At 36.5% G+C, this 70,625-nt stretch overlaps 6 protein-coding genes across 8 annotated transcripts; 5 read left to right on the forward strand and 1 right to left on the reverse strand.

The window, feature by feature from the left end:
- The first annotated feature begins 12,998 nt into the window (after positions 1-12,998).
- Positions 12,999-17,220, forward strand: LOC145069460 (inorganic pyrophosphatase TTM2-like). The gene is made up of 12 exons (XM_079016394.1): positions 12,999-13,304; positions 13,731-14,072; positions 14,160-14,274; positions 14,363-14,558; positions 14,633-14,746; positions 14,838-15,011; positions 15,099-15,293; positions 15,491-15,613; positions 15,688-15,794; positions 15,878-16,001; positions 16,412-16,684; positions 16,816-17,220. The coding sequence occupies exons 2-12, from the start codon at positions 13,736-13,738 to the stop codon at positions 17,032-17,034; spliced, it is 1,977 nt and encodes a 658-aa protein (XP_078872520.1). The 5' UTR covers positions 12,999-13,304; positions 13,731-13,735; the 3' UTR covers positions 17,035-17,220.
- A 993-nt stretch (positions 17,221-18,213) lies between these two features.
- LOC145069477 (gamma aminobutyrate transaminase 3, chloroplastic-like) lies at positions 18,214-22,255 on the forward strand. Its single transcript, XM_079016404.1, has 20 exons — positions 18,214-18,338; positions 18,757-18,839; positions 18,944-19,028; positions 19,132-19,204; positions 19,312-19,409; positions 19,480-19,572; positions 19,671-19,744; positions 19,828-19,866; positions 20,134-20,222; positions 20,314-20,390; positions 20,518-20,592; positions 20,694-20,741; positions 20,815-20,898; positions 20,979-21,066; positions 21,151-21,229; positions 21,329-21,419; positions 21,503-21,581; positions 21,704-21,819; positions 21,923-22,027; positions 22,084-22,255. The coding sequence occupies exons 1-19, from the start codon at positions 18,288-18,290 to the stop codon at positions 21,995-21,997; spliced, it is 1,497 nt and encodes a 498-aa protein (XP_078872530.1). The 5' UTR covers positions 18,214-18,287; the 3' UTR covers positions 21,998-22,027; positions 22,084-22,255.
- A 12,530-nt stretch (positions 22,256-34,785) lies between these two features.
- LOC145065469 (F-box/FBD/LRR-repeat protein At1g13570-like) lies at positions 34,786-37,220 on the forward strand. Its single transcript, XM_079012451.1, has 4 exons — positions 34,786-34,930; positions 35,605-36,429; positions 36,524-36,682; positions 36,786-37,220. The coding sequence occupies exons 2-4, from the start codon at positions 35,620-35,622 to the stop codon at positions 37,083-37,085; spliced, it is 1,269 nt and encodes a 422-aa protein (XP_078868577.1). The 5' UTR covers positions 34,786-34,930; positions 35,605-35,619; the 3' UTR covers positions 37,086-37,220.
- Positions 37,221-41,359: 4,139 nt separating this feature from the next.
- LOC145065471 (F-box/FBD/LRR-repeat protein At1g13570-like) lies at positions 41,360-44,357 on the forward strand. Of its 2 annotated transcripts, XM_079012455.1 has the most exons (5): positions 41,360-41,503; positions 42,042-42,855; positions 42,939-43,100; positions 43,190-43,485; positions 44,300-44,357. In XM_079012455.1, the coding sequence occupies exons 2-4, from the start codon at positions 42,055-42,057 to the stop codon at positions 43,481-43,483; spliced, it is 1,257 nt and encodes a 418-aa protein (XP_078868581.1). In that variant the 5' UTR covers positions 41,360-41,503; positions 42,042-42,054; the 3' UTR covers positions 43,484-43,485; positions 44,300-44,357. The 2 variants fall into 2 exon arrangements, with proteins under 2 accessions (XP_078868581.1, XP_078868580.1); XM_079012454.1 differs by lacking the exon at positions 44,300-44,357 and having other exon boundaries at positions 43,190-43,648.
- Positions 44,358-44,861: 504 nt separating this feature from the next.
- Positions 44,862-47,797, forward strand: LOC145065470 (F-box/FBD/LRR-repeat protein At1g13570-like). Its single transcript, XM_079012452.1, has 4 exons — positions 44,862-45,170; positions 45,813-46,631; positions 46,720-46,878; positions 47,196-47,797. Exons 2-4 carry the CDS (start codon positions 45,828-45,830, stop codon positions 47,493-47,495), a joined length of 1,263 nt encoding a protein of 420 aa, XP_078868578.1. The 5' UTR covers positions 44,862-45,170; positions 45,813-45,827; the 3' UTR covers positions 47,496-47,797.
- Positions 47,798-61,722: 13,925 nt separating this feature from the next.
- Positions 61,723-65,666, reverse strand: NIK2 (NSP-interacting kinase 2). 2 transcript variants are annotated; one of them, XM_079018301.1, is made up of 10 exons: positions 65,289-65,666; positions 65,014-65,143; positions 64,843-64,914; positions 64,462-64,605; positions 64,295-64,366; positions 64,137-64,196; positions 63,866-63,963; positions 63,595-63,747; positions 62,875-63,216; positions 61,723-62,641 (listed from the first exon to the last, which is right to left on the reverse strand). In XM_079018301.1, exons 1-10 carry the CDS (start codon positions 65,389-65,391, stop codon positions 61,941-61,943), a joined length of 1,875 nt encoding a protein of 624 aa, XP_078874427.1. In that variant the 5' UTR covers positions 65,392-65,666; the 3' UTR covers positions 61,723-61,940. The 2 variants fall into 2 exon arrangements, with proteins under 2 accessions (XP_078874427.1, XP_078874428.1); XM_079018302.1 differs by having other exon boundaries at positions 63,595-63,744; positions 65,289-65,665.
- Positions 65,667-70,625: the final 4,959 nt, after the last annotated feature.

Here is a 70,625-nt window from a genome sequence, read left to right on the forward strand (position 1 = left end):
TCCTGACCTGTCCAACTTACCGAGTCTCTAATCGACTCACTGATTCGAGTCTAAACGCGAAGGGTTTGGGGTTTCGCGACTTGACTCGCCGAGTCCAAGAACAGACTCGCCGAGTCCAAGACAATCTTCATCCAACTCGCCGAGTTGTTCTTCCAACTCGCCAAGTTCATGCCCAACTTCATCCGACTCGACGAGCTGTTCATCCCACTCGTCGAGTTCCTCCTCATCTTCAAGCTACTCGCCGAGTCCACTCAAAGGACTCGCCGAGTCCATCCAGTCCTTCATACATGCAGAGGACTTTTGAGTCATGTAGGGACTCAAATCTGTAGATCTACCCTTCCCAAGCCTATTCCTCACGTAAAGTTGCAAACTTTACGTGTAGAGAAGGAGATCTAAGCAAAACACACCATAAACTAGGGTTTAAGGCCAAAGGGCTTCAACATTGACTCAAGGGCTGATACTTTATGCTTCTCTAGTCCATAACACACTTGGATCTGAAGTAGCAACTCCAGATCCGGCTTCTAACTGAAATGGGTGTCAAACCATGGCTTAAAAGCCCCAAATCTCACAACCATGGAAGACCTATAGGAGAGAGGGACGACTTATTACCTTCAATATCTCAGAAAGGCTCCACAAACTCCAGATCCATAGTCCCTTCTTGCTCCTCCAAGTTCCTTCTTCCTTCTCCAAGCTTTAATGCACCTTCCAAGGCAACAAATGGCTCAATCAAAGGTTATGACGGCTAGGGTTTAGTATCCAGGGATGAAGAGGCAGTAAGGGAACCCTAGGAAGAAGATTAAGACGTTTATATAGGCTCCAAGTCCCGAATTTAGGGTTTTCCACGCACAAACCAGACTCGCCGAGTCACCTTGGCCTACTCGCCGAATCGGTCACTTACTCCTCGACCCGGATCCCGCTCGGACTCGCCGAGTCCAATTTTGGACTCGCCGAGTCGACCCCTAAACTTAGGGTTTTCTTTCCTTTCTTGGCCTTCAAAAATTTAGGTGTTACACGGTGCAGGCGGACCAATCACATTGTAGACTCGAGGTTTATGACTAGACTCAGAGGGTGGGCCAGGTGGACTGTAGGCCAGTGCGGCGGACCAGTCACACAGTAGACCCGAAGTGCATGGCTGTTCTGTGATCAGATATGTTGTGGCATGTTATGCATGTATGGTGTATGTGGTTGGTATTTTGGGGATATCTCACTAAGCTTTCGGGCTTACAGTTGTGGTTTAATGTTTTTCAGGTTCTTCAGGAGACCGTGGCAAGGCAAAGGCGTGATCGTACCGCTCCTTATGATTTTGTAGTAATGTGATTCTGGGAATACGTTAAATGTTTTGTATTGAAAACCTTTTTGTAAAGATTTAATGGAATCGAGCTGTTTTTGAAAAATTTAAAATTTGGTTATATTTTTTGGTCGTTACAAGTTGGTATCAGAGCCTTGGTTTGAGTGAATTGGAGGAACATTCGTGTGACTCCAGTCTCAAATCGAGGAGAGTTTTCAAAAGAGTATTTAAAATGGTTTTCAAAATGAGTAAGGGAGGACGCGGAGGTACGATCAGCCGGAGCCAGTAAGTAACCCCAAACTACCATGCATGTTATTTGTTTTTGAGCTTTGATAGAACAGCATGCTAGTGATAGGCTAGGGATCTTCAGGATTTCATGATAATGTTGTCTGATTTGTGATGCCTGTAGCCTAGGGTTCCTTATGAGAGATTTTCAGTGTTCCTCTAGTGGTGAGGGTTGAGCATTGTTATGCATGTTTTCTCTAGGGCGTTGTGATAGTACTTCATACAAATATGGGTAGGTGTGGAAGGTAGTATGGGTCCGTACTACTGAAATCACAGGACCCATACGCGTATCAGGGAAACCATGACCTCTAGGGTTGGGGTTGAGAGTTGGTTCCCGGGTTGCGGGAAGTGTCTGAGATTTTGTGGTGTTTTTCAGTATGGAGATTCCGAGGCATGCTGGGAGTGGATCCGGGTCAAGATCGGGAGCAGGAGAGGGAGTTCAGGGGGGGTCTGTGTCGCCCGAAGTTGTGGGTCAGATGAGCTCGTGCGAGTTGGATGCGAGGATTCGCGAGATCCTGCATGATGATGTTGCTGCATTGTTCCGGGCTGAGTTGTCGGAACTGTTTGGGTCGATCAAGACCGCCATGGTCGAGTATTTTGATGAGCGCTATGCGGCTCTCACAGAGACGGCTGCCGCGGCGGCTACGGCGGCTGTAGTAGTGGTAGGGGGAGGAGCTGGTCGGGGTTTTCAGTATCGGGACTTTGATAATACGAAACCTCCCACCTTCGATGGAGTTCAGGACCCGATTGTTGCTATGAGTTGGTTATCGGACGTGGAGGGGTGTTTCTTCACGTGTTCATGCCCAGCTGATCAGAGGGTGAGGTGTGCTCTGAACTTGTTGAGGCTCGGGGCGAAGTATTGGTGGAGATTGACCACGGGGTCATACTCGGATGAGCAGAGGGCTGCGGTTTCATGGGATCAGTTCAGAGAGATGTTCAGCACTCGTTATGTTCCGCAAGTGGAGAGGGAGAGATTGGCTCAGGAGTTCCTGGAGCTGAAGCATGATACAGAGTCGGTGACTGAGATCACCAGGATGTTCATTGAGAGGGCGATGTTTTGCCCTGAGTTTGCTTCGGAGCAGGCTCAGATGTCTCGATATCTGAGCATGCTCAAGGGGGACATCAGACAGTTTGTGTCTGCGCAGAGGTGTGAGACTTTGTTAGAGTTGCAGGAGGCCGCTAGGCGGCATGAGTTAGAGATTGAGTTGCAGTTGCGTGAGCTGAGGCAGGCTCTGGTGCAGTCGCAGCCGGTGCCGAAACGGTCCAAGACCGTTGATTCTAGAGTGGGGGATCTGAGTAGCCACACTTGTGGGAGGTGTGGGAGGAGTCACATCGGAGTTTGTAGGTCCGGTGGTGCATGCCGCAAGTGCGGAAAGGAGGGGCATTATGCGAGGGATTGTAGGCAGTCAGCGTCGGTTCGGGATTTGAGGATTTGTTATCATTGTCATTAGGTTGGACATTTGAGGGTCAACTGTCCACAGCTTGCCGCAGGACCAGTGCAGGCTCCAGCACCGGCCACTTTGAGGATCACAAGTGGAGGTCAGGGTGGAGCGGAGCCCCCAAGGGCTCAGGGTCGTGCTTTTCAGCTTGTAGCAGAGGAGGTCAGGGCAGTGCCAGATGCAGCTGCGGGTATGTTACTTTCTTGATGTCTTGTTATCTTGTGTTTATTGTGGAGTATTGTTTATGTGCTAGTATCTTTGTGTGGCTTTCGATGCGGTATTCATCGTTTTGCGGGTTGTGGTTTGGTTATGGGTTATTGTATTGGGAATTTTGTTGGTTATCATTCATGAGGGTATTAGTGGAATCCTGGCATTGGTTTGAAGGTCGGGTAGCATCTGCTTTTGAGGAGTGGCTAGCTGTAGATTGAGTTTCTTTCGAGCGGGATGATTAGTGTGGGAATGTGTTTTGTTAAGGGTTGTTTATGTTTGTGGGAAGCAGTCCGCGTGTAAATGTTGGTTTTGTGCAGATTTGTTATGGGAGGTCGGTGATGGCGACCGGTGGTTGATAGTTAGTGCCCTAAGTGGGGGAGAATTGGAAAATTCTCCGGAGGATTGTTGAGTATGTGAGATTGTTGAGCTGTCTGGAATTCAGCAGTGATCTGTCAGCCCAGGGTGTAGGCTGGTATGAGTAAGTGTCGGGCATGCGGGGCGGGATACATACCTAGGGCATTTGATTGTGGAGGGCCTGGGATCAGGCCGGGATCGATTGTGTGTGATGGGGATAAAGTTCGAAACCCCTAGGGGGCTAGAACGGTATGCATGGGAGGATTTCCCGGAGAGATAGCTCGGAATGATGAGTGCTAGTTGAGCGGTCCGGATAGACTGAAGGCTGGTAGGTGTACCAGTCAGGCCGAAGGCTCGGAGGACGGTCCAGCCAGACTGAAGGCACTGAGAGCGGTCCAGATTGGCTGAAGGTTCTGAGAGTGGTTCAGATTGGCTGAAGGCCTGGTGAGGCGGTCCAGTCATGCTGAAGACTCTGCAGGTATTGTTGGATCGGTTCGAGGATATGGATTGTGTATGGTGCGGTGTGATAGCCTTAGAAGGTCTGGCCCCGGGTAGTGATCTTGATTAGTGGAGTTTGTGCATGGGCTTGAGAGTCCCTGCGGTCAGATTCAGAGCATGCATGATGGATGGTTAGCGATTACGCTATGAAGGAGTGGTGTAGCGTTGAGCGAGCACCGTGGCACTTGTCGGAGTGACAAGGCGGCCAAGTGAATTTCCTTGGTAAAGGAAAGAGAGAGGAGTGTAACTCCGAGAGGGAGTGCAAGTTCACGGAAGTGAAAGCAGCAAAGCAGAGTTATGATTAGATTGATCTGAGTATGGTTATTGAGCAGCGTGGTTGCGGCAGTGGAATGGAAGCACATCCGGTTTGGGATGTCTGCTGAGGTCGCGGAAGGAATTCTGCGGGTGTAGCGCCAAGAGGCTCGGAAGGGATGCAGGGAGAGAGTCTTGGGCTCTCAGTGTGATTTTGATCAGGGAATTGTGTATGTAGTAGTGGTTCATCCTGGGGGATGTTGGAAATGTTATCAGTGTGACGGGTTTTCCTAACCCGAGAGTACGAGGGCTGGTGCCGCATGTACGTGTGATTGCAAGAAGAGGACTCGTGGGAGTTGCTCTGAGATTGTAGAATGGGTCTTTCGGTCAGCATGGAATGGATAGAGTGGGATTCGGATCAGGGATCCGGTGGTTCATGGTTTTCTAGCTCATATGGGTCGAGTGATTGTTGAGATCTGGAGCAATGATGCATCATGGGAAGTACTCGGTTGTTGAGTACGATTATCAGAGGGTACAACCGGTGCCCGGTTTGGGATGGTGGTCAGGACACCACAAGGAAAGAGAAAGTGAGTTCGAGTTTCGATGGGTATGCCTTGAGGGACCTGGTCCGGGTAAGGCCAGGTGGCGCGTTGTGGGAGTATTTTTGGAGTTGAGTTGCTGTAGAGTAAATTGAAAAGGGAACTCGGCGAGTCCATGGGTGGACTCGGCGAGTAGGGTCGCGTGTTAAGTGGCCGACTCGGCGAGTCCAAGGTTGGACTCGGCGAGTAGGCGCTGAGTGGAGAAAACCCTAATTCTCGGGGTTGAACCCTATATAAAGCACATAACATCCATTCCCCCAGCCTCCTTACTCATCCTCAAGTCCAGAAACCCTGACCTTCGTGTGTGAGTGGATCAAGTTGCATTTGGAAGCTTGGAGAAGCAATTATTGAGGAAATCTTGAGGGTAAGAGGCTTGGAGCAAGGGGCTTTGCTTGGATTCGAGTTTCATTGCTGTTGGGGCGTTCTTTTGAGGTATTATCTCGTTTTTGAGTTGTTATTTCTTAGATGCATCATTTTGGGGGTGTTAGAGATCATATCTTTTGGTGTTTTGGAGTTTAGAGGTTAGATCTGAGGTTGCTATCTCAGATCTGAAATGGAGAAGGGTTGGAATGCATGAAAGTCCCTGTTGATGAGTGATTGAAGGAGCCATCATGTCCCAAACCCTAGCCCTAAAGTGTAAAAGGCCTATATCTCTTTGGATTCACGTAAAGTTTGCCACTTTACGTGATGGATGGGTTGTGGGGGGCTAGATCTATGTTTTGGATCAATTGCATGGCCTGGAATGCTTCTGTATGGATTCAGACCGGTGGTACTCGGCGAGTCACATAAGTTGACTCGGCGAGTTTCTTGAAGATAAGCTGGGACTCGGCGAGTTGGAAGAACAACTCGGCGAGTTGGATGAAGATGGCCTGGAACTCGGCGAGTTGTATGAACAACTCGGCGAGTAGGTTGAAGATAGCCTTAGACTCGGCGAGTCTGTTCTTGGACTCGGCGAGTCTTGTCGAAGAGTCCCAATATTTTCTGATTGAGTCGAGAATCGGCGAGTCACGGGATGACTCGGTGAGTTGTGGGCGAGTGGACTCAGAGTTGTTGGACTCGACGAGTCTCGGAGTGACTCGGCGAGTTAGGTCGCGGATTGAGGGAAGTTCTGAGTATGGGGACTCGGCGAGTCATCGGGTTGACTCGGCGAGTAGAGTCAGTCAGGGGTTGACTTTGACCTTGTCCAAAGGTTGACCAGTTGTCTTTCAGGGGTATTTTGGTAATTAAGGGTATTTATTGAGTTGAGTGTTTTGGTGTTCAGTGGAGGAGTTCGTGTCGGAGTTTGGAGCAGCGAGATCTTATCCTTTCAGCCGGCAGTATCGAGGTGAGTTATCCTCACTATATCAACAGGGTCTAAGGCACCAAGGTCGGCCCTTTATCGGATTGAGATTCGGGTACTTGTTGTTATGTTATTGCTGTGATATGATTGCATCCTGGTAGTTAGGATGGTATATGTTAGAGACCTGATTGAGATCGGTATCCTGAGAGATAGGGAGATGCTATGCTAGTGACCTGTTAGGTGGGTATCCTGGTTAAGATGATGATATGTTATGTGATCTGTTTGATCTGCTTGTTGACTGTGAATTGTTATATGATTGTATGTATATGTGCACATGGTTGTTTGGACTGGAGTTAGGTTGAGGCGGGTCCTGCTTTGTGCTGTAGGCCAAGATACCCAGGGCGGATCGGTTGTTCCGAAGGCCCAGCGAGCGGTCCGAATAGGATGTAGGCCCCAAGAGGGCGGAACAGATGTGCCGAGGCTCGGAGAGTGGACCAGGCGGACTGAAGGCCCGGTGTGGGCGGACCAGTCATACTGTAGACTCAGAGAGTGGACCAGGTGGATTGAAGTCCCGGTGCGGGCGGACCAATCACACTGTAGACTCGATGTATGTGGTTAGATTCGGAGAGTGGACCAGGTGAATTGAAGGCCCGGTGAGGGCGGACCAATCACACTATAGAATCGAGGTTTATGACTAGACTCAGAGGGTGGACCAGGTGGACTGTAGGCCGGTGCGGCGGACCAGTCACATAGTAGACCCGAAGTGCATGGCTGTTCTGTGATCAGATATGTTGTGGCATGTTATGCGTGTATGGTGTATGTGGTTGGTATTTTGGGGATATCTCACTAAGCTTTCGGGCTTACAGTTGTGGTTTAATGTTTTTCAGGTTCTTCAGGAGACCGTGGCAAGGCAAAGGCGTGATCGTACCGCTCCTCATGATTTTGTAGTAATGTGATTCTGGGAATACGTTAAATGTTTTGTATTGAAAACCTTTTTATAAAAATTTAATAGAATCGAGCTGTTTTTGAAAAATTTAAAATTTGGTTGTATTTTTTGGTCGTTACAAGTAAATATCATCCATAATCTTTATTGGATAAGGAAGATTTCGAAAATCTCCTACTATGTATGTGCTCTTTCTGGTCCTCCTCCTACTCCTCCTAGTTGTTGTTGTTGTTCTTATTATTATTATTATTATTATTATTATTATTATTATTATTATTATTATTATTATTATTATGTTCTTTTGAGTTCATTGGGTGTGAACCAAGAGAACGATTATGGTTTGGATCATTTTCATCCAAACAAGGTAGCGCACACAAGGGCACAAGCTAGAAGGATATTGGCCGCAGGATAGATATGTGGTTCTTTTTTTGTATTTATGTTTTCATAAGGTAACAGTGATTAGAATGAAACTTAGATTCTAGATTGCATGTACGCTTAGGTATATCATTGATTTTTCCGCTACCTTGTTTAAGTGTATTTGATGCATAGAAATCTAATAGTATATGCAAGACAAGCATTGCTACAAGACTGGAACACTGAATAACATTCTTTTGAAGGTGGAGCTCTGCAGAGTCAATTCAAAGAATGAAGTTAAACTTGTGTCTGGCATGTTGCGATGGTGGATTATAGCTCTTCACATTTTTGGTGAAAGTACTTGAAGACTTATTTCACGACTCGATATAAATGGGGAGATTGTTAGACCTATTTCTTTTAAATACGGTTCTATTTTTTGCTCACCTATAATAGGGACCGAATGATCCATATTGTTGGCTTCAGTTCTTATTATAAAATACAATAGATACATGTCAAAAAGTTTTGTATTTTCAAAAACTTAGGTGCGTTTGGTTATGGAAAACTGTTTTCATTTTCTATGAAAATGTTTTCAGAAAATAGGGTTGAGTTTTCATTTTCAATTTTCAATAAAAACGCGTTTGGTTGGAACGGGTTGAGTTTTCATTTTCTATCTTAGAACTTTGGAAAACTGTAAAAATCACTTTTCTAATTTATATACAATTTGGAAAACTGAAAATTTTCATTTTCTTAGAAAACTTTGGAAAACTGAACGAACCAAACATGTTTTCAAAATTTCCGTTTTTCTTGGAAAATTTTCCTAGAAAACTGGAAAATTTTCCACAACCAAACGCACCCTTAGTGTTTCAATATAATAACTATTTTCTTTATATCTTTTAGAACAAATTACACGAGTGATCCTTTAACTTTACAATTTTTCCCTGAAATGGTCCTTACGAAACTTTTTCCCTAAGATAGTCCCTAAGGAGCAAGCCTTGCACACAAATGGCCCTTATGACTAATTTTGTTAACATAATCTGTTAACTATGTGTGAAAAGACGAAAATGCTCTTTGTTTTTTTTTAATTTGAAATTAAGAAAAACTTGGGCCGATCCACTCTATTGGTACCTCTCTCTCTCTCTCTCTCTGAATGTTTATTCTTATGAACTCAAACATCACCTCCCATATTTTTCCAAACACTATTGATTAATTTGTTTCATAACCACCACACAAAATGGAGTGTCCCAAAAATTTAGAGTATAAATTTCATTTTTAAATTAATAAATCTATACTCCAAAACATTATCACGAAACCAGAGTGGAACCAAATGTATCAATACATCATAACATAACTGAGTAAGTCACAAAATGCGGAATAAGGCAGTGTGTGTGCTCTATAATCATCCTGAGCTCTTCTCTTTTGAACCAGAAGTACGTAAAACATCTACTGAAAATCGTAAGCACAGAGCTTAGTGAGTTTCCCGAAAATACCACATACATACAACTAAGCATATATGGGTGCTTGCAATCCCCATCGGTCTATTTCAACCGGATATCGGGTCTATTTCACCCTACCATTACCATACATATCAAACATATAGTGGGCCCTGCCCGGGTATACAAATATGTTAATCATCAGGCCCCGTCCAATATACATATAAACACATAATCATACAAATCCATGCGATAAATCACAAAAGATAATATCATACAATATAGTCATCGGGCCCCGTCCGGCATCGAACCTTACCCGGTAAGCATACCAACGCATAACATATGCAAGAGTCACGAAGACATCTAGCATCCTAACATAATAACCATGGACCGATATTGGTACCTTCGACTCGCTAAACACAATGAGGAAACTCACCTCAGACTGCTGAATCCATAAATAAATCCCTGGTTGCAAATCCGCTAAAATCACCGCGCTATCAATCACAAAATAACATCCAATTAATAATTGGATCCCGACTCACACTATGAGTCCAAATTAGGGTAAAGACCTTTTTACCCTTTCTTAACTTGGCCCAAGGCCAACGCCCAATCAAACAATCCAAATATCCTAAATTCCAAAATAATCACCCAAAGTCGATATATGGCCCAATTTTCCAAATTGGGCCTAAATCCTTTCATGGGCCTTCAACCAAAGGAGTCCAATAAAAAGAATCAACCCAAAAATAGAATTATGATGATCCAACAAGGCGTAAGACTACTAAGGTCCAAAAATGGGCCCATTACCGAGAAGCCCAAAGTTTTGAAGCCCACTGCTGAGTACGCGGAGCGTACTCAGCTCGTACGCTTAACGTACTCACTCTGGGCTATCATATGGCTTAAATATGGTGCAATACCCTAAAATTTAGGGTTCCCTTATTCCTCTCGTACTCCATACGTACGCCTAATGTACGTGAATTGAATCTACAATCCTAAATGCACTAGTACGCCCAACATGCAAGGGGTACACCCAACATAGTCCAACTTTCTTGAAGTTGGCAAATCTCCCCCCTAGGGACTAATTCTGCTAAACTTTTACACCCCAAGGGTCTAAACTGAAAATACATTGAATCGGGTGTTACACAAGAACAAGAAAACTGGAAAAATCCATGTACTCAAACACAATTATATATTCAAATATGAAGAACAAAAGACACTCGATTTTTCTGCAAAGTTACTCTAGCATTGCTAGTCTCCACCATTACTAGTTACAGTAACATCCATGTCTTCGTCGTTGTTCACATCTCCATTTTAAATCATCGATTGACCACCATTACTATGGGTTGTGGAAAACCATTGCCCATTTCCTTCATCATTCATCGTCAATGTTGTCTTCAAGGGTTCACCAACCATCACTATGGTATGCTCTCTAAGAACTAAAATCGTTTTCTAAATCAAAATGTTTTGTTTGAAATTGGATTTTAAAATTGATTTTCTAAATCGAAATGGTTGCTTAAAATAGGTTTCAGAAATCGATTTTCTATGTTTGATTGAAATCGACATATGAAATTGATTTTCTAAATCAAAATGTTTTCTTGAAATCGGTTTCAGAAAATGTTTTCTTGAATCAAAATTGTTGGAATCAATGGTGGTTCTGGTAGGAAAGAAATTTTTTTCTTGAACCAAAATCGTTGAAATCGGTTTCAAAAAATGGTCTCAAAAAATATTTTCTAAATCAAATTGATTCTCTAATTTTTATATGAACTGAACTAGGAGCAACAATTTCACTTTGGAAAAAATGGTGGTGTTGGTAGGAAATAACAAATGTGTTTGGGATATGCGTTTATATATGTGTTTGGATTAATCTAGTTTCGATTGAAATCACGAGGGATTTTAAGGTCCGATTTTCAAGCTCCAATTCCAGGGATTAGAGGAGATGGATATGAAAGCATGTCTGATGGATATGAAAGCAAGTCCAGTGAGACATGTAGAAGGGTGTTAATGAAGTTGAGTCCAGATATTCAACAAAAAAACACCCAAGTCCATCGTTTTTTGCGTCACGGTTCAGGTTTTAGAATAGTACTCCGATATATATTTCAATTTCAGATTTCAGATTTATGTAGTGGGTGTTGATTTCTTCCTCTGTTCTTGAGTATAAGAAGCGGCGGGAAGAAGAAATGACTTGCACAACTAAGTGTTTTCAATTTGGGGAATACGTCACTTGTTCCTGTATCAGATCTTGTGAGCATTTTGTAGAAATTATTGAAAGTGAGAGCGAAGAGATTGGTGATGAACTTGTCTAGAAATGGTGATGTTTAGTTTACACATGCAAATATTAGTTTTGCTGAAATGGAATTTGGTTAGGCAATGAACTGATCTTCAAACGGGTTTGTGTGTGAGAGAGATAGAGAGAGAAAAAGTGAATGAGAGAGAGGATCATTAGTGTGCAAAAAACAAGGGTATTTTCTTCATTCACAATCACTTAACAAAATTTGTTAACGGTGTTAGTCATAATGATCATTTGTATGCAAGATTTGCTCCTTAGGGACCATCTAAGGGAAAAAAGTTTCGTAAGGACTATTTCAAGGAAAAACTATAAAGCTAAAGGATCATTCATGTAATTTACTCTATTTTTTAAAACCGGATAAACAACCATAACAATTACTATAAACCTAAATTCTAAAAAGCAAATTTTCACATATTTGGTTAGTTCCAAAACCTTATGCAGGGGTCCATTTTTACTCTTTACACAAGTCCTTAAAATCAAATGATCGGCCATGCTAATACTACACATAGGGCGTGTTCGGCACGGAGCGTTTGAGAGCTTCTAGCGTTTGACAAAAATCTCCGTTTTAAACAAAAAGTTTCGTTCGGTATTACAAGCTTCTAGCATTTAGTTTAAACAAAACGCTCTAAATCCAAATGCTACTTCAAATAGCGTTTAAGAAAACGCTACAAGCTACAAGCTATCAGCTAATTTTGCCGAACACACCCATAAAGACAATAAAACTCGACATGGAATATTAAAATGCTAAACATCATTACAACTTTACCAACCTTATAATGCTGATTAACCAAAATTGTGTTTGCAAAAAACTAAGGTAAAATTCTCCGACATAATAACCTCCTCTTCTTCTTTTTCTTTTTTTTTTCTTTTTTTTATTATTATTTATTATTTTTTTTGTGCTGAAGGTTTTGACCGATAAATCACAAATTTATTCTACTTAATAGAATCAATGTTTTAGGTACATAAACAATCTAATTTTTAAGTCTTTGGAATCAATTTCAAACACAAATGTTGATGCTATTAACATTTTAGCAACCCACCTCTTATATCTACATACATGAAATCTGAAATATAGTATAACACAACTTCGAAATCAAATTTGAAATAAATATAAAATCGATTATATTGAATACAACACAACTTCAAATTCAACCTCAAAACTGGAACAAACACTTTTTCTCACAAACCTCACATTATTTCAGTCAAAAACTTTTGTTTACTTCAGAAAAAAAAAATCTTACTTGTACTCATTCAAATAATTATTCGAGTATAATGTTTTAATCAAGCTCAAATTATTTTGTTAACCATAAAGCTACTATGGATCCCACTCTTACTTACTCTACTAGCTAAATAAATTCAACGTTTTTTTTGTATGAACGAATATAACCATAGTGGTGATACCAAGTTTTGACAAATAGATCGAGAAAATTATGAAAAATGAACAATAGTTTTATATTGGATGTAACGAAGATATGAGTTTATATTGGATGTAATGTAGATTTTTTTTTTAATATAACATGAGTTGACAACTTGGCTTCACTTGTATTATTTGTGTAGGATATGTATTTATTTATTAAAGTAAACATTTTTTTTTAATTTTTATCAAAATTAACTTATCATAAGTCTTTTAAAAGATAATACAAGATTTGTGTGACCAAGTTGTTTTCTAACTTCCAAAAACCGAAAGGGGTCCAAAGTCCAAACCCATAATATGGGGCCCAATAGCCCACATGTATTTACCAAAAAGTGGCCACAAAATCGCAATATTTTACCCTGATATTTTCTTCGCCCAAAGGGTTTATATACTCTCTCCCCTGCAAACTAGAAATCCTGCAGATTCTCACTTCCCAAGAAAATCTCGGAAAATCATACCTTTTTATGCATCGAAAGGAAGAAACTTGAACTCCGAGAAAAAAAATCAGTTTACATACACATATAGCTATATGTATGAATACCTCATTGCTGACCAACTTTCTGCATTCTTTTGTTGCTCAAGTCTCACGCCCACTGTGTAATCTTGTTCTAAAACCTCTGAATTGATTACCCATTTGATCAATTATCGTTCTACACTAAAAGGGACCCCTCATTGGTAACTTTTCTACTGCTCTGTTCTTCGCTTGTTGTTTTGGCGATTAAGTCGGTTTGTTCTGATTGTTTTTAGATCCAATTCTAGTTTTCGAAACTTCCCCTTTTGAACAATACATTCATTTTTTTTGGTTATGAATTTCTTTATGTTTTATTTCATGTTTGATTGATTAGTTTTGGCACCATATGGAGCTATTGTGGTTGTTATTAAATCTTTATCGGGAAACGTGAAGATCGGTGACGTTGATCCCATTCATGGCTTTTTGTGTGTTTTCTTTTTCGTATATGATTTTAGAAAATAAGAATGTCGTTCGTAATCTGCTAGCTTTACAAGTGATTCAAACTGTTCGATCAACTTTTGCGACAACAATTTGAAAAACTTTTATGTTTTTGATAACGAAATTGAATGCACCATTGCTCTTACTTTCAGATTAAATGGCTCTTGATAACTCAATGGGTGAATCAACTTCAAGAAAACAAGGTCTGTTGAAAGATCAAGTTCGTTTAGTTAAGAGAAAAGATTGTGATCGATCTGAAATTGTTCAAATTAAAGATACATTATCGTTTGAAAAGGGGTTTTTTGTTGTAATTCGAGCATGTCAATTATTAGTCCAAACAAACGAAGGGATAATTCTCGTTGGGTTAGCTGGTCCTTCTGGCGCTGGAAAGACTGCTTTCTCCGAGAAAATCCTTAACTTCATGCCGAGTGTTGCTGTCATATCAATGGATAATTACAATGATGCCACTCGTGTAATTGATGGTAACTTCGATGGTAAGATTTTCAAATCATTGTTTGTCTTTTTACAATTGGTTTGAAAACATATAACAAGCTTTTTGGTTTCAAAAATCTCCCAAACAGATCCTCGATTGACAGATTACGACACTTTACTTCAAAACATTCATGATCTAAAAGAAGGGAAGACAATTGAAGTTCCAATTTATGATTTCAAATCCAGTTGTCGCACTGGTTACAGGTTTGTATCTTTTTTAAAAACATACATTGTTACATTATAAATAAATAAATAAACATAAACTTTATGCTCTATAATGTGGCGATTGTAGGACACTTGAAGTCCCAAGTTCCCGAATTGTGATTGTTGAAGGCATTTATGCTTTGAGTGAAAAATTACGCCCTTTATTGGATCTTAGAGTATCAGTGACAGGTGGCGTTCATTTTGATCTTGTGAAAAGGGTTTTGAGGGACATACAAAGAGCTGGACAAGAGCCTGAAGAAATCATATACCAGATCTCTGAAACGGTTTGTTTGTTCTTCTTCATTTGGTAAAATGACTATTTTACCCCTGACATTAAGATGGCTTCCAATATGAACAGGTTTATCCGATGTACAAGGCGTTTATAGAACCTGACCTTCAAACAGCTCATATAAAGATTGTTAACAAGTTTAATCCCTTCACTGGATTCCAGAATCCCACTTATATTTTAAAGGTTTTTAATTTTTTGTATTTTGTTTTCTTCAATAAATAATAAACTTGTGTTTTCACTATTTGAAAATCGAAATACATATTTGATATTTCAGTCATCAAGAAATGTGAGTGTGGAACAAGTGAAATCTGCCATGTCAGAAGAACATACAGAATCTTTGGAGCAGATTTATGACATTTTTCTCTTGCCACCTGGCGAAGATCCAGAAACTTGTCAATCATATTTAAGAATGCGAAATCGTGAAGGAAAATATAATCTTATGTTTGAGGTTTGCTATAAATCTACACTTTCTTTAAAGTTATCCGAATTTCTTGTAAATCTTTTAACATAATTCTTTATTTTTAAAAAAATTTAGGAATGGGTTACGGATCCTCCATTTATAATTTCTCCAAGGATAAGTTTTGAAGTTAGTGTTCGTCTTCTTGGTGGCTTAATGGCATTAGGGTACACAATAGCTTCAATCTTGAAAAGAAGTAGTCATGTTTTTCGTGATGATAGGGTGTGTGTGAAAATCGATTGGTTGGAACAAGTTAATCGTCATTATGTTCAGGTAAATGAATGGAATGGAATCGTTCATTCCAATCCGTTTCGTTTGATGGAATGGAATTGACTATTCTTGAAGGGATGTCTTATGTCATTCCTTAATCCATGTAACTTTTAATGACATCAATCTTGTTTTTTTCGAAAAGATAACAAATTATAATTTAATATTTTAAAAGTAACTAACAATTATTTTATTTCATGAAGGTGTTAGGAAGAGATAGGGCAAGTGTAAGATATGTTGCAGAGCAATTGGGACTTGAAGGGTCATACATTCCACGTACATATCTTGAACAAATGAAGCTTGAAAAGCTCTTAAATGAAGTCATGGTATAAAAACTATCAAAAACAATTTCATATTTTTGCTTTGACCTTTGCTAAATTACGAATTTACCCTTGTTTAGGTACTACCCGAGGATATAAAAACAAAGCTAAGCATAGATGAGGAAATGCTTTCAACCCCTAAAGGTTCGGTTACTCTTGCTACAATGAGAAACAAGTATCTCAAAAGGTACAATTTTTCAAAAGTCAAAAAGTCAAATAAATGAAAGTTTGTTGCCTTTTTTTTTTTGTAATTATTTTTTATTTGTGTAGTGGAATGTCTCATTCGTATTCAACTGCAAGGGATAAAAATTTGAGCTCCATTACTGGATTTGGTGCCAATAGTCAAAGGTTTGATGATAGGAACACCGAGTCAACAGCCACATTAGCAAGCGAGGTAATCTTGTAAATTACATATTTGGTCCCTTGAGTTTACTCAAAATGTCAGGTTTAGTCCATGTTTCATTTTTGTTACAAATCGGTCCTTGTGGTTTCCTTTTGTTGCAGATATGCCCCATGGGTTGTTGAATCTAACTACCCAATTGTTAATTTTTTTTTATAGAAAATGACCATTTTGCCCTTGGACCAAACTCGTAAAAACAATAGTCTCGGTCCAATGAAGGTTTTACGGCCTGTGCTGTCTTGTCTTGTCATGTCATGTGCTGTCTTGTCTTGTCATGTCAGTATTTGACTTTTGTTCTATACATGTTCTGTCTTGTCCTGTCATGTCAGTATTTGACTTTTGTTCTGTTCTGTCTTGTCTTGTTTTATCTGTATTTGATTATTGTTGTTTGTCATCTTCTAAAGGGGGCAATTAGTCAGCTATCGGAACAAATTTCAACATTAAATGATCGAATGGATGAATTTACATCTCGGATTGATGAACTGAATTCCCAATTCACTAAAGGGATAAATTATAATAGTCAACAAAAACCCGAATCATGCAATAATGGATCTGGATCCGTATCAACTTCTTACTTCACATCTGTTGTTGGTGTTGCAAATGGTTCATCTGGATCTTTGGTGCGACATTCTTCATCTTCAAATCAATTAGCCAAAGATTCTCCTTTGATTGAAGAGGTAATTCATTTCTTTTCACTTTACATTTCTTTTACTTTGATAAAATCTTGTAACATATGTCGGTGTCTCTTTGACTTAATACAGAAAGAACGACTTAATACAGACTCTTACTACTTGATCTTGTGAAACAGATATCAGGAATTGCACGGAGTCAACAAAAAATTATGCATCAATTGGACATTCTTCACACAAGTATTCGTGATAAAATGGGAGAGAGATCTCGTGTAGAAAGAGAATCCAAGAAAAGTAAAGGGTTGGAGGTTGATGCAATCATGGTTTCTTTGCTATTAGCCATGGCTTGTGGTGGTGTTGGGATCTTCATGTTGAAGTGGGTTTCATCAAGAAATTGATTCTTTCTTCTAACTCATTTGTTTTTTTTTTTGCTAGTTTTTATAACAAAACTTGATGTTTTTAACAAGAATTTTTTCGGATATTCATGGGTCGAATTGATCTGCGGTTTTAGAGATATTGGGGTTTGAGTTAAAGCTCTTAGGGCCCTTTTGAGTTTTGACAAAGAAAGATATGTCTTTTTACCATTTTAGCCTTATTGTGATTTTGCCTTTAAAGTTAAGATTAAACTAGTAGTTTGAAAAATTAGATATACTACATGACTAACTATAATTGAATCTATGAAAATGGACGAATGTGAAACGTGGAAATATGACATTTGTAGTAATCCTAAAAAATGTTTTGTGAAATGTCTTATTTTGTAGAATATAATTGGGAAAATCAAACTCCAATATCATTAATGAACATATGGACCCAACCCAACATGTAATTTGATATTGAAACAAGACAAAAAAGTAAAAACCATGAAAAACAAAGAATAAAGACAAAAATATTTTTTGTAAATTGAAAATATGAAAATATGCATCACATGGAGACAAAAGTGTTAACTAATCTAAATATGACTTGAAAATATGAAATTAACACTTCACAAAAAAATCCGAATTATTCTTATTTTGCAAAATGAAGCTAGAACCGGATAATAAGCCAATTTGGAGCTTATTAAGCTAATCACAAGAATTTAAAGAATAGTTATTGCTTTGAATCCATTTCATTACCCAAATTGATTGCAAGAAAATTTGCACTTAGAAAGAAATTATAAGAATTTCCGAAAGGTTTTGATAGCAGTGTCAAAAAAAAAAAAAAAAAACATTAATTTTTTAGGACCATTTTTTCCATTTTGCAATCGCAAAATATTATTTGCAAAATTTGCGATTATTTAAATATAGATGTAAAAAAATGGTTATTTGGTGTAACACAAAAAACACATGACTATAAAAAGGTAAAACAAATTTACATAAAAAAATAAGCCAAATGTAATAGCAAATATTAGCAATAATAATGGAAGCTGAAAAATAATGAAAAAAGATGCTACCAACCCAAATATTGAAAACAGATACAAACAAAAGACAAACATGACAATGAATCTAGTCCTATTTGTGTGATAAATAATATTCTTTTTTATTTTATATAAAAATAACTGTTTTAAATAAATAAATAATACATGATCCTGTGGTGGGGCCTGAATTAAGAATCAAAGGTCTTCTTGTTTTCTTTGATGGTCTCTTTCTCACTGACTCACTCACTCACTCTGTAAATGAAGAATCGTCATCTCTTTCGATCAGCCATGGCTGCTAACTCCTCCAAGGTTAAACAAATTTTCATTTCTTTGCATCTTCTTGTATCATTCACTTGGCCTTATCATCATCTATTTCCTGTTTCATAGTCCTCTGATCCTTTCGTTCTCTTTTAATATTTCCCTATTTCCTAATTTATCATATCATCGCATTATCTTGCCGTTTTTGGTTTGAAAATTAGGGCTTTTTGAGTGTACTTTGACTAATTCTTGAGTTAAATTGTGTTTCTACGACTAAAAAGATGAATAGTCAACGTCTTAGTTTTCCCGATGATACTTGACACCTTTTCAATTACCAAATTAACGTGAATTTTGCTGGAATTATCACCAAATATTTGCTGGAATTATACAAAATCGTATCACGCCTTATTAATTTATAGCATAAAGTTCACTAAATCAGGAAATATTTGTTTGGCGATTCATGATACAGATTCGTTCATCAGTAAGAAATGTGCAAACTCTTTCCACAGTCAGATGGAACACTACAAATGCTGCCATTGCTGATGACGATAAGTATGTCCTGTAAACATTTTGCTTCAATCTCTTTTTTATGTTTTTTCAAAACTTTTATCAATTTTATATATATTTATTCTAAAATTGTTAAAATTCATTCTTAGATACAAGGGACATGGTATGTTAGCACCTTTCACAGCTGGATGGCAAACTACTGAATCAAACCCATTGGTGATAGAGAAATCTGAGGTATTCTTTTATTAATTCGGTTTATTATCTTTAAAATTTGACAAAATATGTGAACTTGAAAGCAAATTTTGATTTTTTTTCTTATATTCTTCAATGCTTGTAGGGATCTTATGTATATGACATAAATGGGAAAAAGTATCTTGATGCTCTTGCTGGTTTATGGTGCAATCCTTTAGGTAATTCTCATTTTCTCATATTCCTATTTGAGTTTTTTTTTTTTTGTTTTTCTTTTTATTATTACATTTCTTGATTTATTTATATGTTGTTTTGAATTGTTTTATAGGTGGAAATGAGGCTCGACTTATTGCTGCTGCAAACAAGCAACTGAATACTTTACCTTTCTATCATTCTTTTTGGAATCGTACTACAAAACCCTCTTTGGTAAAATTAAATTATTTTTATGAGATTCTTTTGTTATGTGATTTATAATTTTATGTATTTATGGTTACAGGATCTTGCAAGTGAACTCTTGGGAATGTTTACAGCCAATAAAATGGCAAAAGTTTTCTTCACAAATAGTGGATCAGATGCAAATGATACTCAGGTTCAGCAACTAATGACCATTTTACCCTTTTCAAATAAATACACAATTATTCATGCTACCCTCATAAAAATCAAACTTGAAGCAGTTATCATTTATAGGTGAAGCTGGTGTGGTATTACAACAACGCCCTTGGAAGGCCAAATAAGAAGAAAATTATTGCAAGGATAAAATCGTAAATTCACATCTTAACAGATCTTTATACGACTTTTCTTTCTGGCATAGCACAATTCTGATGTGTAGTCTATATTCTCACAGCTACCATGGATCCACTCTTGTATCAGCTAGTCTTTCTGGGTATGTCATGTTTCAAAAAAAAAAGATGAATAAGTTTGACTAATGAGGTCAACTCAACTAAAATTCAAACTTCAAAATTGATATTAATACCAACACAATTCATCACCAACTCTTTTCTTATGTAATTATGTTGTAAAATTCAACTTTGGTTTCAAATTTTTTTTCCTAAAAAGCAAAATTCCATCAATCTTGTAGTTAAAAAAAGCTTACTAGTTTGACCATAAAAGTCAAAGTGTCCCTTATTTGTATAATCTTGTTTTCTTTCAGACTTCCAGCATTACATCAAAATTTTGATCTTCCCACTCCATTTGTATTGCACACTGATTGCCCCCATTATTGGCGATTTCATCTTCCAGGTTTTTTTTTTTTGTTGCTACTCATGAGCATTTTAATTATCAAAATGATGTGATAATTAATTAATTAATTAATTATAGTGCATTATTTTAGGTGAGACAGAAGAAGAATTTTCAACAAGGTTGGCTACCAATTTGGAAAACCTCATCCTAAAAGAGGGACCCGAGACGGTAAGGTCTTCTGTTTAGGACAGAACAAAACAGACTGTACTGTATCTGACATCACATGACATGACAAAATTTTAATAAAAAACTTTTGGCATCACATTTTGATTAAAAAAATTTGTTTTTTTTTTAGATAGCTGCATTTATTGCGGAACCAGTGATGGGAGCAGGTGGAGTGATACTTCCCCCTAAAACATATTTTGAGAAGGTCAAGTTGACTAATAAATGTTTTCATGCTATTTTACTATTTTACCCCTGTGCATCTATGTTGAACCATGAATAGTAATAGTAGTTTTGTGTGTTATGCAGATTCAAGCTGTTGTAAAAAAATATGACATTTTATTTATTGCTGATGAGGTAATTGATTGTTATAATTTGTTTTTTTTGCATGTTTTATTAATTTTTAAAGCTTTTGTGTATTATTTTTAAGGTAATATGTGGATTTGGGAGGCTTGGAACCATGTTTGGTTGTGATAAGTACAACATTAAACCTGATCTTGTCACCATAGCTAAGGTATCACTATTGAAAATTCGGTTTTTAAAAAAAAAAATTAAATTGTTAAAGGATAATTATAAAGTATATTTTTTTTTCAGGCTCTTTCCTCGGCTTATATGCCAATTGGTGCTGTTCTTGTGAGCCCTAAGGTTGCTGATGTCATATATTCTCAAAGCAATAAACTTGGTATGTGTATATAAATTTAAAAAGACTCATGATATTTAATTATTTATAACTTTTTATTATTATTATTATTATTTTTTATTTTAGGTTCATTTTCTCATGGATTCACGTATTCCGGACACCCTGTAGCCTGTGCTGTTGCACTAGAAACACTCAAGATTTATAAGTATGTTCTTACATTCTCATATCAAAATCCTATATTTTTTTTCCCTAATCAAGATTTGTTATTAAATTTGAAGTCTTTATATTAATTTTTTTTTTATAGAGAACGAAATATACTTGATCAAGTAAACAGCATCTCCCCGATGTTTCAAGATGGTATAAAAGCCTTTTCCTCAAGTCCCATAGTTGGAGAGGTATTAAACTATTAATAATGTTCATGGATTTTATAAAAAAAAAAATTGAAATTTTTTGTTAAAGTTGATTATGTTTTTTGTAGATTCGTGGAACAGGGTTGATTTCTGGGACAGAGTTTACAGATAACAAGGCACCAAATGAATTGTTCCCACCAGAATGGGGTAAGATTCCAGTCATAAAACTTGGCTACTTTTTGGTATGATGGAATCAGGATTGAGGAAAGGAATGGAATGGAATGGTTGATTCCATTACCTTTTGCTTATTCCATTTGTTTGAATGATAGGAATCGGTGCATACTTTGGAGCACAATGTGAGAAACATGGGATGTTGGTTCGTGTTGCTGGTGACAGTATAATGATGTCTCCACCATTCATTATGACATCAAATCAAGTTGATGAGGTTGATAGTATTCACTTTTTTTCTTTTTTCTTATTTAAAATAAAAAAAAATTAAAAACTAAAATTTCATTAATGGCTAAAAAAGTTTTGATGTTTTGTTTCAGTTGGTAAGCAAATATGGGAAGGCATTGAAGGATACTGAAACAAAGGTGGAGGAGCTCAAATCTCAGCTCAAGTAGTAGCCTAGTAGGTGTTAGAGACCTAAAGTTTATATATATATATATATATATATATATATATATATATATATATATATATATATATATATATATATATATATATATTCGGTACTAATGTATCTCATCAAATGTTAAAAACAAGATGTAAAGATTTGAGCGACTAAAGTGTTCAACTTATATGGAATTAAATAATATCGTATCAGAAATATTAGATACGATATTATTTATTTCACAATATAATATGGTAACTTGTAAATATCCCATGATACCAACAATATGTAAACATTTTATTATATATTTTAAAGATTAAATGCGTAAAGAAGAAAGAAAGAAAGAATTGATGAATCATAAACACACCACGTATAGAGCACACAATCCACAATTTCTATGTCAAAATATAACCCCCAAAGAAGACTTTATAAGATGAGTTCGTTTGAAATATGGTTTTTTTTTAATTATTCTTTAAAAAATTAAGTTATATGTTTTTAATGTAAAATATTGTTTTCACTTGGTTAAAGATATGTATTTTAAACAATTATAACTATTTAGTTATTAGCTCGTAAGAGATTTGATTCTGTTTTTTTATCCTTACCAAATAAATTAAACCGTATTATTGAACATATTTGTTTGAAAAAAAAATGTTTCAACAATAATTTATTTCTATTTAACAAAGAAATATAAAATATAATATTAAACGTCTATTTAATGAAGGTCGCAAGTGATATTCTTATAAGAAATGTTGTATATGACTTGGAGTAAAATGGTTGCAACATTTGGATATCAAACAAGCATAGTATTGAGGTATATAAAAAGCTGAGGTTATATTATTAAGTATATACATGGATCAACATCGGCATTATTGGTATACATGAAGACAAATATGTACTCTAACTACTTATGATGTTGCAGACTCCATTTATTTCTTTTGGGGTCACATGGGAGTGATGCATTTGGAAAGCAACTCCAAACTGCATTTGTAAAAGTTGGTTGAGAGAACTGAGAAGACATGAAAAGGGTCGATACGAAATTGAGAGTTCCGTTTCTTTTCTAGGTAAAGGCAGTGCTAAAGTAAGAAAGTTGGAGATGGTTTAAATCAAGAATAATTTACAAAAATAGCCCAAAACAAAAATAATTTAGCCATTTTTAGTAAAAAGTTAAGTGATTATCAATTTTAACCATCAAAATCATATGTGATTAAGGTTACTAGCGACTTTACCTATATTATCTACGAATTCACTATAATGAGTTATGAAATCGGCTCAAGTGTATAAACCCCAAAATTTTGAAATAACCCTCATTTTAACACTTTCAAGTTGAAAAAAAAATCTTCTCTGGTCTCTCTAATGGCTTAAAAAAAATATTCTTCTGCAAACTTTATAAGTTATGTAAACGTTTTTATTCGTCTTCTAATATATTTTATACATTTATGATGTGTTTATATATGATTTATGTTTAACAAATAGAGGTGCTAGAGTTTTTTAGAGGAAATCACGCGTACTAGAGGTTAAATCGCTAGATGGTCTTTTTATACCTAAAGGTCACCGATGCATACGTCTTGCATTAGTGATTGTACATCCGTAAAAAAAAGTAAAAAGTAAAACCGTATGTCAAGCAAGAGGAAATCGCATGTGGCTAAATTTGGGTATGTATTAAGGGTTTTGGCTATATTTGTATTTTTCTCTTAAATTAAAGTAACATCCATTTAAATAAAACCAATTCTATGTAGTTACGGAATTGAGATATCAAACAACAAGAAGTTACTTAGACTAAAACTTAAACTAAGAACATTGAGATCAAATTAGAACCTAATATCTAAATAATGCAAATAGCAACCTGAAACCAGAAAAACCAACATCTAATGTAAATAGCAAAAACAAAAACATTTGAAGAGTAGAAGCATGCACATAATCCTGTAACTTAAGTGTTTGCTGTTGTTTGACAAATTATGATACTCTCATGTTCGTATTGAGTAATAAAGTACTAATTTCTATTTTCAAATAATATGATTAAATGTAACAAAACAATCAATTTGTAACATCCTGTTTTCCAGATAATAACTTTATAATTTTGCCCTTAAGAGTTTGGGTTGGCCACATCGTGGTGGTAAGTAGGGATGAGCATTAGAACCGACGGAACCGGAACCAGACCGGAACCTGAACCGGAATTGGTAATAGGTCAGGTTACCGGTTCTCTATTTTTATGAAAACCGGTCCCGGTTCTAAAAACCGGAACCGGTTTGACATTTTTTTCATTTTTTAAAATGTTTATAACTCGCTCATATGAAATCGAAACTATTTGATTTTTTTCCAACATGTAATTTGGAGTTTGTAATTCATTTTTGACGGTACAAACATATGTTTTTGTTAGATATGGAATCAGACACATGCCCCGAAAGAAAGCATATCGATGTTGCGTTTTTTTTTTTTTTTTTTTTTTTTTTTTTTTAATATGTCTCATTTTTTAAAAGTGTATAACTCATTCATATGATGTCGGAATTATTTAATTTTTTTTTCCAGCACGTAATTTGGTGTTTGTAGTTCATTTTAGACTATAAAAACACATATTTTGGTTAGATATTGAATCAGTTATAGACCCCGGAAGAAAACATATCAATGCTGCGTTTTTTCTGTTTCGGCATTTTTTATTTTTTTGGAATTTGTCCCCGCTTTTAAAATGCGCATAACTCACTCATATGAAGTCGGAATTACTTGATTCTTTTTTCATCATGTAATTTAGTGTTTGTACTTCAATTTAGAATGTAAAAAGTCATAATTTGGTTAAATATTGAATCATTTACAAGTTCTAGAAGATAGCGTATAATCTATAGTATTTCAACCGGTTCTATTTTGAAAAATAACCGAAAAACCGGGACCGGAACCGGAACCGGCGCTAGAACCGGCGGTCTGGTTCCCGGTTCTTATAATATAGGAAAATCGTTTCCGGTTCCAAAGTTCATCCCTAGTGGTAAGGATCGCCAGGGCGTGGTAGCCATTTTAAGTCTGCGCATCATTTAAGTCGCCACGACGTGGTGGCATGCTTTCCACGACGTGGTGGCATGCTTTCCACGACATGGTGACGACATTATGGAAAACCCTAAATTTCCAGGCCTTGAGCCTTATTTTAAAGGAAGTGATCGCTAGGGTTTCCTCAACCCTCAACATTTATCACCTCCAAAGATCCCTTGTTAAACCATAGCCTCCTCTTTGCAAATTTTGTCTTAGTGGGTTTTGAAGTAAGAAGAAGGAACTCAAGTGCAAGAAGTCAGCAAGCAAGGCATCCCCATCCTTTGTGCAACTTCTGGACTCTTTGTAAGTCTTCAAGCTTCTACCTTTTTAGCTCCTTGCTTGTAGTCTAGGTTTAGTGTCATGTTTTGGTTCATATTTGAGATTTGGTTAGTTGGATGAGATAAAGTTTGCAACTTTATGGCTCACCTTGGTCCCTTGGTCATTATATCTTCTGGATCTAGATGTTGAATGAGTTTTGGAAGCCATGCATGAGTTTCAGGTCATTTTCCCATCTTTTGACCTAGTTGGGTGAAGGACATGCATGGGTCATGCATGTCCATAAATTTTGGATTTTTATGGACCTTTAGGGTCCCAAGATGCTTTCTAGAAAGTATAAGCAAATGACTTAATGGATTAAAGACTCAACCCATTAAGTCGTGCAAGTGTAGTAACCTTGATACGACAAGACGGTTTCCAAGACATGGTGAATGAAAGCTTCACGATTGTTTTGTCTAGATGTTTTCACAGAGTGGTAGCATACCTGACACGACGTGGTAATGAATTTTGATTGCAACTGAGTTAGGTAGCAACGACGTGGCTATAGATTGGCCACTACATGATGACCTTCCGAAGTTGGCTTTGACCATTGACCATTGACTTTTGACCTGGTCGGCTATAACACCTTTGTCCTTGGTTGAATCGAGTTAGGGTTTTGGAGGGTCAAAAATTGGATTTTGGTGAAAAAGGGGTCTCAAGACGTGAAGCATGGAGGCTCATGACGTGAGGAGGGCCGCATGAAGATTTTATTTGGGACTGAGCTCATGACGTGAGCAGTAAGAGCTCATGACTTGAGGAGCGTTGCGGCCCAAGCCCACGAAGTTTTAGGGTTTCCCACATATTTAATCCCCTTTAACTCAATTTTAGGGTTCATTTCTCAGCCTATACCTTCCCCTAACTCAGTAAAACCCAAACCCTATCCTTTCTTTGTGTTTCTTGAGCTTTTGGTGGAGTTTGATGGCTTGAAGAGGAGGAGATCACCATGGAAGCATAGTTGCAGTTTGGAAGCCTCATTTGCAACCTTTAACTACATTTATGGACCAATGTGAGTAATCAAGATCCAAGCTTTATGTTTCCTTGTTGCTAGATCTAAGGTTTTATGCATATTTATCCAAGATCTTAAGAGTTGGAGTGTTGGGACTCCATAAAGTTGGCAACTTTATAGGTCCTTAGGGTCCCTAGATGCTTATATGTCATGGATCTGAAGCTTGGATGATGTTGGCGTTCATGCATGAGAATTTATCCTCTTTTTCTCCATGAATGACCCATTTTGAGCTTGTGTCTTGTATTGGACATAAAAGGTCTTAAAGCATCGATTTTTATGACCCTAGGAGTGTTAGGAAGCCTCCTAGAAAAGATGGATTGGTAGCTTAGCGGATTAAGAGGTTTTTGCATCAAAATGGCGTTTAGACGAATCTCATGATGTGAGGTAGATTATGAATCTGTCTGACTGCCTGTACACTGTTTATATGTTTATCTGTTATATGGGCACATATTGTTGGTGGTTGAGGCATTGCTGCTATGTATGTGAGCCAATAGACCGGGGGGATTCCAAACCGATGGATGATTGGGCTCGAGGGTATTCCATCCCAAGGATGATTGGACCCTTTGTATATTGGCATTCTAACCCGATGGTTGATTGGGCCTGAGGTATTCCAACCCAATGGTTGATTGGATCCAATATGATAGTATGGTATGTGGTGAGACCTGACTACTCTCAGTCAATAGGCCTAGGGTATTCTAACCTGATGGTTGATTGGACCCGACATGTTTGGTATTCCAACCCGATGGTTGATTGGACCAAACTGCTTATGATGCGAGGGTATTCCATCCTGGGGATGAGTGGGCCTATCGTATACATGCTTGGTAATCCATGTCGAGGCTGATTGGGCTAGGCATGAGTGTTGTGCATGCGATTTGTTGTGTGGTAGTATTTTGGGGGAACTCACTAAGCTTCGAGCTTATAGTTTGGTTTATGGTTTTAGGTACCTCGGAGGACCGTGGCAAGGTGAAGGTGTGACCGTACACATCCTTGGTTTTACGACTAAATGGATATTGGGAGACTCTGATTTTAAATAATGTTTTGGAAATACTTATTTTGTAAAATCTTTTATTAGTAAATGGGTTGTTTTGAAAAAGCTTAAAATTGTTAAAATTTTTAGGATGTTACATCGACCTTTATTCAAATAGCTAGTTTTCAAAGGTAGACTAAGGGTTTACATTGTATTATTCATTAAGAGGTGTGTATAACCTGCTTTTCAACCGTGTAAGCTCGTTAGCTGTCGACTGCATTGTGAGGTGAGTTTTCTCACTATACTATGTAGGATGTTAGACTGTCTTTATGGATCTTGCATGAAAGAATGTGATTGGATCACAATACTTGTATAGAAGACCATGGTTGAAGATTAGTATTGCGGAAATTGTTCCTAGAAAACATGATAATTATATTATCAAAGCATTTCCGAAGAAATGTATTTTGTTTATATTAAAATTTGGGATGTCATCGTCAATACAGAAACATAAGCATAAACAGACATTGCATTCATTTACACTAGTGATTTACATCTCCTTTAATCTCATTTACACTGATGAGTACATACGGTTTTCAACCCACAATAATATAGTTATTATGTTTAATCATCAAACAATCAACCTAATTACCAATCCCCATTATCTTCTTTATTCTCAAGGATCTACCTTAAGAATCAGCTATCCTTCATTCATACATTCCTAAGGATATTCCTAAGGAATAGGCACGGATTCCATCGCTGCCAGGGTTTATATAACATGTACTAAGTCCATAGCTACCGATGTTAGGCACAACTACCAATGTTATTTCATGAGGCACTAAGTCCATAGCTACCAATGTTATCTGTCAGGCACCAAGTCCATAGCTGCCAATATTCATCTATAGGACACTAAATCCATAGCTGTCAATGTTCATTTGTAAGGCACTAAGTCCATAGTTGTCAGGATTTGTCTAGTTGGCACTATGTTCATAGCTGCCAGGGTTTATCTATCATGCACTAAGTCCATAACTGCCAATGTTCATCTATATCATCTTTCATCTCCATCTCCATCTTATTTCATCTTTAATTTACCCATATTTATCCATCATAATTATAGGTATAAAATACGTATACAATTTAAATCAAGTAAAACATGTATATTTTGTTCATCCAATATAGATATCAAGAACATAGATAATATACACACATAGCACATAATTTATGCTAAATATTTCATATCTATGTGTAAGATGAAAGTAACTATGCACTCACTTGTCAAAGTGATGATTCCAAACTCGGACAACGCTTCGCTTCTTAACAATATAATTTCCTTCTACAGAACCTAGTTTTATTACCACTAGATTTTAGTCTAATATTTATCACGACTATTTATGAGCGTTGTTATTTTATAAGTGCTAAACAATACCTTTCAACCACTATGCATAGACAGGGGCCAGACATGAAACACCGGGGGCAGGACCATTTTGGCATTATAGCACTTCCGAAATCCAACAACCTTATGCGACCCTTCAAACCAGATTCCTCGTACCGCGAGTAGTTAAAATATATTATAATAACACTTTATATATTATATTTTATTATATATATTGTTTATAAGTTCATAATAACGATAATAAATTTAAACCTAAGCTATACTTAAAGTAGGGTAAGCATAACTCACTTACCGAGAGGTTTGCTAGAATCCGGGCTCTGTAGGAGCAAAAATTTCCAAGCTGAAAAGCTCTTTTTCACGGAGCCTTCTGGCGTTCCGGGGGCTTTTCCCTAGTACTTAGAAGATATTAGAGGTTGGGAGGCTTTAAAAAGAGGTTAGAGAGAGAAAGAAAGGGTGAGTAGTGAAGAATAAGGGCTACCCTCGCACCCTTTATATAGGGGCTGTGTAACATCCCAAATTTCAAGACTAAAAATTTCTTTTATAAAACATTACTTAAAACATAATTATCAATCCATAACATAATCAGAGTATTAATTTCAAAACATATGTTCATTATCAGAGTAAAACATCCCATGCTGTCCAATCTATGGTGTGTACCATGCGATCACCCCGAGCTCTTCCCTCCGCTACCGGAAGTACCTGAAACCAAAACTGAAAACCGTAAGCACGAAGCTTAGTGAGTGTCCCCCAACCAACCACATACCATGCATAAACACATACTGCACATACTGGGCCACACCCGCTATTCTGGGCCTCACCCCCTACCTCGGGCCTCGCCCGCTATATCGGCCCCGCCGCTCCAGGCCCCGCCTGGCTTCGAGCCCCGCTCGGGTACAGATCTGTTTCTCTTAGGCCACGCCTGCCAACATATACTAACACATAAACATATCACAACACATAGACTAAACATATACTACTGAATCCTGTTCTAAGGCCTCGCCTATCTTGGGCCTCGCCCATGTCCTGCAACTGATGAGTCATGGAACCCCGTCCACGCTCCTACTGATAGTGAGATACGGGACCGACCCACACTCACTCTTTCCCTAACCTGGGCCTCGCCCCTACTCTGCTGCTAATGAGATATAGAACACCGTCCATACTCTGCTGTTGGCGAGATACGGGACCTCGCCCACACTCACCTTCCTACCAGGCACATACATGTATCACACAGACAACAAGTATAACTATCATGCAAACCATTCCTTGGGCACCCGCCCGCTAACATTGGACCTCGTCCTGAATATCATACTAGCATATTGTGCCTAGGGCTAACCCCCGGGTCTTCCTACTCATAACTGCATGGGTCGGCATTGTGGTCGTAGACCCATCCACACAAAAGGGAAACTCACCTCAAACTGCTAAACTTCTGCTGCTACTGATGACTGATGTCCGATATTTCTCTGAACCGTTGGTCCACTAGCTCCCCGAGCTACCAATACCAATACAACACTTAGTCTAACTGTCCTCCGAAAGTCAACTAACTCAACTCTGGTCAAAGTCAAAGTCTTGGTCAACCCTACTCGCTGAGTCTGCCTACTGACTCGCCGAGTTCATACGCTCAGAGTCCTTCCATTCGCGACTCGACTCGCCGAGTCAGCCCATGACTCGCCGAGTCCACCGATTTCCGAGTCCTGCCCTGTCCAACTCACTGAGTCTCCACTCAACTCACTGATTCGAGTCTTAACTCGAAGGGTTTGGGGTTTCGCGACTTAACTCGCCGAGTCCAAGAACAGACTCACCGATTCCAAGGCAATCTTCAACAGACTCACCAAGTTGTTCATCTAACTCATCGAGTTCCTCCTAATCTTCATACTACTCGCCGAGTCCACTCGAAGGACTCGCCGAGTCTATTCAGTCCTTCATACATTCAGAGGCTTTTTGAGTCATGCAGGGACTCCAAACTGTAGATATACTCTTCCAAAGCCTATTCCTTACGTAAAGTTGCAAACTTTACGTGTAGCTAAGGAGATCTAGGTCCAAAACACTCCATACTCGGGTTTAAGACAACCATGCTTCACCTACACCCCCAAGACTGATACTTTATGACTCTTTAGGCCATAATACACTTAGATCTGAAGTAGCAACTTCAAATCTAGGCTTCTAACTCGAAATGGTTCTTAAACATGGCATAAAAGCCCCAAAACTCATAACCAAGGTAGATCTAAATGAAGAAGGGTGAAAATAATGACTTAATACCTTTAATAACTCTGAAAGGTGGCCCAAACTCCGGATCTAAATCAAATCCTTGAAGCTCCAATGATTCCTTCCTTCTTCCTTCAAATCACCCAAAAATGGCAAGAGACTTGAATATGCAACAATGGAGGCTGAGGGTTCGGTATTCTGGATGAGAGGAGCTGTAAAGGAACCCTAAGGAAGAGAATGAGACGTTTAAATAATGCACAATGTCTCGGATTTAGGGTTTCTCTCTTCAGACCGGACTCGCCGAGTCCTCTTGCCGACACGTCGAGTCGGTCACTTACTCTTCGACCCGGATCTCGCTTGGACTCGTCGAGTTCCTCCTTGGACTCGACGAGTTGACCTCCCTGACTTAGGGTTTTCTTTCCTTTCTTGGTCTTTCTGATTTTGGGTGTTACAGGCTGGAACCTCGGTCTACGCAGTGCGTTCCTCAGAGGAGCGCAACGCTTTCCGGTGCGCAGGGTGTACAAGCCTACGCAACGCGTACGAGGGGGCGCATGTCCGAAGGCTGCTGGGGCGACGTGGCTGATTCGAGGCCAAGCATACGAACGCGAGGCGTTCCTATTCTCTGCACGGGGAATTCATTGATCAGCTTCGCATTTCACACTCCCGACTTCTAAAAGCCGTAACCGTTTTCGACGTTCTTTATATCCACGCATAAGTGGAGACGTACGTACTCTACAACTTTCGTTTAGACTCTGTCGGCTAATTTTGAATTTATTCTTAAAGTTATATTTTTAACAGGCCGGGACAGGAAAAGTTCGTTAAAATTTCATAACTTTGTCATCCGAAGATCGTTTTCGTCTGTCTTTTCATCGTTGAGCTCATATCAACGAGATCTTCGATTCACGTTTAGGTTATGTAGGCTAAAAATGGTCGATCTAATATTTGAATTCCGAGCCGCATACTATGAATTTGGTTTAGATCTCTAAGGCTAAAAAGTACTTTATCGTAAACTCACTTTTTACGTCACACATCGTCATGCCGGTTTTGTCGCGAAACTTCGACATGTCGTAACTTCTTCGTTATAACTTGGATTTTATTGTTCTTTATATGTACGAAATCCTTGTGACATATACTATAACTTAGTTAAGATTATTTATTCTAAATAATCTTCTATTGAAAAGTCATCCTTGACACTTATTGTCTCTAATTTGGCTAGTTCGGATCTACGGGCGTTACAGAAGACTACAGCTGGGCTGTAGCAACAGAAGTGATTGTAAGTCTATGGTTGGATCATAACATTCACTAGGGTTGAAATATATCACTAGGGCTAGGCCCACTGATATGTATTTTATGTGGTATTTTAGGGAAATCACTAATCTTTGTGCTTACGCTTTCATGTTCTAAATGTTTCAGCCACTTCTGGTTCTAGAGGGAAGGGCCTGACTTGATCGCACTTCATCCCCTGAATTTTTATTTCCGCATCGTTGATTTATGATTTTTACTTTGATGTTGAAAACATGTTTCACTCTGACTGTCTTTTGAAAAAATGGTTGAATGATTTTAATGATTGAAAAATGAAATTTTTACTTGATATTTTGGGACTTTACACAATTACTAATTCCTATCTGGATATGTAGAATTTTAAATTTTGAATCAAAACTTGGGTTTTCATATTTAGATATTATTGAACACCCCTGTCACTCACCCTCTTGAAGATGCTCCGAACAACCAACCTTGCGTGCATAATATTTATTATCTTGCAACGTTTTCGAGAAATCAAAGGGCGTTGCTATAAACTTATTCTATCTTTTTTCAAAGAAAAATTGTATATTATTATCAGAAGACTCCTAAGAAGTGAACCAAGATTATTTGTTATTTTAATTATTGTGCAACACCCGTGTTCCAGATTGGTTAAGCTTCCTTTTCATCAAAGACCAAAGATAGAGTTTTTAGGAAAGACTCGGTGCCACGATATGGTGCAAGGATGCCCAAGACGTGGAACAAAATAAATGGAATGTGTGTTTTGAATGAGTGCAACGACATGACAATAGGTTGGCCACGACATGGCAGCTGTTCTGGCCCAAGCCCGTAATTTTAGGGTTTCCCCCCTTATTCAAGCAACATTTCCAGAAGATTAAGGCATCCTCTTCAGCCTCCAACCCTCTACCTCGAAACCCTAACCCCCCTTAGAGTGTTTTGGTTTATTTTGGTATTATTGGTTCCTAGAAGAAGAAGAAGAAGAAGAAGAAGGTGTTTTAGTGCATTGATCCAACAAGAAAGCTTCATCATCCTTTTCTTGTATATTCTATGGACCTTTGTAAATGTCCAAGATCCAATCTTTTGTTCCTTGTTTCAAGATCTAGGCTTTTTGTCCCTTAATCTTCATGGTTTGGAAGTTTGGAAGGTTAGATTCCATAAACTTGGCAACTTTATGGATCCTTGTGGTCATTTTGTGTTATATGTTTAAGATCTAAGGATCCTTCGAGTTTTGTTCCCATGCTCAAGCTTTAAGTACTCATTTGCCACTTCTCATAGAAATAAAAAAACTTCTCGCCCACTTCCTACAATCCGGCCTGAACCTTTGGGTAGGCACAACCCGATCTCTTCAACAACGGCATGGTGGTTATTCATGGCCTTCAAGGTTTCATCTCTCCGCTCTTTTTACCTAAAATGGAAGGGACATGCATTGGACATGCATGTCTATAAAGCTTTGATTTTATGGCCCATTAGGTGTATGAAACCCTTCTGGAAACCTTGGAAGAGTAACTCTAGTGATTAAGTGCTTAATGGGTGTTTGCATGCCTCGAGTTTCCTTTAAGGACTTATGGTTTGGGATCTTGACTTATTGAGATGCCTTAACGGATAAAATTTAAAACTTTTTCCATCAAGATCATATATGAGCTTTAGAGCTTTTGGAATTGTTGGATAGAAGCTTAATATGTTAAGCTGTTCAGACCAGTCCCCATGGCGTGACCTTAGGCTGTCACGGCGTGGCGACTGGGCCAAGATTCGATTGTTTTGGCATCTTATGCCCACGACGTGGGCAAGGGAGGCTACGACGTGGAGGGTCAGTGTTGGCAATTTTGACATTAGTTTTGACCGTTGACTTGTTGACTTGGGTTAACTTTTGGGCATGATTGTTGGTTCTAGTGTGTGTGTTTAAGGTTGGACCTTGTATGTTTTGATAGGAGGGTTATAACATCTGTTGTGGGGCATTAAGTTGTGGTTTAGCTGATTCGTGAGTCAGGTGAGTCTTCTCACTATAATCTGTATGATGTTATTTGTCTTTGTGACTCTTGCATTGTATGGTGGGTTTGGGCTATTGGTATACATGTTGGGTTGGGCCCACTTGCATGTTGGAATTGGCCCATTGATATGTTAGGTTGGGCCCATTGATATGTAGGGTTGGGCCCGTTGATATGTATGATATGTTGTATTTTGAGGAACTTACTAAGCTTTATGCTTATGATCTGTGCCTGTGGTTTAAACATTTTTCTGGTACTTCCAGTTCTAGAGGGAAGGGCTCGACTGATTGCACTGCATCCCTTATCGTTTATTCCGCATTAGCTAATTGTGATTTTACTATGATTTTTTTAGAATACTATTACTCTTATTATCTTTTGGAAGAAATGAACGAACGAATGATTGATTAAAAATGAAAATTTTACTTGGTATTTTAGGACGTCACATATTGTAATAGGGATCAATGTATATTTATAAACTTATAATATCTTTTTTCAAAGAAAAATTTTACTATCTTAAAATATGTCGGTTGTAACATCCCGTATTTCATTTATTTTTCCCTTTGAAACACTATTCAATTATTTTGCTTTTATAAGCTTTATCAATGTCATAACTCATAATTCATAAAGATCGTCTTTTAAAAAGAACACTCGTGAGACATTTTGGTACCATTGGGCTAAAAGGCCCACACTTAAAAAGGAAAGCGGTGCATATCTTGTATTATATGCTTTCATAGTTTCATCCTTCGTCTCCTTCACTTCATTCTCTTACCTGAAAAATCGAGGATCATCAGTCTTAATCTTAGGTACGAATCTTCTTCCTTTCACACCTAATTTGTTCTAATTTTTATCTTTTTTCAAATCGATTTAGATTCCTAATTTGTAAAAATCTATCTTTTCTGCAAATGGGTTTGATCATTATAGTTTCTCCTTCTTTGGGTTCTTTTAAAGTTTGCAAATTGGATATAAAAATCCCAAATTCACTTACACCCCATGTTTGATAACTAAAAAATTTAAATAATTTGCTATCTTATCTTGTAGATCCTGTCCTAATTGGACTTGCGGTTTCTTGAATAGTTTGAATGTGTGTTCTTTTGTTAGTTTTGATTCATATGAACATATGCACATTGTTGAGTGATATCCTGATCAATTTTCATAACTCTTTTAACATAATATTCCACTGAAATTCTTTCTATTTATTTGAGCTTGACGATTTGCCATTGAATTTATAATCAGGAATCAAGAAACCCCAAAGCGATTCTTCTCAATACATTGTGTATAAACCCTAGTGTCTTACAATTAGGCAAAAGTTCGAATCTTTTCTTTAACGTCTTAACATCTAAATTGAATATAGATGAGGACGTTACAATTGAGAAACAAAAACAACGAACAAATCAACCTCGAACTTTTCTTTTTTCTTAGTTTTCTTTTGGATAAACGAGTTAAATTGTTGATAAAACACGATTCCATTGATTTGTAGGGAAGAAGGGACAAAATGCATATGGAATTTGAAGACTATATAACCGATCTCCCTCAAAGTATTATTGAAATCATACTAACAAAACTTCCATTGAGAGAAGCTGTAAGAACAAGTATATTATCTTCTAAATGGAGATACAAATGGGCTACACTTACACATCTTGAGTTTGATGACAAATGTGTATCCGGGACCCACGATAGATCACTTGCAGAAACCAATCTTGTAAAATTTATAACTCGGTTTCTTTTTCTTCATGATGGACCTATCAATAGATTCTCTCTATCTACAGCTTATTTACAAAGCTCCCCTGATGTAGATCAATGGCTGCTTTTCTTATCAAGAAAAGATATCAAAGAATTGCTTCTTGAGTTAGGTGAAGGCGAGTGGTTTAGAGCACCTTCATGTCTTTTTTCATGTAAAAAATTGATTCGATTGGAGCTTGTTAGATGTGAGTTAGATCCTCCATTATCTTTCAAAGGGTTCCCATATCTTAAACACCTTAATCTTCAACAAGTTCTTATTGCTCCTGAAGCTGTTGAGAATTTTATCTCGGGTTGCACTCTTCTTGAAAGTTTGACTTTATCGTATTTTGATAGTTTAGAACTCACAATTCGTGCTCCAAATCTAAAGTTTTTAATCTTGGAAGGTGAGTTTAAAGATATATGTCTTGAAAATACTCCAAAATTGGTTGCTATATCTGTTGCTATGTACATGACTGATGATATTGCTGAACATTTTGGTCAAAGTTCAAGTTGTAATTTTGATAAGTTTCTTGGTGGTGTTCCTTCTCTTCAAAGACTCATTGGACATATTTACTTTACAAAGGTAAGATTTTTATCCATGTTTAGCACTTACAAATTTACATTATTTGATTGATTGATTGATTGATTGTGCTTTTGTTTTTTATGATTCTATTTAGTATATGAGTATAGGCAACACCTTTGGGAAAACAGAGATGACATACAAACAGCTAAAAGTTATTGAATTGTATCAAGTAAGCTTTGAGGATATGAAAGAAATAATGGTGGTTCTTCGATTGATTCTAAATGCTCCTAATCTTCAAGAACTTCAAATTTCGGTGAGTTATGTTGGATTATAGTATTCATTTAGAATCTTGATTTACTTTAAAGAATCTTGAAGAGGAAAAGTAACAATTTTGAGATTTGGGATTGAATATTTAGGGTTCATCGAATTCAACATCTGCAACAGAAGCTAGGGATTTGGATTTCTGGGAGAATGAATGTCCTTTTGAGTGCAGATTTGAAAGGCTGAAGATGGTGAAGATGACAGATATGTCTGGTGTTCCACATGAAATGGGATTCATAGAGCTTTTACTTGGGAGTTCACCTGTTCTTGAGACTATGAGCATCACTCCAAGTGTTTATATGACTGAAGGAAGAACAAGATTTTTGATCGAGTTACTCAGGTTTAGAAGAGCATCATCAGGAGCTGAAATCATATTTCTTCAAGATCAAGTGTAAATCTTTACAACATTTATTATCTCATGATTGTAACTTATTACATGCTGATATGCAAATCAAAGACTTGTATGGATGTATGAACTCTGTGTTGATGGCATTAAGGTCATGGAGCTGAAATCATATTTCTTCAACACATGCCATCCTCTCATTACTAATAAAGTTTTTGCATGTTTTTGATCCAAACTCAAAAAGAAGATACATTTTGGATGAGGTTATTTTCATATTTAAACTTAAAAAAATGAACAAGAGATAAACTTTTCCCTTGCTTAGAGAGTTTTCTTTCTATGTATATGTAAGCCACTATTCCAAACTTCTCACAAAGTGTCCATAGATTTTCAAGGCTCCATGTGTGGTTGAAAGTTTGTAACATATAGGGTACATTCCAATCTTTCCAAGGATTACTCATTAGAGGTTGATTTTGCATTGATACCAATTTGACTATCATCATTAGTACTACTATCAATAGTATTTTTTTCATGTTCCTAATACACCACGCTATTTCCATGCATTTATAATAACCTTAGATCGATCTTACAATAATAATTCAAATAACCAAAACTATTACTTTTGTTCGGTCTTTTTTCAGTCTCAGTCCGGTACAGACCAATATAGTCCGGTAGTTTTTGTGTTTGTTTCTTTCTTGTGGATTTTGTCTTTCAATCAGACTTGTTTTTATTTTATTTTATTATTATTTTCTGATTCTATGTTTTTTAACACAAGTCTTTTTGGACAGTTTTATCTCATAACATTAACATATAAAACTTCAATATTTCATTAATATAAAAAGCTTAGAAATTATTATTTTATAACTTAACTTAATTTGTAAAACAAAAACATATTATTGAAACGAAGATATGTGGAAGGAAATTCCAAAATTTGCAAGTGTCGTCGGTATATAGGTAATCATGGTTGGGGTTGTTATATTGTACTTATTGTGTAATTTGCATGTCGTTCTTGAGTGTCAACAATGAAGTCTTTATCAGTTTCTTCCACATCGGAGTTATTACATGATGACAGGTCTAGCTTTCCGTTTTTTCTTCCAAAATCTTGTTAATATATAACTTGTTGACATTGATTGCATCCAACAAATAACTTGTTTTTGTTTGAGTTGCACAAAATTATTCCCGATCGATATGGTACGGTTTGCTTTGCTACATTTCTCAAATAGTTTGTTCCAATCAAAGCCTGCCGAGAGATGTGAGATTTTTGAAGAGAAATAGTGATTAAGCAAGTAGGAACCATTAGGGCTTGTTGTGGGATTAGAGATATCAATAAGACCAATTGAGGGCGTAAATAGCCTCCCCGCCCCAGAATTCGTCTGTTTCCCTCGACCTTGAACTTGACCTGAGTTCCTCCGTTTACCTACCTCGACCCCCCCCCCCCCCCCCCCAAAAAAAAAAAAAAAAAAAATCTTCCGTTTAACCTTATTTTTTCACTTGTTTATTTTGTTAAACCTTACATATTACACTAGTTATCCATATACAAAATATATATTACATAATGGCTACTCTAAGTTTAATATTTATTTTTATAAATAAAATAGTTAAATATTAAATAATTATTTTGGGGCCCATGCGGGATCTTTGTGTTGGGTTAATCGGATTTATGAGCGCAGGGGTATTTTAGGAAAAATCTTTTTTTTAAGTATTTGATTTAGATTAGGAAGTTTTCTGCTTGCTTAACAAGTATTACGTATTGGTTTAAGTTATTGCTTTAATTAGTATAAATAAGGACATGTATTCGTTAGTTTAGATAAAGATCTATAACAATAAAATCCATTGTGATAGTTTTTCCTGTTCCTCTTTTGTTTGGTCTTGGACATCAAGGTATTACCAGTTTAATACCTTACACTTGGTATCAGAGCCTAAGGCTCGTGAAGTCATAGGGCGGCTGGTTCGAGAGTTGGTTTCAAGAAAGAGTGTAACCTTACGTTGTGGGGCTAATGCAGCGGGAATCAGGTTCAGTTTAAGGGTGTGTGCATTGTTTTTGAGCGCGAGTTGAACATCTAAACAGCAGCCCCAATTTTTCTTGACCAAACTTGTTCTAAGGTAGAGATAGACTAACTGGAGGCGTGAAATAAACGTACGAGAAGACGTCAAAGCAAGTGAATTTGATTCCGTTCGTTTTGCGGGTGACGACAGTCGGTAAAGGTGGTTGTAAACTTGTCTTGTTGTTCGGTGGAAAAGTGCTCTCAGATTAGGATAAAAATGGGACGGGGTTGGCCATCCCTGTTCCTATCCCCGAGTGTCTAACCTCGTCCCCATTTTCATCCCCATCCCCAACGGATGCGGGGAATCGAATCCTCCCCCTTTTAAATTTTGGGCTTTTCCCCGACCTATCCCTAACCCATCCCCGATCTATCAAGATAATAAACTCAACTTACGCAAAAAAAAAATCAGGTTTAATAAGTGATAAAAACAGAGGCCATAATTAGATAATGATTATATCAATCATAAAGTCTAACTAGCATCAAAACAAGAAGTGACGATTTAGTATACGGATTGTCGAACAAAATGCTGATTTAACAACTCTTGGAATTAGGAACATAATTTGGTATAGAAACTTTGTCTCTGATGTTCTAATAAAAATCAATTCATTCTTAATGGACTTATTTCATATTCAATAGATTATTAATATACTAATATATATATATATATATATATATATATATATATATATATATATATAGGGTTAGGTTATATTGTTCTAACTATCTATTGTGTGCATGTAGAATTGATTTTGGACCAATCATTTTAGTTATTTTAAGAAAGTAATTAATGCATATTAGGTGTTAAAGATATAATGAGCATTACTTAGAACTTCAACATTTAATATGCATTAATTACTTTCTTAAAATAACTAAAATGATTGGTCCAGAATCAATCCTACAAGCACACAATAGATAGTAAAAACATTTGAACCTAATTTTTCTTTCTCTCTCTCTCTCTCTCTCTCTCTATATATATATATATATATATATATATATATATATATATATATATGATGTCATTAAATTGGGGATAGGGCGGGTTGGGGATTGGTATACCCAACCCCGACCCCATCCCCAATTTTAGCATATGGGGATCCCCGACACCCATTTTTGTGTGGAATACCCGTCCACGATTGGGGCGGGTTAACCGGGTTCCCCACTGGGTCGGGTGAAATTTTCATGCCTACTCTCGGAACAAGCTTGATTAAAAAGGTCTGGTTGGTGAAAAGAGATAATAGGATGTTGATCGGTTGAAATCAGAAAGCAGAAAAGTCAAAGGGATTGCATGGTTCTTGATCGGTTTGTTCGTGATAAAGGGATACCGAAGTAGGTGCGTGAAAAACTGGTAAGAAGGATCCGTCAAATCAGGTAGCTTTGGATTCAGTTCGTTTGACAGATTGAAAGAAAACGGTGGAGCGGGTGGCTTTGTTTTCTTAGTCGGTAGAGATGCCAATTTGAAGAACGGTAATCGAAACAAATGAAGAAATTGGAGAAACAACACGTTGTGAACATTATGATGGTGGAAGCTCATATCGGATGACTTTGGATCTGGTCGGGGAAAGGTCGCGCATCCGAGAAAAGTCTAGATGGTAATGCACATATCCAACGGGATGTCATGTTACATGTTACGTGTGTTGTGAACAATCAAAGGGGTTGAAGGACTTTGGACGTGACCGAGATGGATGTCGGGTGTCTGGGAAAAGTCGGGATGGTTTGGGAAGACGGTGATTCAACACTCTTGTGAACGAGAGGTATGATCAATCCGATTAAGAGGGTGATAGTTGGGTTAATCGGATTTATGAGCGCAAAGATATTTTGGGAAAACCCTTTTTATTTTAAGTATTTGATTTAGATTAGGAAGTTGTCTGCTTGCTTAACAAGTATTACGTATTGGTTTATGTTACTGCTTTCATTAGTATAAATAAGGACATGTATTCGTTGGTTTAGATAACGATCTATAGTAATAAAATCCTTTGTCACAGTTTTCCTGTTCCTCTTTTGTTTGGTTTTGGGCATCAAAGTATTACCAGTTTAATACCTTACAATGCGGAACAAAACTCCTTTGCCCCACTTCTATCCCCGACCATACAGGGTACCCTGCTCCGGAACCCAAAAACATTGTAAAATAACCCGTAATGGGTAATGGGTTTTTGACCCTATATAGGACCGCCGGATTTGCAAATGGGTAGTTTGACCTATGACCGTCTGGACCGCTTTAGAATTGATGGTCTTAGACCTGTCCGGTCCGGTCGTTTCTTATTAGACCGGCCGTCCGTACAAAAAAAGGAAATCGGTATATAACGGTGTATATCATCTTTGTATTAGATGCTTTCATCCTTCTTCTCTTTAGCTTCCCTCTCATATCAGAACCATGAAGGATCATCGGTCTTAATCATAGCACGAATCATCTTCTTTCACATCTAATTTGGTAAAAATTCTTTCTTTCTGCAATAGCTAGGCGACTGTTATTTTCTGATATGATCACATTCTCTTCTAGATTTCAACATAACTGTTTCTCCTTCTGTGGGTTCTCTCAAGTTTGCAATTTGGATAGAAAAGAAATCTCATTTCGACGCCACGCCTCTTTGATACCTAAAGAATTGTTTTTGTTTTTTTTTTTTGTTCGAGTTTTGTAGATCATGTCCGTTATAGGGCTAGGGTTTTCTTCAATCGTATGAATTCTGTTCTTTTGTCACTTGCTTAAGTTTTGATTTCATACGAACACATGTTCATGGGTAATTGATTTTATTTATATGGAGTCCATTTTCGTCACTGGTTTATAGATTAGGGATGTGGAACCCTAAACCTAATGATTATTACAATGGAACTCATCCAGTTTTTCGACCTCCAAAATTGGCCTTTCAATATTATAGATTAAGAATTTGGAACCCTAAAGAGACTCTTTTTAATACCTTTCGCATTTCCTTACAACCACTCCTTCATAAATGTATGTCATTGTTTTGTAGGGAAGAGGGACAAATGCGAAGAAAAATGACCTCTAGAGTCGACTATATAACTGATCTTCCTCAAAGTATCATTGAAACCATACTCACAAAGATGCCATTAAGAGATGCTGTAAGAACAAGTATATTATCTTCCAAATGGAGATACAAATGGGCTACACTTACACACCTTGTGTTCAATGATAAATGTGCATCAGGGACCCGAGATAGATCACTTGCAAAGTTTATAAGTCGATTTCTTCTACTTCACCATGGCCCTATCAATCGATTTGTTCTATCTACAGCTTATTTACAATCCTCCCCTGATTTAGATCAATGGCTGCTTTTCTTATCAAGAAAAGATGTTAAAGAATTGGTTCTTGAATTAGGTGGCGAGTGGTTTAAAGCACCTACTTGTCTTTTTTCATGTCAAAAGCTGGTTAATTTGGAGCTTTTTAGATGGGCTTTAAACCCTCCATTATCTTTTAAAGGCTTCCCATATTTGAAACACCTTAGCTTTCAACAAGTTCTTATTGGTTCAGAAGCTCTTCAGAATCTTATCTCGGGTTGCATTCTTCTTGAGACATTGAATTTATCGTATTATGATAGCTTAGAACTTACAATTTGTTCACCAAATCTAAAGTTTTTAATCTTGGAAGGTGAAATTAAAGACATATGTCTTGAGTATGCTCCAAAATTAGTTGCTATAACTGTTTCCATGTATATGACCGATGATTTAGCCCAACATTTCGGTCAAAGTTCAGGTTGTAACTTTGACAGGTTTCTTGGAAACATACCTTCTCTTCAAAGACTCATTGGTAGAAGTTACTTTACAGAAGTAAGATATTGATATAATTATATAACTTCATTTGTTGATTTTATCAGCTGTTGAATTACTTTTTTTTTTTGTATGTTATTCAGTATATGAGTATAGGTAACAACACCTTTGGAAAAACAGAGATGAAGTATGATAAGCTTAAGTTCATTGAGCTCTCTCAAGTAAGCTTTGAGCACATGAAAGAATTAAAAGTTGTTCTTCGATTGATTCTAAACTCTCCAAATCTTGAAGAACTTCAAATTGCAGTGAGTTTAAAGAATCTTTATCAATCTTGAAGATGAAAAGCAACCCATTTGTGATTCGACTCTAATTTTATTTTGGATATGATTTTTAGGGTTCATCGAATTCATCATCTGCAAGAGAAGCTCCGGATTTGGATTTTTGGGAGAAAGAATGTGAGTTTGATTGCAAATTTGAACATTTGAAGATGGTGAAAATGATGGATATGTCTGGAGTTCCACATGAAATTGGATTCATAGGATTTATGCTTGGAAATTCACCTGTTCTTGAGACTATGAGCATCACCCCAAGTGTGTATATGACTGAGGACAGATTAAAGTTTTTGATTGAGTTAACAAAGTTTAAACGAGCATCACCAGAAGCTGAAATGATATTTGTTCAAGATTAGGGGTAAATCTTGTCCATTTATATGAATTTCTCAATCTCTTATGACTTGTATTTTCATGTAACAAGTTCCAACCTTAGTTCTACTATTTGAAATTTTTTAAGGATGTTACATGTTTTCTGATATCTTTGGTGAGATATTTCCACATCAGCTTTTGTGATGATATAAGTTCACATATAGAAGATTGTTTCCACGTATTGATTTTGGTCTTGAGGAAGAAGCAAAATAGTTGTAGGTTTCATGAGAAGGTTCGGGGTGGAAGTTGCATGTTTCATAGGGAAAGGATGGAATGGTGCTTTCAATAGTTATATAAAAAATTGTCGTTTAATAAAAGGGAAAATGCCATCTAATAGGAAATCGCCATGTAAATTGCATGTTTAATGTATTACCAATGAAATTCGTTTCATTTTTTAATCACAGATAAATGTGGTTGATTTAAAAAACTTATTCAATGTTCTATGATTTAGGGGATATATACATCAAAGTCCTAATATTTTTATCAATTTGACAAGAAAGTTCTAAACTTTATTTTTTTGACAGTAAAGTCCAAATTACCGGGAGTTTTTAACACTTTTATCTTTTTTTTTTTTTCGGTTAGCCGGTAATTAGGATTTTTTTTGTCAAAAAAAAAAGTTTAGGATTTTCTTGTCAAATCGTTAATTAGGACTTTACTGTAAAAAAAATAAAGTTTAGAACATTTTTGTCAAATCGTTGAAAATATTTGGACTTTAGTGTATTTTCGTAATCCAAGAACTTTTAATTGTCACTTTTGTTGCAGCACCACTGTTTTTCTTATCATTATCATCTTTACCCTGACAGAATCACGATCAGGAGAAACATATGCAAAGGAGAAGGCAAGAAAGAGTGAAAATACTTGGTAAAACTTTCTTCCTGCTTCGCCGTCAAATATTAAACTAAAAAGTGGGAACAAATTATACAAACACAAACAAAACATGCTTAGTAAAAAAAGTGTAAATGTGGAGAAGGGAAAGAAGGACAATTTCGTTTTTTGGGTTTCTTATTTTTTCATTTTTAGGAATATAAAAAACCAACACAACCCTGGTTCTTTCTTTCTTTCTTGATTATCTCAATTTTTTTCAATATCGGTTTGTTGAAATTAAAAAAACGATTTAACAAAAATAAACGTTAATGATTTCAAAAGGATCTAGCTAACTATAGAATGTTTCAATAACTCTTATGCTTAAAGAGTATCATATCATTAAATTTCTAACAAAAAAGGGATATATACACTAAAGTCCCAATGTTTTCAATGATTTGACAAGATTGTTCTAAACTTTATTTTTTTTTACAGCAAAATCCTAATTGACGATTTGACAAAAAAATCATAAACTTTATTTTATTGACAGAAAAGTCATAATTATCGGCTAACCGGAAAAAAAAAGGATAAAAATATTGCAAATAATTTAGACTTTACTATAAATCCGAATAACGCAGGTACTTTTGGAAGTCAAAAACCAATTAAACAAAACCCAATAAATCCGAATAACACAGGTACTTTTGGGTTTTGTTAGCATTAGACTATTAGGGATATAATATAATTAGAGGCTACTAAAACCAATTTAACAGTCCCGTTTGTTTACCATAAGGCCTTTAAAGTGGATCGTGCTTAAAAGGAAAACCGGTATACTTCTTTCGCTTTCCTGCCGCTCGATCATATCAGAACCATAGAGTACGAATCTTCTTCTTTTTACGTCTATTTTGGTCAATCTTTTTCTTTTTTGCAATAGCCCTAGATGCCTGATTTTTTTTTTTTTTCTGTTATGATATGCGTTTCCTTCAAATAGGCTTCATCATTACCGTTTCTCCTTCCCTGTCTTCTTCTAAAGTTTGCAATTTGGATTAAAAAAAAACAACTCAATTCACTAGTACGCTTGTTTGATATCTAAAGAACTTTAATCAAATAAAATTCACTTGAAAGAATTCTAAATAGTACGTATTTTTTTAGTTCTGTAGATCATGTCGCTAAAGCTTAGGAATTTTCTTAATTGTATGAATTATTGTCCTTTTTGTAGTATGTTTACGTTTTGATTTCATATGAACATATGCTCATTCTCGGTTTTTCATGGAAAGCCAATCATTGGGTTATCGATTTTGTTTATTTGGACGAAGTTTTTTAATAGATTAGTAATTTGAGGCCCTAAAGTTATTCTTCTTAATAAATTGTGTATAAACCCTAATATGCATTCGTACAACTACTCCTTCCAATAAGGATTGAAAGTTTAACTTTTGAGTCTGCATGAACTATCTTTAAAACTTAATATTAAAATTAACAAAACGTACATGGCATAAAAATTAAGTCATTGTTTTGTAGAGCACAAGGAACAAAATGGGAAGGAGGGGAATTATTCGGTTCAAGAAAGACCATATAAGCGATCTGCCTCAAAGTATTATCGAAACCATACTCACAAAGATGCCATTAAGAGATGCTGTAAGAACAAGTATATTATCTTCTAAATGGAGATACAAATGGGCTACACTTACACACCTTGAGTTTGATGATAAATGTGTGTCTAGGACTCATAGTAAATCACATGCAAAGAGCAATCTTGTAAACTTTATCACACGTTTTCTTTTTCTTCACGATGGTCCAATTAATGGGTTCGCTTTATCTACCACTTATCTACGAAGCTCCCCCAATATAGATCAATGGCTACTTTTCTTATCAAGAAAAGATGTTAAAGAATTGGTTCTTGATTTTGGAAAGCGCAAGTTGTTTAGAGCACCTTCTTGTCTTTATTCTTGTCAAAAACTGGTTCGTTTGAAGATTGTTAATTGGGAGTTGGCGCCTCCGTTATCTTTTAAAGGGTTCCCATTTTTGAAACACCTTATTCTTAAACACGTTAGTATTGCTCCAAATGCTATTGAGAATCTTATCTCGGGTTGCATGTTTCTTGAGAGCTTGAACTTATGCTCTTATTATGCTTTAGAACTCAAAATTCGTGCTCCCAACTTAAAAGATTTAATCTTGGAAGGTAATTTTAAAGAATTATCTCTTGAGTATACTCCAAAGCTAGTTGCTATATGTGTCAACCTGCTCATGAGCAATATAATTTCAAGTTGTAATTTTGACAAGTTTCTTGGTGGGGCATTGTCACTTGAGAGGTTTATTGGGCGTGATGACTTTACGCTTGTAAGATGTTGATCTAAGTTTCATGTTATTTATATCTCCATTTGTTAATTTTGTTGGCTGATGAATTGCTTTTTTGTTTGTTATCCAGTATACGAGTATAGGTAACACCATCGGGAAAACACAAATGAAGTACCAACAACTAAAGGTTATTCAACTCTATGAAGTAAGCTTTGAGAACATTAAAGAAGTAATGGTGGTTGTTCGATTCATTTTAAATGCCCCTAATCTTGAAGAACTTCAAATTTCGGTGAGTTTAATCAACATGTATAGATTTCATCTTCAAATTCTATTGTGGTCACATAGAAATGCGGTATAAAAGCTTGGTGAGTTATGTTGTGACAAAAATAACGAAAGTTTGAAGATACAAAATAGTTGGTCCACAATATATTATTGACAATTGACCCTTTGAATTGCGGTATTCATCTAGAAATTTTTGTTTCCTTATGAAGTTTAGCTGATAATTCAAAGAATCTTTATCAATCTTGAAGATGAAAAGTAACCTATTTAACCTTAAACATCGATGTTGTTATGTTTTTTTATTAACCTTTTTTTGGAAAAATTTAGGGTTCATGGGAGTCATTATCAGCAACAGAAGCTCCAGATTTGGATTTCTGGGAGAAGGAATGCCCCTCTGACTCCACATTTGAAAGGCTTAAGATTGTAAAGATGACACATATGAATGGTTTTCGACACGAGATTGGATTGATAGGGTTTTTGCTTGGGAGTTCACCGGTTCTTAAGACTATGAGCATCACTCCGAGTGTGTACATGACTGAGGACAAATCAAGCTTTTTGATCGAGTTATTGAGGTTTAAACGAGCATCAACAGAAGCTGAAATCATATTTGTTAAAGATGAGGTGTAAATATTGCATATATATGAATTTCATGCATATTCTGAATTTCTGATGCAAACACGAGATCAATGACTAATTGGTATAGGTTTATAAACTTCGTGCTAATGGTATTAAGGTTATGGAGACAACAAATCAAATGCTATCCAAAGGACTATTTCGTTGGATGGAATTGAATCACAAAAGAATAGAATTGGTCACAGTAATAAAAATGAGACCTATATATTAAATGATGATGTTTGATTGGTATGTAGGAAGGAAGTGCATGTTCATATGAATTCTTTTTATATTATATGTAAGAGAAATATCACCGTGGCACATTAAAGTTAGTTCTTTGGTTCAATTTAGTCACTAAAGTTTTCTTTCCGTGCAATAGGCCATTAAACTATAATTTATCTCATTATAAATCATTTTTTTAGTTTTTAACAGAGCTTCCGTTAACCAGTTTTACGAAATTACACGAATGGTTCCTATGGTTTCAATTTCTTTCGTGAATGGTCCCTTACCATCACTATTTATCATCGGCACCACTACCGTTCACTTCCCGCAACCACCATTGTTCTCCTCCGACAAGTCTTAGTCTTTTGCGACGGCGTCAATGCCCCTCTTCTCGTTTCTTGCGGTCAACCCCACCAAAACTTCATTAGCCAATTGCCGATGTGTCAACATATTTCTAAACCAATGCCTTGGTTTCCACTGGTTAGTAACAACATCAATCCAAAAAACAGCTGACGATGATTGAACAAATTAAAAAACAAAATTATCATAATTGAAGTTTCTTAGTGTCGTAACATGATAAATATAAATACCTTTTGGTGCCATTTTCTAAAACCCAATCTATGTTTGCACTTTCCAGTTAAATGTTGAATGTTTATTTGAGAGGGTATTACCTATTACCACAACTTAGAGCCTCTCCAACCATAAACACCAAAATGATAATTATTTAACACCATTTTAATGATTTCATTCTAGCCAACCTCTAAAATGGTGATTTTTAGAGGATTTTATATTTAACTTCTATATTTCTTCTATTCAAACTTGCTCAAACATGAAGGACATAAGACAACAACTTAGATCTAGCAACGTTGAGCAATAAAGTTTGAGCCTTTGACACTTACAAATGTCCAGAAAGAATATCAGGTGATGATGATGTTGTTGATGTTTCCTTGCAAGTTCCACCAATAGAACACCTTCTTCTCCTTCTTCTCTTATTCTTTAAGCCAACAATTGCTCCAAAAAGGCCAATAATCACCAAGGGAATTAGGGTTAGGATTTTTCTGAGGTAATTAAAAGGGTGATGAGGGCTGAAAATGAAGTCTAAAATCGACTTAGAGAAGTTTAAATACGGAAGAAACCCTAAAACATTATAGGATTGGGTTGCTGCAAGCTTCACGTCATGACACCATAGGTCTCACATCGTGAGGACGGTTCCGAAACGTGCTTCTCATATGGGCTTGTCATGTCATGACCACCCTATGATCATGTCCTGATACTCGATTTTCTCCAAAAATCAAGCTTTTGACTCCTTAAAACCCTAAATCGATCCATCCTGAAAAACGGGTGTTACAAGCTTTTTCACCACAATTGATTCTTAGTAGTCACAACAAGAAAAGAAGAGATTAGGGACGACCCTTTTTGCGACGACATGAGTAATAGCGGCGACACCAGAGTACACGCGTTTGGTGTCGCCGCTAAAACTTTGATGTCGTCGCTAATAGCGACGTCGCTAAAGATCACCACCGGTTATCCGTCGGAGACACACTACTTTCAATCCGCACCCTTGGTTCGGCAAATAATCCAACGGATAGGGTTTCTTCGTGTGAATAAGAATTAGAGACGACGCTTTTAGCGGCGACGCGTCGCCGCTAAAGGTGTCGATCCGTTGACCAACGTTAGACCAAATACCGGCCCTACGATGCTTTCCCAATCCAACGGTTGGGAATCGCCAGAAAGCGCACATATGATTTCCCTCCAGCTTGTCGCCGCAAATGGGCCCTTGTTGCCACTAAAAGCTCCTGCGTTGTCGCCGCTAATAGTCCCTTACCTTTTAGTTCCAGTTCGTCTTCCCCAGACGACATTTGCTCCCAATATTTGTTGAAAGGGCGATCGATTCGTATATCTCCGGCGACGACCCCTCTTTTCCACCGGTGTTTGGGCTCCAAAGTCGACTCCCACCCCCGATTTGCTTCCAAAGCCGAGTCCCACCACCTCCTCAGCCGATTGCCGCCAAATTGCCGACTGGAACTTCGATTTTCTGTTGATATCTCCGACGAGGTTTGTTTTCAAGACCAATTTCTCTTTCAATTCTTATGTTAACACACAGAAAAACCACCGATTAATTCTATTTCAATTGATTTTTTTTAAATTTTTTCTCGTTCCAGTCGGAACGTCGACGATTGCAGCTTCACCACCGCATTTACCTTCGTTTTTCCGGGAGAGAAGAGGTTTGTTTCATTTCAGTTCTTAATATTGACTTTGAAATTTGGAAACTGTGAAATTTATTTTGACTTTGAAATTTGGAAACTGTGAAAAAACTGTTAAATTGAATGTGTATTTATATCTGATTGAAACTTGTTAACTTTGTTAATATGGAAACTGTACTGTTCAATTGAATGTATATGATTTTAATTTTGACTTTGGTTATTTTGATTTTTTTTCACTTGTTTGAATGTATGTTGAATGTTTAACTTGTTTGAATATATATGTAAAACTGATTGAAACTGTTAACTTTGTTTGAATGTTTATGTAAAATTGATATGTTTGAATGTATGGAAACTATTGTATGCAGGAACATGGTATTTTGATTAGTTTGATATGTTTCATTTGTTGATAATGTAATAATTGATGAATTTATATGTAAATTGATATGTTTCACTTGTTGATCATGTATGTTCATGTATGAGTTGATGAATTTATATGTGAAGTTGATGTATATATATGTGAAACTATTGTACATCATAATAGATACTTTTTTTTTCTATAAGATAATAAAGAAATATTGGTCAAAAAGGTTTTTAAAAGAAAAAGAAAAATAATAAACTAATTAAATAAATAACAAATATATAATTACTAAGTTATAATTACTCAAAATAGAAAAAATTAAAATTGGCCAAAAAGGTTTTAAAAAGAAAAATAAAAAAAAAGTAAAATTGTTTAATGTACTCAAAATAGAAAAATAAATCAAAATTGATAAATCTAAGTTATAATTACTCAAAATAGAAAAAAATAAAACTGTTTAAAGTACCCAAAAAGGTTTTAAAGAAAATCTACTAAGTTCTAATTACTTAAAATGGAAAAATAAAAACAAAAATAAGTTGATAAATCAAATTGGTCAAAAAGATTTTAAAAAGAAAAAGAAGAAGAATAATAATAAACCATAATAAAATAATTAAATAAATAACAAATATATAATATCGGTTAAAGTAAAATGTTATAATAAAAAAAATTAAATAAATAACAGATATATAATATCGTTTAAAGTAAAATGTTATAATAATAAAAAATTAAAAATTAAAACGCTAAATCTACTAAGTTATAATTACTCAAAATAGAAAAATAAAAACAAAATTAAGTTGATAAATCAAAATATGAAAAAAAAATGATATAAATAACAAATATATATACTATCGTTTAAAGTATCATGCTATAATAAAAAAATAATTTTTTTTGTTTAAGCCTCTTCTTTTTAAATCATCAAAAGCCTAGAAATACCCGTCCGAAATTGATTTAGAAATTAATTTCGTGTTGTCCCCGTTTTGGGACTGCTTTTTGAATACCTTATCTCATTTAGGATGCATATGTGTATTATATGATTGATTGTTTAAGAAATATTCGGTTGTTATTTTCTCTTTGTTCCTCGGTATATAATTTTATATATACTTAGGAGCTAAAGGGAAATGCGTCCGAATTTTTCTTAAACGATTAATCATGGAATACACATTTGCATATGAGGTAAGGTATTCAAAAAGTGGGTTTAGAAGTCTACCCTTGTGAATAATCTCCTATTGTCTGGTTTTCTATTCCATCTGATTGAGCGGTTACTCCATCCTTATAAATATCCAATCCAAACTCTACTTCTTGTAGAGTAAACACTAAAACCTAACTTATGTTTCAGTTGCAACATGCCTATTGATAAAACGTGGACTACTATTGAAAACCGTAACTCTACCTTGTTCCAACAAGGACTCAAATCTTTTCTCGAGAGGTCCAAACCACATGTCGATAACAAAGGTCAAACTAGATGCCCGTGTAACAAATGTAATGTCAATAAATTTATACCACTAGCCATAATGAAATTCCATATACTTCAACATGGTTTTAGTCCACATTATATTATATGGAAGTATCACGGCAAAAATACAACTCACCCGGTTGTCGAAGACATACCGCGTAGTAACGAGATGACCGATGTTATTGATGATGTTATGGGGGGTGTGATTGAAAATGATACGAACTGCAACGAAGGGAACCCAGATACATACGGTAGAGGTGTTGATGATGGATTTCAAAAGCTGTTAGAGGAAGTCCAATTCAAATTATATCCAGGATGTTCGTTTTCGTCCCTTGACTTTTTAGCAAAGCTGATGCATAACAAGGTGATCAACAAATGGACTGATAGTTCATTCGATCAGCTTCTTGAGTTGTTGCAAACTGCATTTCCTGAAGGAAACAGGGTCCCCCCCCGTCACATTACGAAGCGAAAAAGACACTTAAAAAGATCGGCTTAGGTTATGAGTCAATACACGTATGTAAAAATGACTGCTTTCTTTTCTGGAAAGAACACGAGTTGTTGCAAAAATGTCCAGTTTGTAATGAGAGTCGGTGGGTTGATGAAAATACAAAGGGTAAGAAGGTGGCTTATAAGGTTTTACGATACTTTCCCGTGACCCCTAGACTACAACGTTTGTACTGTTCAAGACACACAGCTAAAGATATGATTTGACATAGTACCGGACAATCCAAAGATGGTACGATGATTCATCCCGTTGATGGTACTTCATGGAAAAAAATTTGATATGAAGTATCCTGGCTTCTCGAGGGAACCCCGAAACGAACGCTTAGGGCTTGCTGTTGATGGTTTTAATCTGTTTGGTAACATGTGTAATCCTCACAGCACGTGGCCGGTCATACTCACCACTTACAATCTTCCACCATGGCTATGCATGAAAGAGTCATCTTTCATGTTGACCTTGTTGATTCCCGGCCCCAAAGCACCTGGGAAGGACTTGGATGTGTTCCTTAGGCCGTTGGTGGATGAGTTGAAGCAGTTATGGAGTTTTGGAGTACGTACTAAAGATGCAGCGACAAATACATTCTTCAATATGAAAGCGATGTTGTTATGGACAATAAACGCCTTTCCCGCTCGTAGTAGTTTATCCGGTTGGAGCGGACAAGGGTACAAAGCTTGTCCAACTTGCAACGAAGACACTCCGTCATACCGAGTATCAAATAAAGTTGTATATGTTGGTCATCGCCGCTTCTTAGATGCTGACCATCCATGGAGAAAAAGTTTGGACTATAATGGCGAACATGAGACAAGAGGTCCTCCAAGACAGTTTAGTGAGGAAGAAATACAAGCGCAACACTCTCGTCTATTGTTTCGTCCACTGGGTAAAGTAGCTGCTCAACGAGTTGGTATTAAGAGAGATCGTGAGGATTTCGAGTTGAATTGGTGCAAAAAGAGCATATTCTTTGAACTTGAGTATTGGTCTTCTCTGGAGCTGAAGCACAATTTCGATCTTATGGATGTTGAAACAAATGTGGGTGAGAGTCTTGTGGGTAGTTCTCTGATGAATGATAAGTCTAAAGACACATCAAACGCTCGAGCGGACTTGACAAAACTGAACATTCGGAAAAATATATGGTTGAAAAAGAATGGAAACAAGTTCCATAAACCCCATCCACCTTACTCGTTCACGAAACCTGACCGTATTCATTTTTGTAAGTTTATAAGAAATGTGAAACTGCCAGATGGGTTTGGATCTAACATCGGTAAGAAAGTGAATGAAACCAATACTAACATTATTGGGTTGAAATCTCATGATTATCACATTCTTATGCAACGTTTGTTACCCATTGGAGTTAAAGGTCTTTTGGGGAAAGGTGTTTATACACCAATAATAGAGCTTTGTATGTTTTTTAAGCAACTTTGCTCAAGAACATTGTCGGTGAAGGATATGAAAGAAGCGAAACCAGCCATTATTAAAATATTGTGAAAATTAGAAGTGATCTACCCTCCTGTGTTTTTTGACATCATGGTTCATTTAGTTTTGCATTTACACGATGAAGCTATTTCTGGAGGCCCAGTATGCATGAGATGGATGTATCCCTTTGAAAGGTATATGAGAAAACTAAAAAACTATGTCAGAAACAAGGCGATGCCGGAAGGTTCTATAGCTGAGGGTTATGTCGCTGAAGAGGCATTATCATTTTGTTCGATGTACCTTGAAGATGTTGAGACTCGATTCAATCGCCTTGAAAGAAACGAGGATGTTGTCATAGAAGAAACAAGGATATGGGTGTTTCAGTCTAAGTGTCGACCGACTAGCGCAAAGAAAATGAAAAATCTCAGTCTAGATGAGAGAAAACGTCTACATTGGTTTGTGCTTGATAATTGTGAGGAAGTCAGAAAGTATATTGCGTAAGTGTTCTTATCTTTTAATTCATTGTCTTTTTTAATTTCTCATTTTTACTATATATATATATATATATATATATATATATATATATATATATATATATATATATATATTTCATCAATGTAGTGAATTCAAATCATTACATCCTGAAAGTGATGAAAAAATTGAATTCCCTAAATGGTTCCTTCATAAGGTCTATGATATGAAAAAACAAAAATCTCCAGAGTTTAATAAGGAGTTATCAGCTCTTTCAATCGGTGTGCATGTGTATGCCTTTACTTACACCGCTTGCATAGTGAATGGTGTTAGGTATATGGTACTTATGCGTGACGCCCAACGATCAACACAAAACTCGGGGGTTCTAACTGAGGGAGAGAATAAACAGAAATATTATGGTCAGCTAAAAGAGATTATCGAGTTGCATTATCCTCATAAATATTCCACCGTACTTTTTCGTTGCAAGTGGTTCGATACTGCAGGAGTTAAATCTGATAATAATTTCACCACTATCGACCCACAACGCGAATTGAGCAGCGAAGATCAACTCATATTTGCTACGCAGGCCAAGCAAGTATTTTACATTCAAGAACCTTCTCCAAGTGACGAAAATGACACCCAACGGTGGGTTGTTGAAAATGTTAATCATAGAAGAATTTGGGATCTACCGATGAATGGTGTTGATCATGATCCCATTGAAAATGTCGACAATGATTCAACCGATGTCGTTCTTAGTAATGCTTCTTCTAATTTCACTCTCTCAATTGACTTTAGTCAATACTTTCAAAATTCTCAATCGGTTGAAGATGATATTGAAGTTGACCCACCGACGAGTATCATCAATAATATGTCTGATTGCGAGACTGATTATGATGAGGAAGATTCTGATTATGATAGTGATGTATCGGCAGACACCGAAGTGTCTGGGGGCGAGAATGATTAAAAAAATCTTTTTACATTTAATTAGTAGAATAAGGTTTGTATTTGTTGTAACTATTATATATATATATATATATATATATATATATATATATATATATATATATATATATATTGTGTTATAATTTTTCAGGATGTCAATTTTTTGGATTGCATTGCTCCATCTCATGGCTGCTGTGATGGGTCATGGAGGCGACGGTGGTGACGAGCCACCACATCCGTTCGGTGGAGGTTTTGGTGATCACCAAAACGATGGTAATTAAGATTTATTCTAATTCATTATATTTCACATTGTATGTATATAAAAATCATTTTGACTAATATTTTTTTATGCAGTGGTGCCTCCGAAATGAAGAGGCATGACGGTAAATAAAAAAATGCACAAACTCTATAAAGCTAACGGTGAACGACCTCTTAAGATAGTATTCGACGTAAATACTAACATGCCGATTGGGGAGGTGTACGAATGTTTCATTCGGGAGGTTGGGAGCTATATGTGGCGGGACATCGGTTTTGATAAAGACACATGGACAGAGGTTTCTGAAGCCGAAAGGGTTGGAATGTTGCAGTATCTTTCGGTAAATTATTTATAAAGTTATATATTTAATATTTTTTAATTTTGATTTATTTTTAATTTCTCTATTTTTTTTGTAGACATGGTTTGATTTTGACGCGATTACAAATCATCCCATGGCTTCAACTTATCGGGCATCACTGAACAATCGTACATGTGCGCGGTATAGAGGCCGCAAAAATATTGCAAAAAAACCGTTTTGATGATTTTGCAGGGAATGTGGAGGCAGCAAGGGCTCAAGCCCCTACGGGTATGGATCAGCAGCGTTGGAATGCTGCTATTGACCATTTCTTAACAGAAAAACATAAAAAACGATCGGCTGGAAACAAAGAATGCTGGAAGAAGCAAGTAGTGAAGAATCGTGGAGGGACGTGCAGCTACGGTAGTGCTTGTTTCAAGAAAGTAAGTTACAATAATGTTTATTCAGTTGTAACATATGTCACACCCCCGAACCTGGCGGCGGAAACGTTCGGGGGCTGTCGTGACTCAATTGAATACCATAACATTGAATATATATGAAACGTAACAACATTCGTCACCATGCATTAATATAGTACAACCAGTAGAGTTTACATGAAATACATTGTTTAAACATTACATTCCCAAAAATAAATTGTTGATTCGTTAATAAATAAACTGCAAGCCATCACTGAGTACGATTTCCTTGAATTCACTGGTTACCTGAGAATACAAGTATTTTGAAAAACGTCAACATGTGAAATGTTGGTGAGTTCATAAGCGGTATTTGAAAAACCATGTTTCGTATCGTTTGAAAACCACCAGAAAATCCGATATTTTCTGAAAAGAAAAGCTTTTGAAAACGTTTGTGAAGATCCATAGGTATGCTTGTTTGTTTCTATACTTGTAAAAATTTTTCATTAAAATTGTATGCATTTCGAATCCGTATGTATTGAAAACCCTAGGAAAACCCGATGTTTTCCTGATTTCTTGAATTCCATGAAGTTACATTGAAACCATTGCATAGCGTGTAGTGTCAGTCCCAGGCGACGTTGGATTATTTTTTAGCATGATTAATTGCTACACACACGCATTACACAAACGACCAGTTTATAGCTATACTAACGACCCCGTAGGCATCGTCCTTACTAATCACGTTATCCAATCGCCCTGACTATGTGTAGTCCCACATCCGAAGAGAAAGAGGGCACGAAGACCTCGATGACTCCATTAACCGGTTGGGGATAAAAAAATGTACGAGGGGTCCCAGACCCGCCTCGCATGAAATGTAGACTTTACTAGCAATACCAAAGGACCCTTGGGGACCAGTAGTATACAAACCATTGAAAGTCCTTTTACGTTGTGTTGGATCGGTAAAACCCAACACTTCGTAAGATAGAGGTCTTCGGGCCTTAAGATCAGGTCATTGGGCTAGCTAGGCCCAACAAACAAGATTTTACACTTTTGGGGCCCAAAGATGGTGCGTAGACGTCTGTGCACACTCGCATGTATATGAATTCCCAAACGTTACTTGTATGAATCGTAGTGTCGTAGTGTTAGTAGTTTCGGATTTTTATTGGTTCGAGACCGAACCAATTCGTTTCACAACGATTTTTGGTATTGTAGTGTATTGTATTTCGTCGATAGTCGCGGTGCCATTATTTGATCAAATTGCATGTATTGAATTAGCCTTGAAAGTTTTCTGTTTTCAGCCCCTCATTGTTTGTAAAAATTTACTTTTTCAACCCTTTAATTAGATACTTTCCGGTTTGGTCCTTAAATCAATTTTCTTGACATTTTAACACCAAAAATTATTGAAATTGATATTTTTCAGCATATTTTTCAATGAAAACAGTTTAAGTCCCTGAAATTTCAGTTTTCTCGGTTATAACCCTTCTTTTTCGCAACTTTGACAATTTTGGCCCAAATTGTAAAATTTTTGCAACTTTGGTCCTTTTTAAATTTAAAAAGCATTTTAAGCCTTTGAAAAGGACTTGGAACACTTATAGTCCACTGTTTTACAGAAAAATACAGTTTTGGCCCTCCAAAACAGAAAATCTCGCATAATGGGCCTTATTGGGCCGAAAATGTCATTTTTAGCCCATTAAGCTTGAAATTTATGTTTTTAATCCTCCAAATGAGTATATTTCCAGAAATTGTTTTATTGAAACTGTTTTAACACACCTCATCCATCAGAATTCGTGATATGTCAATTTGGGCCCTTAATTTTGTATTTTTCACATTTTAGATCCAAAAATTTGTGTTTTTAGCCCAAAGAAATTGTTACTAAACCATTTAGCCATTTTTCTAGAAATACTTTGTATGTAGAAATATATTTGATGCTAAAATCATTTAACATAAGGTATATCTCGGTTTTGAGGGGTTTTATGGCTAGATCCAACATTATAACACACAAAAGCATACATATAAGCATGGAAATCATACAAGGCATACAAAACACATATAGATCTACACTTTCACTTGTATTCCCCCCCCCCCCCCCACAAAACTCATAAAAAAAGAAAATAGGGGGTATGAAGCTCACCTTGAGATTTGGATTTGGTTTTTGATGAAGATTTCGGCCCTAGCAAGCTTCTTGAGGAGCTTTACAACTTAGATGGCTCTAGGATGTATGATTCACGAAATGGAAAGGGTTAAGAGGAGATTTTTGAAGAAATCAAGAAGCTAAACCATGGATATAAGTAAAAACTTACCTAGGATGGTGATTTTTGGTGGAGAATCCTCTTGAAAGCACACACCAACTCGAGATTTTTGATGGAGGATGGAAGAGGTATTTGAGAGTGTTTAAGAGAGTTTTTGAATGAAAAATGAAGGTGGTGAGAGGGTTGGCCGAGAATATGGAGAGAGAGGAGAGAGAGATCATAACCTTGTTATTTGTGAGGTAATAGTTTGCCTTGAAACATGAGATGTTACCATAGATACATGGTGGTTAAACATGAGTTGTCACATGCATGTCTAGTCTTCATTTATCCATTCTTTTCTCTCTCTTTTTTTTTTTTTTATTAAACATGGGCTGATTTGGGCTAAGGATAAAGGAAAGGAATCATCTTGGGGCCCATACTCGAATTTATGAAGCCCAAAAGTAAATTTTCGGCCCCATTGGGACAAACGAAATCTTTTATGGCCCAACAAGGCTCATTAGAGGTAAGATGGGTTATTTTAGGCCCACATGGCCCAAATTGCTAAAGTTTTATGAATGTGGTCTATATAGAGCCCACTTAGGGCTTCTAGGCCCAATAGGAGAATTTTAGTTCATAAGGAACTTGGACCGGGATTACTAAGGTTTCCAATCCTTAGTTGAACATATGAGGTGTATTTTGAATGAGGATATGAGGTGTATTTTGAATGAGGATAGAGTATGATGTTTATATGAGAATAGAATTTCCTAGCTAAAAATGCTAGTTGTGACAACATAATTTTTAATGTTTATTCAAATATAACATATTTTGTAATGTTAAACAGAATTTGAATAGACTTGAAGTATTTCATCGTGCGCATGTAAATAAAAGAGGGGAATTTGTTGATCCTTTGGTTGAAAAACAATATGTAAGTTATTATTACTTAAAAATAAAGTAGATTGTTGAATTTTTTTTTGTTAGTTTGAACGTATATTAACAATCTTTGTGAAATACAGAATGTCTTAGTTGCTGAGGTTGCTCTACAAACTCATCACATAGCCAACTATGGTGGTGATCCAGACATCATTGATTGAATCGCAATATTTGAGAAGGTATTGGGTACTCGAAGGGGGCATGTGAGAGGCATTGGGTCTAAAGCTTCTTCAGCTGCGGGTACAAGTGTTCCATCCCAATGACAGTCACAGTCACAAGCATCGCAACCAACACAGGTACTTGTTAAATTCTTAAAGAATTTGGTTGCTTTGTTATATTGTTAAGAACTTAATGTATTTGTAGTAATTTTTGGTAGCTCGGTAGTTTGTTAAATTGTTAAAGACTTAATTGATTTGGTGCTTTGATGGTTTGATAGTTTGTTGAATTGTTCATGACTTAATTTGTTTGTGACTTAATTGTAGGATGTTGATGTGAATGCTCTTCTTTAAAACCCGGCATTTGTGACGACCATTGGAGACATTATTCGCTCGTTTAAAAACCAAGTCAACGAGGAAAACAACGCTAAGGAGGACGATGGGGAAGACGAAGACAACTAGTATTTCTTGTTTTATGATATGGAGGATGTTATTTTGGATTTGGAAAATAGTTTATGTATGATACATATTAGATGTTGTTTGAGATTTATTAGATATAGTATGTTTGATGTTTGTTTGGAAAATAGTTTATGGAATATGGTATGTTTGATGTTTTTATATAATGTGGTATGTATTTTTATCAAAATTGCATTTTATAATATATATAAATTAATATTATAAAAAACAAGTTTTTTCTCAAAAAAATAAAAAATAAAAATTAAAACATTAGCAGCGACGCCTTTAGAGACGACTGCTATCAATTGCGACGACAAAGACCTCCGGCAAGTATTGCCGGAAAAATTCCTACCGGTTGCCGGAATATTAATAGAGGCGACACTATTAGAGATGACAGTAGCGTATTAGGGACGATATGTATTAGAGACGACAAAGGACTATTAGCTACGAGCCAATTGCGGCGACGCTTTAGCGATGACAGGAATGACTAATTGCGACGATTTTTGTCGCCGCTAAAGGTTAGTTTTTTTGTTGTGAGTATAATACAAGAAAATGCATCAACATTACAAATAATCACATATAGACCAAATATACAAAACTAGAAAAGTGTGAAATTAAGTTCAACAGGGTAAACATCATAAACCCTTTAGAAAATACCATTTCATCCAATTTTAACTCTACACTTTCACATGCATAAATGAAAAAAAAAAAAAACACATGAAAACTTTAAACGCATTTTCAAGTTCCACATTTCTATATGTACTTTCTTCTGCGTTTCTTCAAGTTTTTTTTTCTTCAATCTAAGCAAACTTGGAATCATATCGTGTGCCATAAGGCACAATGGAGTGTCTATCTATCTAATAAACGAATACTTACCACTGAATCGAACGTAAGCGTAGAATCTCCTTCCCGAGTTTGAGGTCCGTCCAAGATGTAATTAACCCTCACTGTTGGACTTCTACATGACACAAGTCACGATTGGAGAGGAAGAGTTCGAGGTCAGCTTCTTTCAAAACAAGGAGAAGAAACGTTTTTCAATTTACAGGTTAGCATTATGTTGATATAAAGATAGAGAATGTAAAAAGACGATATTACCCTCACATCAAGTATACGTGGTATGACTTAACAGACCGGATCAACGAGTGTGAGCCAAAAGTAGAGGTGGCAAAAATTGACACGACACGAAATAAACGGGTTTGGGTAAAGATATTTCAACCCGTTTAAATAAACGGGTTGACACGACACGACACGAAAATTAAACGGGTAAGGTTAGGGTTGAGAATTTCAACTCGAATATAACTCGAAAATGGCCCGTTTATTTATATGCAAATTTTTTGAATTATTTAAATAAACTAGAAAGATACAAAACCAAAACCATAAGTAAAAGAAAACCTTCGAATTGAGTCGTTTTGTAATGTTGAAATGACTTAGCCGTCTAGATCAAGACTTAATTTCAGTTTTTCCATTCTCTCACAAACTACCCACTCTCTTTCACCACTCTCACATCCTCGCGACATTTTCATCCGCCTCCCCAACTCCCACTCTTTTAATTTTGTCATCTGAACTTGCTATGACTTCATCTATTCTGCCTTCAAACTATTATTTTTTCCTCTCCGCCTACCCAACTCCTACTCTTTCAACATGCTCAATCTTTTAACACACGACATATTTCAAGGTATAGCCCTAACCCGAAACCCGACACGAAAATAAACGGATTGACACGACACGACACGTTAATTAAATGAGTCAGGTTAGGGTCAAACACTCTCAACCCGTTTAGTGTTTCGACACGACACGAACCCGACACGATTGGATTGCCACCTCTAGCCAAAAGGATGCAACTTTCCCAAACCATAAAAACAAAAAGTATAAAGAAATGTAATTTTGTCTAGAAATTATATAATAACTATTCGTATAGCTCGATTTGCTAAACCAGACCTATACTGGTCATACCTGGAAATGGTTCATGATTTTATTCATGTCAAAGAACTCATTTCGATACGAACAACAAAAAATTATACAACATTTCTCTTACAAGATCAACACTCGGAACAAACCCAAAAAAAAAAATTCACTCAAAAACGATAGTTATGACTTATGAACTATATTTCGGCACCTGTACAAAGAAGTCCAATTTATTCACCGTCTTTGCAATCGGGAGGCCCGTATCACCGGGGCCCTGAAAGCTCCATTGCCTGTCCAAGCAACGAAAAGTCGTCTGTAAGATCAGAATACCGCTCCGACGACAAGAACTCATTCGGCCGCCCTCTATTCGATTCAACTCTCTTCGCCGCCTCCCATTTCTCCGCCAATCCATCGCCTTCAAGCATCCTCGCCACCTCCGACATCTTCGGCCGTTGGTTCGGTTGATACTGTGTACACAGCAACGCCACCTGAACCATCTCTTCAAGCTCTATTCTATCGTAGTCGTTTTTCAGATCCTTATCCACCAACAAATCGAGCTTATTCTCGTGATGAATTTTCTTAACCCAATCGAGCATAACCCCTTTTTGATTTGCCGATTTCCCAAATTCCAAAGCTCTTTCGCCTGTTATCAGTTCTAGTAAGAGAATCCCGAACCCAAAAACATCCGTTTTTTCCGACGATTGGCCGGTTGAGAGGTACTCCGGAGCTATATGGCCTACTGTTCCTCGAACGGCGGTTGTAACGTGGGAATCATGGTGGTCTAAAAGCTTTGCTAGACCAAAATCACCCACCACTGCTTCACAGTAATCATCCAACAATATATTTGCAGCCTTCACATCTCTATGGATTATCTTCGGATCACATTGCTCGTGTAAATATAGTAAACCTCTTGCTGCCCCCAATGCTATTCTCTTTCTTGTTCCCCAATCTAGTGCCGGTTTGACTGTAACAAGAGACAATTGTGATCGATTGTCAGTCTAGAGGTCCAAAAAATGGACCGGGCCGGTTTGGACCGGTTCTCAAACTTATAGGCTAGTGTTTAAATTTGTCTCGATTTAAACTATTAAAAAATAGTTTAAATAGATAAGTATTTTTTGATTGTTAACGGTTTAAACCGTTAACAATCAATTTAAACAAACAAGTATTTTTTTTGATCGAAATGAAAAAAAAATGCACCTTTGAGGCGAGAAGCGACACTCCCGTTAGACATGTAGGGGTAAACAAGGAGGCGTTCAGATGATGTCATGCAAAAACCATAGAGTCTAAGTAGGTTTCGATGAACGGCTAGGCTAATCATCTCGACTTCGGTTTGGAACTGGATCTCACCACCAACTGTGTTCCCATCTCTAAGCCGCTTAACGGCTACAACGGTTCCATCCGAGAGAACTCCTTTGTACACAATTCCAAAACCGCCCTTTCCTAGTATGTTTTTGCTCGTGAAGTTTTTTGTCGCAACTTGAAGTTCTCGAAACTGAAATCTCCTTAAGTTCCCCAAACATATTTCATCTCGATATTGTTCTGAAAACAAAAACAAAGCTTATCATGCGTTAGTCATTAGTCGTTACTGCAAAAAGTTATTCATCCATAAACTCATACGCATTACGTGAAATGTAAATCAGTTACACAGTGACCACGACCAGTTAGTTGGATGACATAAGAATACAATGTACACAAGGCGCTCAATCCACCTTAGAACTTAAACTCCCACACTATGAGTGAGATGTAAATCAGGTAGATAGTGATCATTTAGTTGGATGACAAAGCTTACAATGTACATAAGGAGCTCAATTCACATTGGAACTTAAACTCCCACACGACTGTTGAGACTCGAACTGTTGACATTTTCTACAATTATACTATTCTAACACATAATTAGAAGTTTTTATTAATGCTAACCGTTGATATCAAAGAAAACTTGTTGGTTGTGTCGTCTCCTCCACCAAAAAACAAATCCAAACCCGAAAAACAGCAAGCAAAAGCACCCAAGGCTTGTCCCGAACGCTAAAGCCATCTTGTGAGATTTTGGCATAACGGATGGGTTCGACTCTACTTGTTAAAAAAAATGTGAAAAATATGATGTCAGATAATTTCTTCATATATACTACAATGTTTATTATATGGTACATAAGTACAAACAATTTTTTTTATGAAAGGGATGAAGTCTTACTTTGTTGAGCGTTGAAGGAGAGTGACGTTGACATGGGTGATGTTCCATTGCAATCTTGCTCTGTCCCCGTCGCACATATAATTGGATTTCCCATAACACTGTTTATATTAAGGATTAGTTATAATGTTGAAACGTAAAAGGTTGACCTTTGAGGTTAAATATATGATTTTCATGTTTGTTAACTAATGTGCTCATCAAGTTTGGTATGAATACAATACAAATTTAATATGAAAACTTTGAATCCGAAAGTTAAAATAGACATGTAACTTACTTGAATGTTTTAGCTTGAAACTTTGGCACAGGACCACTTACATTATTAAAGGATAAGTCCCTGTAAAAGAAAGGGCATTTAAGTAAATTCAAACCAAAAGAAAAAGATAGTCCAGTCAAAAGATTAAAGTGTAAAGTTGTTTTTATTAAAGTGATTACAAGAATGTGAGCTGTGTCAAGTTAGCCAAAGCCTGTGGAATTTGTCCTGTGAGACTATTGTTATTTAGCCGCCTGTTACAATTCAAACCCCAAAAGTTCAATAAAATAAAATCATTACATTTGATTATCATAAAAGAGAAGGGTAAATAGGTAATTTCACTACTTACAAATACTGGAGGGTCTTGATATCAGCTAAAGAAGATGGGATTTCACCATTGAACATGTTATTAGAAAGATCAAGTGTTTGAAGCTTAGGCAACATCCCAAGCTCATATGGAATTGGCCCTACGATTCTATTATTTTGTAGCAACCTGCATTAACCACTAGTACCATAAGCAACACATATTGTACATCGCCTTTTTACATGTTGTGTTATTTTTTTTATTACTTAATGGACTTAAAAATGAAGAGAACTTAGTTCTCTTTTCTTTTTATCCCAATAAGTGTATGAATTACTTAAATCAATTGCCTTAATATATGAATTAAGCTATATATGTATGGATATCACTTTTTAACATAATACACAGAAAAAAGAGCTTAATACTTACACTGTTTGGAGGTTTGTTAAGTTACCGATGCTTGGAGAAAGGAAACCAGAAAGATTTTGGCTTGGACTTCCCCTACAATTTTATTCAACAAAAATTGAGATTATGTTAACTTAAGATTCACTAATCCATCAATGGAGAAACACCCAGAAAGATGAAGATCAAGATGCTTACAACCCAATGACGAGTTTATCTGAAGAACAAGTGATCATCGTCCAGCTGCATGGATCAACAGCATCTGCATCCCAGTTTAAGACACTATGCGGATCCTTCAAACCATTCTTGATGTTCATCAAAGCTTGCACTGCAAATTCATCAAACGATTGATCAGTTTTTATCATATATATGTGATAAAGATTATGGAAAACTTGCATGATACTGATTTCGATCATCAAGAAAGCTTCAGATTTAGGGTTCATGAATGGTATATAATTAACAATTTCAAGTACCTTCGAAGTTGACACCTTTGGGAGAAAGCAAAGCAGTTGCAGAAGAAGCCCATGAAGTGAAAAACAAAGCCAGCAGACATAAGAAAAGAGGTTCAAGGTCCATTGAATCGAATGAAAATGGTGGAAATCAGAAGGTTTTTTTGAATGAAATGGAAGAAAAAGTGTCAAATTTGAAACAAGAAGAGACCAAAATGATGATGATGCAAGTCACTTCTCATTTGCTTTCCATATTAAATTGGAATTGCGATGGAAGCTTTGTGTCAGCACCCACGAGAAAGAAACACACAGTATAGTGATATGGAATAGGAGGGAAAATGAGAGTGAGAATTGAAGTGAGAGAAATTAGAAGACAGAGAAAGAAAGAACATGCATCCCAGTTGTTTCAGTAAAGAATATATACTAAAGTAGTGTATTTATTTATCTCTACGAGTCAATCAAGGAATCTTAAAAATTCATAAATAATATTTTTATAATTCTTATGTTGACATAATAATTTTATATATTTTTTTTGTTAGGTATGAGGCATTTCTGAAGCACAAACTTGTTTATTATAGAATACATATATAATATTTATTCAAATCTAATAATTTAATTTATTATATACTAGATAACACGTTTACATCAGGAAAAACACAAAATGAACATCAAATGAGCATTATGCAATCCATCATTTCTCTCCTATCATTTGTTTTTTTGTTTGGATAAATTACGTCATGTGTCAAAACATACGTTTAGTTTCTATTTCCAAAATTAACTTGGACCATTTCTTATATCGTAAAAAAGTGCACGTTTCATCCATTGTTAGTTTAAATTTGCATTATTCATCAATTCTAGACTTGAACTAAAATGTTCTTTTCAATTTCTTTTCATTTATTTTTAATATTTCTATCTATTTTTAATTATTAAAAATACTTTAGTTAAAGTTAAGAGTCCACCGATCACTTTTAAATGATCTTTCTCTTTTGTTAAAGAACACTTAACCACCACCATCATCAGAAATCTACACCACCACCGAAAACCTGCACAACCATCATCCAAAACATGCATAACCATGATTAGTGGGTTTATTTTTGTTTCAAGGGGGGGGGGGGGGGGGCGGTGGATTGGAGGCGACACAGGGAGGATTTTGTTCCAGTTCTGGAAAACCCGATCTCGTCGGTCTCCTCTTAATCTTCCACCCATCGATTTTGTTTCCCTCAACGTCTTTCTCTCTCTGATCAGTGGGTTTAGAGGAGAAAAATTAAGGATTTTTTTGCCGGAAACCAACCCAAACACCACCAACTCCACTAGATATGAAACTCCCATCTGAAACCCAGATTTGAAACGCCACCAGCTTTTTTCTCTCTTTGCTGCTATTGTTGTTCTACATCTTGCATTGAGGGTGAATTATTTCATGATGTCACCAGAAAGGAAGATGAGTTGGAGAGGAAGATGAACGGATGGGAAAGAGGGATAAAATATGGGAAAAGGAAGGAAGAGGTTGTGGATTTTGTGTGAATATTTTTTCCTTTTTTTTTTAATTTAACAAATCATAAATAAATAAATTTAAATTAAAAATGAAATTATAATGACAAAATAATCATTTTATGTTAATTGGGGCTAATCATATAAGAAAAAACAAATTTAGACCGTCCGAATTAATTTTTGAAAATAAGTATTAAACGTACGTTTTGCCACCTATACGAGGGACGAATGATGTAATTTACACATGATATTTTAACCAATTCACACACACACACACACACACACACACACACACACATATATATATATATATATATATATATATATATATATATATTCCAGTTCCGTTGATGACTCAAAAAATAATGATGACTGCGATGACAGTTCTCCACTACCCATTTTGTCTAGGACACAAACGTCAAACCCAAATAGTTGGTCGTGGTGCGTTCGATGGCGACCCATGTCCGTGGTAATTGATATGGACTCAAGAATATATATATATATATATATATATATATATATATATATAGAGAGAGAGAGAGAGAGAGAGAGAGAGAAGAGAAGGATCATTTGAGAACCTATAGTTTCCTGATAACCCGAGAACTAAATGTGGAACGTTAGATAAAAAATGGCTAAGATGCAAGGTGACGTTTTTGTAAATAAGTAGAAAACTAAAGAGCTGGGGGTATCATAAACTAATGAGTAAAGGGTATTATAGGAATCAAAAATATAATTTAAAAGTATCCTCATCTATTATCTGGTAGAGTAATCTTGCAACACTTCTCTCTCAAAAACCCACGATCATTCTTCCTCCTCCCATTGACCTTGTTCTCCGATGCTTCCGTCTGCAACGTTCTTCTCTGGTGATGAACTACGTTGTTTCATCATCTCCATCTCCTCCGCCGATGATTCATTCATCGAGTCTTCCGATTTCCCCCAAAATCAACATCACTTCATCTAGCATCCAGATCTAGAACTAATCCATGTTCCAAATATGAGATTGTTTTCAGCGATCTGTTTCATTTTCCGGAATTTTTTGCCAATCGAATCTCAGTCTCTCATTTCCTCTACTAGAATACAGTGAAAAAAGTCCTTATTTTCACATCAAACAAACCCTCATTCTATATGTGATAAGTTTCTGATCAAAGATCACTCTCTCCCCCCCCCCTCCGATGATACATTCGTTGACTCCATTATCTCTCTTAATCAATCAATCAAAACAAGAGTTATTCATCTATCCAATTTTGGAATCGATTGTTGGAATCGATTTCCAGTTAATTAGCTAAAGTTTTCACTGTACATTTGGATCCGAAGTCCATCATCATTGATTAATTCGGTTAATCAGAAGAGAACGGACATTGATTTCGAAAGACTACACAAAAGTATGTTGCTCATTTCCTCTGATGCCTATGATTATGTAAGTTTCATTTTTCTTTTGATTTTAATTAGTTTTTTTAGTTTAGGAAGTGTGACATTCCCATTTTCTCGGCCAGAAAAGACCGATTTTGTTTATGCTTTATAAAAATCAGAGTACATCTTTTAATAAAAATGTTGTAGAATTTGTTCCCAGTAAAACATGATAAATACGTTATCAAAGCATTTCCGAAGAAAAGTATTTTTATTCATTTTAAAACATTTGGGATGTCATCGTCAATACAAAAACATAAGCATAAACAGAACTTACATTCATTATCACTAGTGATTTATATCTCCTTAATCTCTTAGTGTAATGTGACTTCATATCAACACTTGTGATATAAATAAACTGAGTGAGTCGGGTTGGGAAACCTGGTGAGTACATAGGGTTTTCAACCCACAATAATATAATTATTATGTTTAATTATCAAACAATTAACCTAATTACTCATCCCCATTATCTTCTTTAATCTTAACGATCTACCCTAAGAATCAACTATTTCTCGTTCATTCATTCCTAAGGATTATCCTAAGGAATAGGTACGAAGTCCATCGTTGTCAATGAAACAGCTGTCAAGCACAGTTGCTAGCTCTATTACTTAGGCGCAGCTTCCATAATTGTGATATTCTATATGAGGCGCAGCTGCCAGTATTGTCCTTCGAGCACAGCTGCTAGGGTTATCTCGTTTATTGACAGTATCGTTTTCGAGAGTCCACTCGCAATACATGTCAATGGGTTTTTAGAGTACACCGGTGAACACATCGTTCACAACACCTACAGGTTGCGAGTCTGCTAGTGTTCCACTGGACTATCTAGAATAGTCTGTGGTTGTCATCCATACGCTGCTAGATAACGGGGCCAACATTTCAGAACAAGGCTTCTCACATCATCCACATCTCACCCTTACCTCAAGGTCTATATCACCTCTCAACTCATCATCCAACTCATATTTCATCTACCCATGTTTTACCCAACATATTTTGTAGATATAAATACATATACAGTTTAAATCATATAAAACTTGTATAAAATCGTTCATGCAGCATAGATAGCAAGTATACAGATAATATGCACACATAACACGTAGTTTATATAAAATACTTCATATCTATGTTTAAGATGAAAGGGACCATGCACTCACTTGAAAAGGTGGTGATTCCGAACTCAGACAGCGTTTCACTTCTTAAAAATAATTTCCTTCGACGAAACCTAGTATTATTACCACTAGAGTTTAGTCTATTATTCATCGAGACTAATTAATAGTCTAGCTATTATTACTATTATATAAGCGTTAAACAATACTTATAAAACTCATAATAATAGCCCAAGTACTTATTATAAGTCCCTAATAATGTTACTATAATTAAATAAAAGTTATATTAAAAACAACGTAGACATAGCTCACTTACAGCGGGTTTTATAGAAAACTGGGATTTGCTTGGAGTAGCGTTCCTGAGCCGAAAAGCTCTTCTCATCGGAGCCGTCGAGCACTCCGGGGCTTCCGCCTCGTGCTAGGGAGGTTCCCTGGGCTTTTCGGGGGGGGGGGGGGGGGGGGGGCTAGAGAGAGGTTCTAGAGAGAGAGAGAGTAAAGAGAAGAAAGAATGAGAAAGGTGTGAAAAAATGAGGGTGGGAGAGGTTCTATTTATAGGGTGAAAATGGTTGAACTTGGTGCCACATGTCACCATCTAGTGTCAAGATTTGGGGAGAAAGCAATGGCCAAGATTGTGTCACATCACCTATTTTCGCACATCACACTTCCGAATTTTAAAATCCGTAACTTTCACATACGACCTCCGTTTTTGACGTTCTTTATATCCACGCATAGGTAAAAATAAGATCTAAAACTTTCATTTTGACTATGTTGGTTAATTCTCTACCGATCTTAAATTTAACAGTACGGACTCTGTTTTCGTCCGTTTTTTTACCGTTGAGTTCCTATTAATGAGATCTTCAATTCTCATTTAGGTCGTGTAGGCCAAAAACTGCTCGATCTAAAATTCGAGTTTCGGGTTGTGCACTGCTAAGCCAAATCTTAGAAAATTCATAACTTCCTCATACGAAGTCAGATTTAGGCATTCTTTTTTTGTATGCTCTCGGTTTAACGTATAGTACAAAATTTGTTTAGATCACTAAGGATAAAAAGTACTATTTACATCTCCCGGTGTCGTGCCGGTTTTGCCGTAAAACTTCGACGGACCATAACTTCTTCGTTATAACTCAGATTTTGGCGTTCTTTATATGTACGGAACCCTTGAGACATATTCTACAACTTGGTTAAGATTAATCATTCTAAATAATCTTCCATTAAAAACTCATTTTTGACGCTGATTGTCTCTAAATTGGCTAGCACGGATCTGCAGGCGTTACAGGAAGAAGGTTTGATTTATATTTTTTTTTATTTTAGTAAACTGATAGTAATTATGAACTAATAATTTGTTTTTGATTTTTGATTTCTT

This window comes from Lactuca serriola, chromosome 8 (genome assembly GCF_051521515.1).
Source record: "Lactuca serriola cultivar US96UC23 chromosome 8, Lser_US96UC23_V15, whole genome shotgun sequence".
In the NCBI taxonomy this organism is placed as follows: domain Eukaryota; kingdom Viridiplantae; phylum Streptophyta; class Magnoliopsida; order Asterales; family Asteraceae; genus Lactuca; species Lactuca serriola.

Coding starts and splice junctions, on each gene's coding strand:
- LOC145069460 (XM_079016394.1), top strand. CDS start 13,736: ATGGCTCTTGATAACTCAATGGGTGAATCAACTTCAAGAAAACAAGGT. Junction 14,073..14,159: donor AATTGATGGTAACTTCGATG/GTAAGATTTTCA, acceptor TCTCCCAAACAG/ATCCTCGATTGACAGATTAC. Junction 14,275..14,362: donor AGTTGTCGCACTGGTTACAG/GTTTGTATCTTT, acceptor TGGCGATTGTAG/GACACTTGAAGTCCCAAGTT.
- NIK2 (XM_079018301.1), bottom strand. CDS start 65,391: ATGGACCTTGAACCTCTTTTCTTATGTCTGCTGGCTTTGTTTTTCACT. Junction 65,144..65,288: donor CAAAGGTGTCAACTTCGAAG/GTACTTGAAATT, acceptor ATGAATTTGCAG/TGCAAGCTTTGATGAACATC. Junction 64,197..64,294: donor TTGACACAGCTCACATTCTT/GTAATCACTTTA, acceptor TTTCTTTTACAG/GGACTTATCCTTTAATAATG.
- LOC145069477 (XM_079016404.1), top strand. CDS start 18,288: ATGAAGAATCGTCATCTCTTTCGATCAGCCATGGCTGCTAACTCCTCC. Junction 19,867..20,133: donor GTATCAGCTAGTCTTTCTGG/GTATGTCATGTT, acceptor GTTTTCTTTCAG/ACTTCCAGCATTACATCAAA. Junction 20,391..20,517: donor TAAAAGAGGGACCCGAGACG/GTAAGGTCTTCT, acceptor TTTTTTTTTTAG/ATAGCTGCATTTATTGCGGA.
- LOC145065471 (XM_079012455.1), top strand. CDS start 42,055: ATGCGAAGAAAAATGACCTCTAGAGTCGACTATATAACTGATCTTCCT. Junction 42,856..42,938: donor GTAGAAGTTACTTTACAGAA/GTAAGATATTGA, acceptor TATGTTATTCAG/TATATGAGTATAGGTAACAA. Junction 43,101..43,189: donor TTGAAGAACTTCAAATTGCA/GTGAGTTTAAAG, acceptor TATGATTTTTAG/GGTTCATCGAATTCATCATC.
- LOC145065469 (XM_079012451.1), top strand. CDS start 35,620: ATGCATATGGAATTTGAAGACTATATAACCGATCTCCCTCAAAGTATT. Junction 36,430..36,523: donor GACATATTTACTTTACAAAG/GTAAGATTTTTA, acceptor GATTCTATTTAG/TATATGAGTATAGGCAACAC. Junction 36,683..36,785: donor TTCAAGAACTTCAAATTTCG/GTGAGTTATGTT, acceptor TTGAATATTTAG/GGTTCATCGAATTCAACATC.
- LOC145065470 (XM_079012452.1), top strand. CDS start 45,828: ATGGGAAGGAGGGGAATTATTCGGTTCAAGAAAGACCATATAAGCGAT. Junction 46,632..46,719: donor GGCGTGATGACTTTACGCTT/GTAAGATGTTGA, acceptor TTTGTTATCCAG/TATACGAGTATAGGTAACAC. Junction 46,879..47,195: donor TTGAAGAACTTCAAATTTCG/GTGAGTTTAATC, acceptor GGAAAAATTTAG/GGTTCATGGGAGTCATTATC.